This window comes from Podarcis melisellensis (genome assembly GCF_964234715.1).
Source record: "Podarcis melisellensis genome assembly, chromosome: 13".
Lineage (NCBI taxonomy): Eukaryota > Metazoa > Chordata > Lepidosauria > Squamata > Lacertidae > Podarcis > Podarcis melisellensis.
In genome coordinates this window covers 25,635,453-25,707,541 of record NC_138545.1, presented here as the reverse complement: position 1 = coordinate 25,707,541, position 72,089 = coordinate 25,635,453, and the positions used below count along the sequence as shown (strand labels likewise).

The following is a 72,089-nucleotide window of genomic DNA, read 5'->3' as shown; positions in this document are numbered from 1 at the left end:
CTGGTGAGCCTTAAAAGTATGAGAGCAAGGAGCTCAAAGACAGACGGCACTTAGGAGCACCTGTAGAGGAGGTGATTATATTGATGGATGGGGAAGTTGGAAACAGAAAAAGTGAGGGTGGAGATTCACTCGAGACAACACCATTATCCAAGAAGTTGGGTTCTATAGCCTCTCTTTGAAAAGTCTGAAATAAAAATAGGACCGTAAGAAACTTTTCCTTGTCTTTATACTTTTCCTGGGTAACCATTCGGGAGCCGATGACAGCATCGTGACACCGTACCATCACAATAGCATGTTTCTTTAAAAATATTTATTCCTATAATTGATTGAATATTGATTGAATATTGAATATTGGCAATGAGACCGGAGTTAAATAATTCAAATGGAACAAAATGGACATGACCACACTCCTTGACTGTGGCATAGCCACTTTCGTAAGGCACAATTAGATCATTGTTTCAGCTGCTGGATACAGGGGAGCCGTAAACTGTTATTTCCTGCAATGCAGCTAGTATAAATGACCAGCCTTCTGTTTATGAAAACAGCCTTCAGCATTCAAAGCCCACCCTCTCCTCATCCTCCTCACTGTCACACTTTGAGAAAGGGCACATGGTTCCTTCCTCACAACGAGTGCATTTTGGACAAGGTCAGCCTGCATCACCACTTTTATGTGTGACTAAAGGTTCAGTTTGAAATAAGATAATTTAAAATTAGCCATCCTCATAATGACTCCAAGATCCATATTCTCCTTTTTCCTTCATGGATTAGGCAAGGCCTATTTCCCTATGCAGTGAGCAGTGCAGTCCTGGTTCAAGCAAGAAAGCAAAAGAAGGGGAGCCATTTTGTTGCTATGATTGCATCCCCTGTCCAGAAGGGAAGATTTCAGACCAGAAGGGTAAGTAATAATGTGTTTAGAAATAGGAGGGAGTTTATGTGTTATTTAATCACTACAGGGCTATAGATTCAAATTGTATAATCAGCTGCTCTTGAGATTAAAGGCATGTTTGTGAGATTAAGCCACGTATTTTCCTTTTCAGATATGAGTGATTGTTCCACATGTTCAGAACAAACATATCCAAATAAAAACCATGATTTATGTATTCCCAAGGAAATAAGCTTCTTGTCTTTTGAAGAACCTGTGGGGCTAAGTTTAGCCCTTTCTGATCTTTCCTGTTCTTTGGTCACCGTTCTAGTCCTCTTCACATTTATGAAGAACCACAACACTCCTATTGTTAAAGCCAACAACCGGCAGCTCTCCTACACACTCCTCCTCTCCCTCCTGCTCTGCTTCCTTTCTGCACTGCTATTCATTGGACAGCCTCAGGAGGTGACGTGTCTCCTCCGTCAAACTGCTTTTGGCATCGTCTTCTCAGTGGCTGTTTCTTGTGTGCTGGCAAAAACCCTCACTGTGGTTCTGGCTTTCATGGCCACCAAGCCAGGATCCAGAATGAGGAAATGGGTGGGAAAGAGGCTGGCCAATTCCATTGTACTTTCTTGCTCCCTTATACAAGGAGGCATTTGCATTGTGTGGCTGGAAATTTCTCCTCCGTTACCAGAGACTGACGTACACTCAACGGCTGGACAAATTATACTCAGGTGTAATGAGGGGTCTGTGACAATGTTTTACTGTGTCCTTGGCTATATTGGCTTCCTGGCCATTGCCAGCTTCACTTTGGCCTTCCTTGCCAGGAAGTTACCCGACACATTCAATGAAGCCAAGTTTATCACTTTTAGCATGTTAGTGTTTTGCAGTGTGTGGTTATCCTTTGTTCCAACCTACTTGAGCACCAAGGGGAAATACATGGTAGCTGTGGAGATCTTTTCTATTGTAGCCTCCAGTGCTGGATTGTTGGTCTGCATCTTTTCTCCCAAATGCTACATTATTTTGTTGAAACCTGAATTGAACAAAAGGGAACAGCTAATACGTAGAACCAACTGAAGAATTAAATGATTTTGTCTTCCTATCTGGTTATTAAATTACAATTATGCTAATTATAAACTGACTCTTCATTTCACAAGAGTTTAGACTTTTTATTCTACAGGAGACTTTGTTAACATATTAGGGCTCAGATGGTTAAGAGCCAAATGATGCCATAACTCTATCTTTTAGAGCAATTAAGCATTTTTTTCCCCTCAAACTCTGAAGTCAGGGCTGCAAGGCTAAACCTTTACCTGGGAGTAAGCAATGTTCAATTCATTAGGTTATTTACATGTGAGCAGAAGGAATCTGGGCTATTTCATTTTAATACTGCAGCTTCTAGGGTAACCAAAACGGCCTCCCATTCCAAGGCTGCAACATGAAGGTGAATAGGAAGGCCTATATTGTTCCTCCCCCTCTCCTTATAGCCCCATAACATAGTCTCAATATGCTTAGTAAGTGTCTGAGACATAGCTCCCTATGCACGCAAGTAAACCAGTGCTATCAATTGGAAGGAATCAGCTGCTCTTCTCTTTAAGGCATCCAAACGCACCAAGAGAGAAGACAAAACAGACCCCTCTTCATCAGAGGAGGAAACAAGTATAGGGGAATGTTGCTTGCTAAACACAGATTTCCCTTTTTGCTTTGCTCCTTCTTTATTATTCTGAGGAGTCATAGCAGAAGGTCAACTGCAGATACTAGGGAACAGAATATAAACAAAGTGGCAGGGAGCCCTGTCAAGCCAACTACTCCCAAAATTGTCAAGTCCTCAAAGTATCAAAAAGAAAAGGCGGCACAAAAAGCTGAAAACATATTGCAAGCTTTAAATTACCAACAATACCTCCCAAAATATCAGATCAAAATCAGAGATGCTAGCCTCAATTCACTAAAATGGCTACAGACAAGCATGGGCTAAACAAGCTCACCCTTCAAGGCCACCTTAAGATACCTCCTTCTTAAATTACAGCTGTCTAAAGTCTTCTAATAAAGTAATGAACCTTCCCATTCACAGTAATAAAACACAATTTTCGAGGTGCGCAGAAGTTCTGAATGTGCAGGTTAATTCTACACCCAGGACCACTGTCTACCAGCTCCATCTGATACACTGGCTGAGACTCTACCTCTCTAAGCCACTGTCTCGCCAGAGAGGAATATGTTCTGGTTATCTCCCACTTGGGCTATTGCAGTGTGCTGTACGTGGACTACATGTGAAGGTAACACAGAAACTAAAACTAATCCATAAGGTGGAAGCTAGACTGGTGACTGGGAGCAGCCACCTGGACCATGTAACATCGATCCTAAAAGATGTACATTGGTCCCCATTAAGTTTCTGACCACAATTCAATGTGCCTCTACCCCCATCGCTCAGCCCAGACATGGAACTCCAGTTCTGAGGGCCTTCTGGTGGCTCCCTCACTGTTAGAAGTGAAGTTGCAAGGAACCAGGCAAAGAGCTCAGCAGCTGGGTTTCTGAAAGCAATTGACCTGCTGATTGGAGAAGCTTATCTTTTTAAAGGTAAATGACACCACCCCACACCCCACTGTGACTTATAATTCCTCCCACCAGCAGTTTCCTCCCATTTACAATCTAGGAGAGGACATTTGAGAACTCCCAGAATAAGCTAATAAAGTTCTGTGTGAAACTTCAGTGTGGTCCTCCTAAGACATGTCCATGTGTTTTCCAACTCCAGAAAATGGTGATCTTCATCTGATGACTTGCTCTTTTAGATGCCTGACTAATTGGGGAGGAAATATGTTCAGATGTGACAAACTAGCTCCCTTCTGCTATTCCACAGTGAAACCCTGTAATTGCAAAAATGGCAATAATTAATTCTGCTGCCTATCAAACTCCCTGTGGAATTTGCGTAGGAAAGAATTTGAAACATGGTATTTAGAGTAAATATACCAATTAGAGTTTAGAGCTACTCCTAGAGACTAATAATATTTACTACTGAGGCTTCAGGCTTCTTTACAAGCTGAATGAGCATTTATATTTGCCTTTCAAACTAAAGATACTCTAATAAGGGAGTTGACAGTGGACATAGTGTAATATCCCTTGAGTGGGGATTTTTCCTTGCACTCAGGATGCTGATATTTCTGGTGATGCTTTTTGTACTGCCACCTCACACAACATGCAAGGCTCACATTGTAAAGTGTCATGTTCATGATCCACACCCTCCACTTCACAAGTATCACCAGTCAGGAGACCTCATCCTTGGTGGCATAGCTTCTCACAGCTACATCGTCTCTAATGCCTTAGCCTTCGCTGAAGATCCCCCACAGGTATTGCCCGAAGAGCTGGTGTAAGGACTTCTTCCTTTGTCACTTTCTTTAGTCAGCCCCAGAACTCAAATCTGGCAGCTGTGCCTTAATGATGTTTTCTTCTGTATTTTCTGCTATTTAAAGAGAGAGAGAGAGAGAGAGAGAGAGAGAGAGAGAGAGAGAGAGAGAGAGAATAGAAACATTAAAACAGGTAATTTCCCAAATGCCCAGCTGTAGAAGGAGAAGCAGTTGAGAAAATTTTGAGGATACATAAATGAGATGAATTCATTGTCTGAATGAATGAGAACAGAGACCTCATCTGCCAGTGTTTCACAATCTTAGGAATATGGATGAGGATGTTGCATAGATCACCAAATGTATTAAATGAATGGACTTCACATTAGGGAAAAAAATCAAATAGTTTTGCCTTTCCTTTGGTCAATTTGTTGTTGAGTATTGTTTTGTTTTGTTTTGTTGCAAGGGCAATATGCAAAATGCTAAGTTTAATTATTGTGATCATAGAAAAATAATAACAATGAAATTAATTGTATACTGAATGCATTAAAGCTTCCTGTTCCCCATAACAATAAAATAAGGAATACTATAATAATGATTAATTGATTTAATCAACATATAAGCCTGAATATTCTAACTGCATATCTATTAATTTTAAAAACCATTGTACACCTTATTCTGTAAATGAAATTAAATCCTAAGTCATAAATTTTCTTCTATTTTTTACCTTTATATATTCCTGATAATGGTACTGATTTATCTCATATTCACATCCTCTCCATCTTCTCCACCTGCACTAGATAATTTATTGTTTTGGTTATTGACCACTAATACTTCTATTATTAGGTGAAATGCTGATTAATGGCTCAGAATGGTTTGCTACCCCAAACCATTATTTTCCTTTAAGAATCTCTTATGGGAAAAGACTATTGACTTTAAAAATGCATGCTCTATATAAGATTACTGTCATGAATACAACCTATTCATTATTATGTTTAAAAATGCCAGGCAATGGAGTTTAATTTTATTTTGGCCCATAGAAAAGCAAGGCTGGTGGCTTCAACATTAGAAAAGCAAAACTGAAAATGATTAATGTAATTTTCCAATTTCTTTGTTAGTTGGAGTACTCAAAAAGAGCTAACATTTTATCACTATACATTAAGTAAATGTTAGAATTGCATGTTTAAAGTTAAATATGCTATTTACATAATACATTTTATTTTTTTCAAGTCATTTGACTTGATGAACATTGATGACTTGATTTTATTTTTATTTTTTTCAAGTCATTTGACTTGATGAACATTCCTTTGGCCAAAAATGAGTATGAGAACTGAATCCATTCTCACTTTTGGGAAAGATGTCAAGCATTATGCTGAATAAACTTTTGGCCAAAACAGGGATTGTGTTTCTACTTTAGAAAAGCAAGATACAAAATTTCAGATCTTGGCCAATAAAAAAACAGGATTACTGGTTTCAACATTATTATTATTATTATTATTATTATTATTATTATTATTGGTATTAGTATTAGTATTACATTGGTTAAAATGCTGCAATTCTAATTTTACACAATGTAAGATATCGTTCTGATGCAGATTGCAATTCTTATTCTAGCATGGTGCCTAAGAATTACCAGCACATCCTGGCCTTGGCATTTGCAGTAAAGGAGATCAATGGCAACCCTCAGATCTTATCCAATACAACCTTGGGCTTCCACATCTTTGACAGCTATTTCATTGCAAGGGGGACTTATCATGCCACACTGCTCCTTACGTCCAGTCCAGACAGATTCGTCCCCAACTACAAATGTGACACTCAGAATGATTTGATAGGTGTCATTGGGGGACTTGATCCCCTAACCTCTCTTTATGCAGCAACAGTCTTGGATATCTACAAAATTCCACAGGTATAACAGTCTCTGTGCTGTGCACTATGGGTTTAAGGAGGTTTTCTCTTAATGTTTGTATGCCCAACCATGTTTCACTTTATGGTTTAGAGGCTAAAAAAATCCTGAATTTATTAATACAATTAAGAAATACAAAACAACATACTTTTTCATTCCTCTAGTTTTTTCATCATCTGAGCTTATAGAAGATTGAGGATCAGCTTGAATGTAGCCAGTCCCTCACCATAAGGAGGTTAGATGCATTAACTCAGAGCAGATAACAATGTGATTTAACAGAGTTGCAGCTTTGTTAAGCTTCATAGAAGACAATTATTGAGAAATATATGAAATCAGCCACAAATGTTTTGGGCAAGAATATACAAGTGACACGAGGGAAGCAAAAGGTCATTCATCTCCCTTATCAAGAGTCATATATCATATACAGTCCTCCAGCTCCAGCTCTCAGAATTCCATTTGAGAGTGTCCATTCATAACTGAAATAGAACACAATCTTTATAAATATTTTACAATCATTAATTGAAGCATAGGGACCCAACTCCATAAACCATGACAATTTGTTTACTTATTATTACTTAAAACCTCGTGAATGCAAATGAAACCTCAAAAGCAGTTAAGAGAAGAAGAAAAAAGAAAAAAAATCACAACCAAACCTTAAAACATATAAAGGTTAGAATACTGCAACAATTTAAATTTACCTCAGCTTTCTAAGCAACTGAGAGGGCATATTTAAACAAAAATGTTTTTAGCAGCAATTAAAAAGACCACAGTGAAGCGGACTGCTTGATCTAAACCAGGCAGGGAGTTTCAAGGTGAAGGCAATGCCAAACTAACCAATCTTCTTACAAACGCAGAACATATATTGTGGCGGTCACATAGGGACATGTGGGATAAGGTAGTTCTCATGGTTTTGCAGTTTTGTTTATTGTGCTGCTCTACATTTTTAAATGTTGCAGAAAAACTCACTGGATATATCCATTAAGCAAGTACTCATCCCCCAAACCTAAATAATATACCAATCCCAGTCCTTTTGTACGCAGATGATGCGGCACTTATTTCCTTCTCTTGTGTGGGTCTAAGAAAACTTTTACGAGCTCTTACAGAGTATTGTGAAGCTGAACACCTAATAATAAATTACACTAAATCAAAAATTATGGTGTTCTCCAAGAGAAAACGCCGACATAAATGGAAAATTAATAACCAACCTATTGAGCAAGTAACATCATTTAGATATCTTGGAATAATTTTTGATGAGAAGGGATCTTGGTGCCATCAGATTAAGAACTCTATTGTAAATGCGCAAAGATCTTCCAGAGCTATCATAAGATTCTTTTACAGAAAAGGAGGTCAATATGTTCCTGCTGCCTCCCAGGTCTTTGTTGCAAAAATACTTCCACAATTGATGTATGGCACCCAGATATTTAACTGTCAAAAACTCAAGTCCCTGGAATCTGTACAAACTAAATTTTACCGCTCCCTACTAGGGTTACCTACCTGTGTCTCCAACACAGCCATCAGGCTGGAGGTAGGTCAACTCTCTATTAATGCCAGGATATGGATCCTGAAGATTCACTTCTGGCTAAAACTCATATTTTTCCCAGTGGGAGTGGCTCCATTGACTCTACTAGATCCGTTCCAGTCTAAATGGAGATTGTCGCTTTATGAAAAATTGAAGGGCCTGGGGCTTTCCCCACAAGAACTTATAGCCTCAGGTTTTGAAAAGGCTAAAAGGATAGTGAGCCAGCGAATAGGAGATGTAGAGCTTCAGGACCATATGAGCAAGATAGATAAATATCCAGCTATCCAAGATTATGGAAAAGGGTTTAATCTAACACCATATTTGCTGGATCTACAAATCGCAAAATACAGGCGGGCGTTTACCCTTACCAGATTTGATGTACTGCCATCTGCCTTACTAAAGGGCAGATACGAGGGCACACCCTATGCTGAACGAGTTTGCCCATGTGGTCTGAAAGAGGTGGAAACGGCTTCACATGTGTTGTTACACTGCGACCTTTACGGGGATATTAGGTCACTGTTTATCTCCCCTATCGTTCAGAAATTTCCAGGTCGATCTGAATCTCAGCGGCTGAAAATCCTACTAGGAGATAAAAACCCAGAAATAACACTGAAAGTGGCCAAATTTTCTGCGGCTGCGATCAAGCGGAGGGCATTAGCTGTAAAAAAGTAAAAGACTTGACCCCTGGACAAGCCCCTTCATTTTTTAAGTCTATACATATACTGTAGTGCATATATGTGTATATATGTGTGTGTGTGTGGGTGTGTGTGCATATGTGTATTGCTTTTATGCATAATTTTATAATTTTTAAATTGACACCATTATTCCCTTTGTAAACTATTGTTGTTGTTTTTTTTTATGCTTTTCTGGTCTATGACCGTAATAAATTTATTCATTCATTCATTCATTCATATCCATTAAAGCATTCCTATTCATTCTGTTCCTTTTCTGCACCTTCCTCCCTTTAGCTTACATATGGTCCTGCTCCCATCATGCATGATAAAACTCCAGGCCTCTCCTTCTACCAAATGGTCCCCCAGGAAGCCCTTCAGTATGAGGGGATTCTGTCCTTACTTCTGCATTTCAAGTGGATATGGATTGGGCTCCTTACGATGGAACTTGAGAATGGAGAACAATTTGTGCAAACAGTGGTTCCAATGTTTTCCTCCAGTGGTATCTGTTTTGCCTTCATAGAAAGAATCCCCAAAGTATCTTTCATCACTGAACTAAAAGACTTGTTACAAGAGGGTGCGAAAATACGTGATAAAGTAATGGGTAGCAATGCTAATGTGATAGTCGTCTATGGAGAATCTTACTCAATGATATTTCTTAGATGGTTTCCATATTTATCAGAAGAAGAAGAGATGGGGGAGGATGCAAGAGGTAAAGTGTGGATAATGACAGCCCAGATGGAGCTGACTTCTGCAGTTTTTCAAAGGACTTGGGATGCACAAATAATCCATGGGGCTCTGTCTTTCACAATTCACTCTAATGCTCTACCAGAATTTCACAAATTTCTTGAACACATAAGTCCCTCCAACACAGATGGTGATTTTTTCATCAAGGACTTCTGGCAACAGGCCTTTGCTTGTGTCTTCCCTAGTACAGTCACAGATGTTATGGATCAGAATATTTGCACTGGAGAGGAGAACCTGGAAATGCTTCCTACACCTTTTTTTGAAATGAGCATGACGGGCCATAGCTACTGTATATACAATGCTGTTTATGCCATGGCCCATGCTGTCCAGGCCATGTTCTCATCCAGACTCAATTCAAGATTACTGGAAGACAATATGAAGCTGTCATCTCAGGTTTATCAGCTGTGGCAGGTAATGTGGCCAGATTTCCCTTGAGACCGTGTGCCATAAAGGTAAAGCTAAAGGGACCCCTGACCATTAGGTCCAGTCATGACTGACTCTGGGGTTGCGGCGCTCATTTCGCTGTGTTCCATAAATTGGTGTTAAAATAGTTCAGTAAATTATCTCTCTGACGGTTCTGGTCCTTGTGGGATAGAGTTAGCATTGTCTTCATCTGTAAAACTGACATGAACATCTCTTTTCTCTCTTTTCAAAATCTAGTTTCATCATTTCCTCAGGCGTGTGTCATTTAATAATTGTGCGGGAGACACATTTTCCTTCAACCAGAAGGGGGAGTTGGAAGCTGGGCTTGCTATTATTAATTGGATTGCTTCGCAAAACCAATCCTTTCATAAAGTTGAAGTTGGGAGAATGGATCCCCAGACATCTTCGGGGAAAATGTTCACCATCCATGAGGATGCTATAACTTGGCACAAGTGGTTTAATCAGGTACCATCAAATTGTCGGTATTTTGAGTCCTGATTGTAAACACAGTTTCACTGGACAATGATGTGCTTGGATGTTACACTTCATGAAATTCCTCTTCAGGAGGTCTGTGATTTTATGTATTGATAAGTTGTTGGGTGAACAAAGAATATGCCTTTTTTGCATTGAAGATGTGTAAAATATTCATTATTGATTGAAATAAATAGTTAGTCTGCACTTATTTGGCATCCAAGGAAGTGGCATATGGTTCCCAGCATGGCTGTGACATGATCCCAGGGCCATGGTTTCCTTCCTGCACAGCTGGTGGTTGGATGCACATCCCCTCCCCCTGGCTGTACTGGCAGGGTGTGGGTTGCTGGATACCGCATACGTATCAAATACTTTGGCCGAAACCTACCTATTTCCCTAATCATTTTTTTTTTGGCCTAGTTCCACCTAATACCCACGCCCTGTATCTTATCACTTATTTACCCCTAACCTGGCCTTAGTTATCATGCACATGGGAATGCAAACACGCACACTAATTTCAGTGAGTACGCTCAGAATACTGCATCATTGAATATTACCCAAAATATCAAATTCCCTTCATAGGACCAAGCTATATGTCACTTTTAAGCATTTTCTTTATGCAATGATTTCTGTCAGCTGCTTGAAGTCTGCGGAGTGAGAGTCAGGGAAGTGAGCAATCTAGCTAGCATCACCAGACAGGAGTCCTATTCCCTCTCAACAAGTGGAAAACTTTATTTCCTGCTTGCTTGTAACAAAACAGCCCTTAATACTTTGTAATTCACTGATCCAGTAACCTCACTATTCTGGGGACTTTGACTGATGAGGGGAGGCTACGGTGTCAGGTAATGGGCAAAGGAGGAATGGTGGAATACATCTCCCCATCCTGGCTCTTCTATGGAGGAAGAAGAGGTAGATGGCATATACTGTATTTACAACAGACATTTGAGGGAGGTCACAGCTCAGAGACAGATGAGGGGGAAAGTTGGGTAATCATGGGAGAGCTGGGCCAACACTTGGCTGACACCTTGTCATTAGAAATCATATCAGACCCTCCATCTCCCAGAATCTGGTGAGCCTTAAAAGTATTAGAGCAAGGAGCTCAAAGACAGAGGGCACTTAGGAGCAACTGTAGAAGAGGTGATTATATTGATGGATGGGGAAGTTGGAAACAGAAAAAGTGAGGGTGGAGATTCACTCGAGACAACACCATTATCCAAGAGGTTGGGTTCTATAGCCTCTCTCTGAAAAATCTGAAATAAAGAAAGGACTGTAGGAAACTTTTCCTTGTCTTTATACTTTTCCTGGGTAACCATTCGGGAGCCGATGACAGCATCGTGACACCGTACCATCACAATAGCATGTTTCTTTAAAAATATTTATTCCTATAATTGATTGAATATTGATTGAATATTGAATATTGGCAATGAGACCGGAGTTAAATAATTCAAATGGAACAAAATGGACATGACCACACTCCTTGACTGTGGCATTGCCAATATCGTAAGGCACAATTAGAACATTGTTTCAGCTGCTGGATACAGGGGAGCCGTAAATTGTTATTTCCTGCAATGCAGCTAATATAAATGACCAGCCTTCTGTTTATGAAAACAGCCTTCTGCATTCAATGCCCACCCTCTCCTCATCCTTCTCACTGTCACACTTTGAGAAAGGGCACATGGTTCCTTCCTCACAATGAGTGCATTCTGGACAAGGTCAGCCTGTATCACCACTTTTATGTGGTGCCTAAAGGTTCAGTTTGAAATAACATAATTTAAAATTAGCCCTCGCCATAATGACTCCAAGATCCATATTCTCCTTTTTCCTTCATGGATTAGGCAAGGCCTATTTCTCTATGCAGTGAGCAGTGCAGTCCTGGTTCAAGCAAGAAAGCAAAAGAAGGGGAGCCATTTTGTTGCTATGATTGCATCCCCTGTCCAGAAGGGAAGATTTCAGACCAGAAGGGTAAGCAATAATGTGTTTAGAAATAGGAGGGAGATTATGTGATATTTAATCACAACAGGGCTATAGATTCAAATTGCATAAACGGCTTGAGATTAATGGCATGGGGTTTTTTTTGAAAACTGTTAAAATGATATGCATTGAAATTCAACTAGGGGGATACGAGGAAGTCACTTAACAATGTTAAGAAAATTAGTTTCAATAAGGTTAAGATTTATGTTTGTCTGTTTATTTGTTAGTGTGTTTATAATTTTGTGAAAATCAATAAAAAAATTGAAAAAAGAGAGATTAATGGCATGTTTGTGAGATTAAACCACGTATTTTCCATTTCAGATAAGAGTGATTGTTCCACATGTTCAGAACAAACATATCCAAATAAAAAACATGATTTATGTATTCCCAAGGAAATAAGCTTCTTGTCTTTTGAAGAACCTGTGGGGCTAAGTTTAGCCCTTTCTGCTCTTTCCTGTTCTTTGGTCACCGTTCTAGTCCTCTTCACATTTATGAAGAACCACAACACTCCCATTGTCAAAGCCAACAACCGGCAGCTCTCCTACACGCTCCTCCTCTCCCTCCTGCTCTGCTTCCTTTCTGCACTGCTATTCATAGGACAGCCTCAGAAGTTGACGTGTCTCCTCCGTCAAACTGCTTTTGGCATCATCTTCTCAGTGGCTGTTTCTTGTGTGCTGGCAAAAACCCTCACTGTGGTTCTGGCTTTCATGGCCACCAAGCCAGGATCCAGAATGAGGAAATGGGTGGGAAAGAGGCTGGCCAATTCCATTGTACTTTCTTGCTCCCTTATACAAGGAGGCATTTGTGTTGTGTGGCTGGAAATTTCTCCTCCGTTGCCAGAGACTGACGTACACTCAGCGGCTGGACAAATTATACTCAGATGTAATGAGGGGTCTGTGACAATGTTTTACTGTGTCCTTGGCTATATTGGCTTCCTGGCCATTGCCAGCTTCACTTTGGCCTTCCTTGCCAGGAAGTTACCCGACACATTCAATGAAGCCAAATTTATCACTTTCAGCATGTTAGTGTTTTGCAGTGTGTGGTTATCCTTTGTTCCAACCTACTTGAGCACCAAGGGGAAATACATGGTAGCTGTGGAGATCTTTTCTATCTTAGCCTCCAGTGCTGGATTGTTGGTCTGCATCTTTTCTCCCAAATGCTACATTATTTTGTTGAAGCCTGAATTGAACAAAAGGGAACAGCTAATACGAAGAACTAATTGAATTTCTTTAATTAGTGAACCAGAGTCATGTTTATTATAAATCAACTCTTCATTTCATAAGAATTTAGGGTTGATTTTTCTTCTACAGTGGATGCTACTAAAAAGTCAGCTCTCTCTAATAAACATTCTTCCCCGTCCCAAAAACACTAAAGTCAGGGCTGCAATGCTAACCCTTTATCAGGAAGTAATTCTCACTCCACTCTTTGGGATACTGACATAGAATCACAGAATTGTGGAGTTGGAAGGGACCCTCCACAGTGCAGGAATTTGCAAACATGTGAGTAGACATGGTCAGAAGTACCGGTACTAAAAAAACAAATTTATTATGGGGATGAACCTGGTCTTTTACATTTCAGTATGTCCATAATTGTTTGTTTTTTTGCTAATGAATCTGTTTTCTATAGTATCAGATCCAGTGTAATAGAGTGCTCTGTGTCAGGTGCTGAATTTCAGTAATTCAACTTAAAAGGTGAAACTAATATATGAGATAGATTCATTTCATTTAATATATTCATTTAATTTAATATTCATTTAACGATTTCTTTTAATATTCTAATTTTCTGAGATTGTTAATTTCGGGGTTTTCATCAGCTGTATGCCACAAACATCACAATTATAACAAATAAAGGCTTGACATATCTCACTTTGCATGTCATGAGTCCATCTCATATATTAGTTTCACCTTTTAAGTTGAATTACTGAAATAAATGAACTTTTCCACAATATTCTAATTTTCCGAGTTTCACCTGTATACCATATTTACTCGAATCTAATGGTCACCTTTTTTGACCAAATTACATTGTGAAAATTAAGGTACACATTAAATTCAGTGGCACATTTACATTCAGCAGTAAATACTTTTTTTGGTTTAAAGATTCTGAAAATTGAGATGTGCATTAGATTCGATGGTGCATTTGACAAGGGTAAATATGGTAAGTCTTTTGAAGAATGGCAATATATTGACATAGCAGAACTGGACCACTTAGAATATATGCAATTCTCACCACCTGTATTGATTGCTGAATGGGTAGATGCCAAATGCATTGTCTCTGAATGCACATCCTGAAATTAAACTGTTCTAAGCAATGGATCAAGTGTTCTGAACAAGCAACGTCTACAGTAATGACAATTTAGGGCTGTTAGGGACATAGAATTTTTTTGTCAGGCAAAGAGCTCATTGACATCACAGATTAATTGTATTTCCTGATTGGGCTAGGCACCGGTCTTTGTTAAGGTGGATACCATCTTCTACAGGTCTCAGATGCCTATAAATTTATGCAGCTTTACCTTAAGCTTTAGTTTTCCTATAAGCATATTATAAGGAGCCCCAAAATATTTGGTTCCAAACTGCTATTTTATAAGGAACTCTTCACATATACTGAAACCCAATTCTGTTCAATTAGGTAACGTCTAGCTCAATAAGATTGAATTTATTTGTTTCATTTACAATCCTGTGTTGTGTATAATTGTTTTCCTTCTGTTTCCCTACCATTTCCTGGTCCTCTTATTAAAGGTTTTTATATATTAACATTTGGTTTCCTTGGTTCTGAAAGGCAATTCAGTTGAATTTCTCACTGCCTTCCTCCTAAGCGTCAAAGTTCTATAAGATATGTCATTTGGGTTTGAGGAGAGTAAATTCAGAGCTTCACTCATGGTTCATACTGTAGCCCACAAGTCTGTTGGGCTGGTGCTGTGAGAGCCCTGAAAATAGGGTTAAAATATCATTCATACAGCTGGACAGAATCGGGTGAGGTAAAGGAAAAAAATCCTGCCTCATAAAAAGTTATTGATACTTCTTGAGGGTGTGGAAACAAACAGAAACTGGTTTGTCCAGTAAAGAACCCATACTATCTATCACAAGCCACCTTCAGACCTCTGTGCTAAATGTGAAAAAATATGGGAGGAGATACCAAGCACATATAAATTGGGATCAAAGCTGACCTCTATGCACCCATACCTCTTTTTAGTTTTAATAATCCCATGTTTAGGCACAATGATAGCCTGAAATGAGTTATGGTTATGAAGCAGCAAAACTGATTTAGCACCCTTGCAGTCAAGCAAAAAAGCAACTTTTGTATGATGGAAGTGATAACAATATGAATGGAAATACAGGCTTTTATAACGTACTTTCAGGAATTTCCAGGGAATGCTTTGCTGGGTTTGTTGGGTATGGCTTCGCTTTCTCTCTAGAATAAATATGCAATGATTCTGAAAATAATACCAATAATAGCAAATAAAAATAAAGAATGAAACCTGGCAAATAAGTACAGGGATCTTTGGGTTGGCACCCATTACATATATTTTCAAGGAGGAAGAATTAAATGAACTTGCTTTCCAGATTAGAGAATTTCCACTGAATACAAGCATGGGCCATCAGTCACTATCATCTGTAGATACTAACAGCACAAGGTCACCACAGCGGCCTGCTTAATTACCAACAACTCTGAGAATGCAGGGCTAATGTTTAATTGGGGCTCCTTTGGGAAAACATGCAGGATAGTAATATAATCAGTCATAAATATTTTTAAAACTGTGCTGTAACAGTTATGACGTGGAAAGAGAACTTGTGTTTCCTTTCCTTCTCCAAGCCAAAGCAGAAGTATTGACTTCTGCAAGGTACAGTTTAACAATTCTCATTCCAGCAATGAGTGGTGGATTCAATCCTGCTTGGGTCTCTTTCACTACTGTGTTCCCTGTAAGGGACATATTGTTGAAGCAAACCCCTGTAAACCTCCCAATGCAGAGTCCACTGGCAGATCACTCTGGGTGACCCACCCAAGGGAGATAAGGAGCTATTTTCACAGGACTCTTGTGAAGCTCAGATTCCACTGAATAGGTCTGATTGTGTTCAGTCTTCTGCTGACTCTGGTGTGCAGCCCTAGAAATCTCCACAATCACGATACTGCAACTAATATTTCTATGAGAAGAAAGGGCTTGCTATTGAGATCAAGATCGTGTTTGTGAGATCAAGACAGATATTTTCCACTTGCTGATTGAAGTTCCTGCATGTTCAAACTAAACTTATCCAAATACAAAACACTTTTTCTATACTCCCAGGTATATAAGCTTCTTGTTTTGCGTAACATGTAAACAGCACTAGTTACATACTGTCTTTCCCAGGAACATTTGAGTATAGAGTTCCAAAGGACTCAGCAGTTGGGTTTCTAAAGGCAACTGAGTTGCTGATTAGAGAAGAGGCATGTCTTTGTTAAAAGTAAGAAAACCACCCTGCACACACAAGCACCGAATGATAATTCCTCCTACCAATGGTTTGCCCACATTTCTAATCTATGAGAGGGTGTGTGATATTTTCCAGAATGAGCTAATAAAGTTCTGTATGAAACTTCAGTGTGGTCCCACTAATACATGTGCACGTGTTTTCAATTTCTAGACCATGGTATTGTACATCTGATGATTTGCTCTTATTCTGATACCAGAATAATTAGGGGAAAATTTGTTCAAATGTGACAAACTAGCTCCCTTCTGCTATTCCACAGTGAAACCCTGTCATTGCAAAAATGGCAATAATTAATTCTGCTGCCTATCAAACTCCCTGTGGAATTTGCGTAGGAAAGAATTTGAAACATGGTATTTAGAGTAAATATACCAATTAGAGTTTAGAGCTACTCCTAGAGACTAATAATATTTACTACTGAGGCTTCAGGCTTCTTTACAAGCTGAATGAGAATTTATATTTGCCTTTGAAACTATAGATACTCTAATAAGGGAGTTGACAGTGGACATAGTGTAATATACCTTGAGTGGGGATTTTTCCTTGCACTCAGGATGCTGATATATCTGGTGATGCTTTTTGTACTGCCACCTCACACAACATGCAAGGCTCACATTGTAAAGTGTCATGTTCATGATCCACACCCTCCACTTCACAAGTATCACCAGTCAGGAGACCTCATCCTTGGTGGCATAGCTTCTCACAGCTACATCGTCTCTAATGCCTTAGCCTTCTCTGAAGATCCCCCACAGGTATTGCCCGAAGAGCTGGTGTAAGGACTTCTTCCTTTGTCACTTTGTTTAGTCAGCCCAGAACTCAAATCGGGCAGCTGTGCCTTAATGATTTTTTCTTCTGTATTTTCTGCTATTTTCAAAAAAGAAGAAAAAAAGAAGAGAGAATAGAAACATTAAAACAGGCATTTCCCAAATGTCCAGCTGTAGAAGGAGAAACAGTTGAGAAAATTTTGAGGATGCATAAATCAGATGAATCCATTGTCTGAATGAATGAAAACAGAGACCTCATCTGCCAGTATTCCACAATCTTAGGAAAATGGATGAGGATGTTGCATAGATCACCAAATGTATTAAATGAATGAACTTCAAATTAGGGGAAAAAATCAAATAGTTTTGCCTTTCCTTTGGTCAATTTGTTGTTGAGTATTGTTTTGTTTTGTTGCAAGGGCAATATGCAAAATGCTAAGTTTAATTATTGTGATCATAGAAAAATAATAACAATGAAATTAATTGTATACTGAATGGGTTAAAACTTCCCGTTCCCCATAACAATAAAATAAGGAGGACTATAATAATGATTAATTGATTTAATTGGCATATAAGCCTGAATATTCTAACTGCATATCTATTTAAAAACCATTGTACACCTTATTCTGTAAATGAAATTAAATCCTAATTCCTAAATCATCATCATCTTCTTTTTTCCTTCATATATTCCTGATAATGGTACTGATTGATCTCATATTCACATCCTCTCCATCCTCTCCCCCTGCACTAGATAATTTATTGTTTTGGTTATTGACCACTAATACTTCCATTATTAGGTGAAATGCTAATTAATGGCTCAGAATGGTTGGCTACCAAAAACAAAACCTTGTTATTTTCCTTTAAGCATCTCTTATGCGAAAAGAGTATTGCCTTTAAAAATGCATGCCCTACATAAGATTACTGTCATGAATACAACCTATTGTTATACATTAAGTGAATGTTAGAATCACAGGTTTACAGTTAAATAGGACATTTGCATTATACATTTTATTTTTTCAAGTCACATATTTTTGATGAGCAGTCCTTTGGCCAAAATTGAGTATGAGACCTGAATCCATTCTCACTTCTGGGAAAGATGTCAAGCATTATGTTGAATTTTCTTTTGGCCAAAACAGGGATGGTGTTTCTATTTTAGAAAAGCAAGATACAAAATTTCAGATTTTGGCCAATAAAAAAAAACAGGATTGGTGGTTTCAACATTATTATTATTATTATTATTATTATTATTATTATTATTACTACTATTATTATTATTATTATTACTATTATATTGGTTAAAATGCTGTAATTCTAATTTTACACAATGTAAGATATCTTTCTGATGCAGATTGCAATTCTTATTCTAGCATGGTGCCTAAGAATTACCAGCACATCCTGGCCTTGGCATTTGCAGTAAAGGAGATCAATGGCAACCCTCAGATCTTAACCAATACAACCTTGGGCTTCCACATCTTTGACAGCTATTTCATTGCAAGGGGGACTTATCATGCCACACTGCTCCTTACGTCCAGTCCAGACAGATTCGTCCCCAACTACAAATGTGACACTCAGAATGATTTGATAGGTGTCATTGGGGGACTTGATCCCCTAACCTCTCTTTATGCAGCAACAGTCTTGGATATCTACAAAATTCCGCAGGTATAACAGTCTCTGTGCTGCGCACTATGGGTTTAAGGAGGTTTTCTCTTAATGTTCGTATTGTCAACCATGTTTCACTTTATGGTTTAGATGCTAGAATATGTAAACTGGTATTGTGAATAAAGCATAACCTTAAAGAAAAAATCTTGAATTTATTAATACAATTAAGAAAAACGAAACAACATGCTTTTTCATTCCTCTAGTTTTTTCATCATCTGAGCTTATAGAAAATTGAGGATCAGCTTGAATGTAGCTGGGCACTCACCAAAAGGTGGTTAGATGCATTAACTCAGAGCAGAGAACAATGTGATTTAACAGAGTTGCAGCTTTGTTAAGCTTCATAGAAGACAATTATTAAGAAATATATGAAATCAGCCACAAATGTTTTGGGCAAGAATATACAAGTGACACCAGGGAAGCAAAAGGTCATTCATTTCCTTTATCAAGAGTCATATATCATATACAGTCCTCCAGCTCCAGCTCTCTCAATTCCATTTGAGAGCGTCCATTCATAACTGAAATAGAACACAATCTTTATAAATATTTTACAATCATTAATTGAAGCATAGGGACCCAACTCCATAAGCCATGACAATCTGTTTACTTATTATTACTTAAAACCTCTTTAATGAAAATGAAACCTCAAAAGCAGTTAAGAGAAGAAGAAAAAAAAAATCACAACCAAACCTTAAAACATATAAAGGTTAAAATGCTGCAACAATGTAAATTGACCTCAGCTTTCTAAGCAACTGTGTGGGCTAATTTAAACAAAAATGTTTTTAGCAGCAATTTAAAAGACCACAGTGAAGCTGACTGCTTGATCTAAACCAGGCAGGGAGTTTCAAAGTGAAGGCACTGCCAAACTAACCAATCTTCTTACAAACACAGAACATATATTATAGATGTCACATAGGGACAGGTGGGATAAGGTAGTTCTCATGGTTTTGCAGTTTTGTTTATTGTGCTGCTCTACATTTTTAAATGTTGCAGAAAAACTCACTGGATATATCCATTAAAGCATTCCTATTCATTCTGTTCCTTTTCTGCACCTTCCTCCCTTTAGCTCACATATGGTCCTGCTCCCATCATGCATGATAAAACTCCAGGCCTCTCCTTCTACCAAATGGTCCCCCAGGAAGCCCTTCAGTATGAGGGGATTCTCTCCTTACTTTTGCATTTCAGGTGGATATGGATTGGGCTCCTTACGATGGAACTTGAGAATGGAGAACAATTTGTGCAAACAGTGGTTCCAATGTTTTCCTCTAGTGGTATCTGTTTTGCCTTCATAGAAAGAATCCCCAAAGTATCTTTCATCACTGAACTAAAAGACTTGTTACAAGAGGGTGCGAAAATACGTGATAAAGTAATGGGTAGCAATGCCAATGTGATAGTCTTTTATGGAGAATCTTACTCAATGATATTTCTTAGATGGTTTCCATATTTATCAGAAGAAGAAGAGATGGGGGAGGATGCAAGAGGTAAAGTGTGGATAATGACAGCCCAGATGGAGCTGACTTCTGCAGTTTTTCAAAGGACTTGGGATGCACAAATAATCCATGGGGCTCTGTCTTTCACAATTCACTCTAATGCTCTACCAGAATTTCACAAATTTCTTGAACACATAAGTCCCTCCAACACAGATGGTGATTTTTTCATCAAGGACTTCTGGCAACAAGCCTTTGCTTGTGTCTTCCCTAGAACAGTCACAGATGTCATGGATCAGAATATTTGCACTGGAGAGGAGAACCTGGAAATGCTTCCTACACCTTTTTTTGAAATGAGCATGACGGGCCATAGCTACTGTATATACAATGCTGTTTATGCCATGGCCCATGCTGTCCAGGCCATGTTCTCATCCAGACTCAATTCAAGATTAATGGAAGACAATATGAAGCTGTCATCTCAGGTTTATCACCTGTGGCAGGTAATGTGGCCAGATTTCCCTTGAGACCGTGTGCCATAATGGTAAAGGTAAAGGGACCCCTGACCATTAGGTCCAGTCGTGGCTGACTCTGGGGTTGCGGCGCTCATTTCGCTGTGTGCCATAAATTGATGTTAAAATAGTGCAGTAAATTATCTCTCTGATGGTTCTGGTTCTTGTGGGATAGAGTTAGCATTGTCTTCATCTGTAAAACCGAAATGAACATCTCTTTTCTCTCTTTTCAAAATCTAGTTTCATCATTTCCTCAGGCGTGTGTCATTTAATAATTGTGCGGGAGACACATTTTCCTTCAACCAGAAGGGGGAGTTGGAAGCTGGGCTTGCTATTATTAATTGGATTGCTTCGCAAAACCAATCCTTTCATAAAGTTGAAGTTGGGAGAATGGATCCCCAGACATCTTCGGGGAAAATGTTCACCATCCATGAGGATGCTATAACTTGGCACAAGTGGTTTAATCAGGTACAATCAAATTGTCGGTATTTTGAGTCCTGATTGTAAACACAGTTTCACTGGACAATGATGTGCTTGGATGTTACACTTCATGAAATTCCTCTTCAGGAGGTCTGTGATTTTATGTATTGATAAGTTGTTGGGTGAACAAAGAATATGCCTTTTTTGCATTGAAGATGTGTAAAATATTCATTATTGATTGAAATAAATAGTTAGTCTGCACTTATTTGGCATCCAAGGAAGTGGCATATGGTTCCTAGCATGGCTGTGACATGATCCCAGGGCCATGGTTTCCTTCCTGCGCAGCTGGTGGTTGGATGCACATCCCCTCCCCCTGGCTGTACTGGCAGGGTGTGGGTTGCTGGATACCGCATACATATCAAATACTTTGGCCGAAACCTACCTATTTCCCTAATCAATTTTTTTTTTTGGCCTAATTCCACCTAATACCCACGCCCTGTATCTTATCACTTATTTACCCCTAACCTGGCCTTAGTTATCATGCACATGGGAATGCAAACACGCACACTAATTTCAGTGAGTACGCTCAGAATACTGCATCATTGAATATTACCCAAAATATCAAATTCCCTTCATAGGACCAAGCTATATGTCACTTTTAAGCATTTTCTTTATGCAATGATTTCTGTCAGCTGCTTGAAGTCTGCGGAGTGAGAGTCAGGGAAGTGAGCAATCTAGCTAGCATCACCAGACAGGAGTCCTATTCCCTCTCAACAAGTGGAAAACTTTATATCCTGCTTGTCTGTAACAAAACAGCCCTTAAGACTTTGTAATTCACTGATCCAGTAACCTCACTATTCTGGGGACTTTGACTGATGAGGGGAGGCTATAGTGTCAGGTAATGGGCAAAGGAGGAATGGTGGAATCCATCTCCCCATCCTGGCTCTTCTGTGGAGGAAGAAGAGGTAGATGGCATATACTGTATTTACAACAGACATTTGAGGGAGGTCACAGCTCAGAGACAGATGAGGGGGAAAGTTGGGTAATCATGGGAGAGCTGGGCCAACACTTGGCTGACACCTTGTCATTAGAAATCATATCAGACCCTCCATCTCCCAGAATCTGGTGAGCCTTAAAAGTATTAGAGCAAGGAGCTCAAAGACAGAGGGCACTTAGGAGCAACTGTAGAAGAGGTGATTATATTGATGGATGGGGAAGTTGGAAACAGAAAAAGTGAGGGTGGAGATTCACTCGAGACAACACCATTATCCAAGAGGTTGGGTTCTATAGCCTCTCTCTGAAAAATCTGAAATAAAGAAAGGACTGTAGGAAACTTTTCCTTGTCTTTATACTTTTCCTGGGTAACCATTCGGGAGCCGATGACAGCATCGTGACACCGTACCATCACAATAGCATGTTTCTTTAAAAATATTTATTCCTATAATTGATTGAATATTGATTGAATATTGAATATTGGCAATGAGACCGGAGTTAAATAATTCAAATGGAACAAAATGGACATGACCACACTCCTTGACTGTGGCATTGCCAATATCGTAAGGCACAATTAGAACATTGTTTCAGCTGCTGGATACAGGGGAGCCGTAAATTGTTATTTCCTGCAATGCAGCTAATATAAATGACCAGCCTTCTGTTTATGAAAACAGCCTTCTGCATTCAATGCCCACCCTCTCCTCATCCTCCACACTGTCTCACTTTGAGAAAGGGCACATGGTTCCTTCCTCACAATGAGTGCATTCTGGACAAGGTCAGCCTGCATCACCACTTTTATGTGGTGCCTAAAGGTTCAGTTTGAAATTAGATAATTTAAAATTAGCCATCCCCATAATGACTCCAAGATCAATATTCACTTTTTTCCTTCATGGATTAGACAAGGCCTATTTCTCTATGCAGTGAGCAGTGCAGTCCTGGTTCAAGCAAGAAAGCAAAAGAAGGGGAGCCATTTTGTTGCTATGATTGCATCCCCTGTCCAGAAGGGAAGATTTCAGACCAGAAGGGTAAGCAATAATGTGTTTAGAAATAGGAGGGAGATTATGTGATATTTAATCACAACAGGGCTATAGATTCAAATTGCATAAACGACTTGAGATTAATGGCATGTTTTTTTTGAAAACTGTTAAAATGATATGCATTGAAATTCAACTAGGTGGATTCGAGGAAGTCACTTAACAATGTTAAGAAGATTAGTTTCAATAAGGTTAAGATTTAAGTTTGTCTGTTTATTTGTTAGTGTGTTTATAAGTTTGTGAAGATCAATAAAAAATTGAAAAAAGAGAGATTAATGGCATGTTTGTGAGATTAAACCATGTATTTTCCATTTCAGATATGAGTGATTGTTCCACATGTTCAGAACAAACATATCCAAATAAAAAACATGATTTATGTATTTCCAAGGAAATAAGCTTCTTGTCTTTTGAAGAACCTATGGGGCTAGGTTTAGCCCTTTCTGCTCTTTCCTGTTCTTTGGTCACCGTTCTAGTCCTCTTCACATTTATGAAGAACCACAACACTCCCATTGTCAAAGCCAACAACCGGCAGCTCACTTACACGCTCCTCCTCTCCCTCCTGCTCTGCTTCCTTTCTGCACTGCTATTCATAGGACAGCCTCAGAAGGTGACGTGTCTCCTCCGACAAACTGCTTTTGGCATCATCTTCTCAGTGGCTGTTTCTTGTGTGCTGGCAAAAACCCTCACTGTGGTTCTGGCTTTCATGACCACCAAGCCAGGATCCAGAATGAGGAAATGGGTGGGAAAGAGGCTGGCCAATTCCATTGTACTTTCTTGCTCCCTTATACAAGGAGGCATTTGCATTGTGTGGCTGGCAATCTCTCCCCCATTCCCAGAGGCTGATGTACACTCAATGGCTGAAGAAATAATACTTGGATGTAACGAGGGGACTGTGATTATGTTTTATTGTGTCCTTGGCTATATTGGCTTCCTGGCCATTGCCAGCTTCACTTTGGCCTTCCTTGCCAGGAAGTTACCCGACACGTTCAATGAAGCCAAGTTTATCACTTTTAGCATGTTAGTGTTTTGCAGTGTGTGGCTATCCTTTGTTCCAACCTACTTGAGCACCAAGGGGAAATACATGGTAGCTGTGGAGATCTTTTCTATCTTAGCCTCCAGTATGGGATTGTTGGTCTGCATCTTTTCCCCCAAATGCTACATTATTTTGTTGAAGCCTGAATTGAACAAAAGGGAACAGCTAATACGAAGAACTAACTGAAGAATTAAATATTTGTTTCTATAGTTTGGTGAACCAGGTTATGCTAATTATAAACTGCCTCTTCATTTTATATTAATTTAGTGTTGATTTTTCTTCTACATTGGATGCTACTAAAACACCAGCTCTCTCTAATCAACATAATAAAATTGTTGAGCTTCCCCCCCCCTTACAAAAACGTCAATAAAACACGTTTGTATCATTGACTTGACAAGGTGTATCCTTTCAGAAAATCCTCCCCAGATATCAATTCCACCTTTGAAATCCCAATAATGTCCGGGTAAATCTGGTCATAAGGCAGCCCTAATTTATATATATATATATATATATGATTTTCATATCAATGTAAGACCAAACAAAGAAAAAATATTGATGGAAACAAACTTTTAATAACATCAAAATGCATCAAAACATTTTATGTCTGTGTGTAACCTTGAGAGATTAGTGGGGGAAGCAATTTGGCTAAACGGACTGTATGTTATGGCAAACTGCATATATTATGTCAGTGTTAGACATTCTAGTTCAATTGAAAATGAGGCACAGTAGAATGTAGAACAGAGAAGAAGGGGAGGAGGAGGACAAGGAGGAGTTTGGACTTGATATCCCACCTTTCACTTCCCTTAAGGAGTCCCAAAGTGGCTAACAATCTCCTTTCCCTTCCTCACCCACAACAAACACTGTGAAGTGAGTGAGGTTGAGAGACTTCAGAGAAGTGTGACTAGCCCAAGGTCACCCAACAGCTGCATGTGGATGAGCGGGGAAGCGAACCCAGTTTGCCAGATTACAAGTCTACCACTCTTAACCACTACACCATACTGGCTCTGAATAGAAGGAACAATTAAAGAAAAAAAATGATGATACCTTTAATTCCAATTCCGATTAAAGTGTTTTACATCTATTCTGCCTCCATATAGCCCTGGCATTTGGGGTATGAGTGTGGGAAGGAGATTTGGCAGCCACATGGCTTGGAATCCCTGATTTATAGACCCAAGTAATTGCCTATGCAGAAACGCAATAGAAATTAATACTAAATCTTTCTAAAATTAAACGATTGGGATGAATGAGTAAATTGTCCCTTCAAAGCAAACAATACCTCACTTATTAGAAGTAAGGATCACTGGTCTATTGCCACTTCTATTGGGGTTCCCTTATATGCTGCCTCTGGTTCGACAGTGGTGGCCATGCATGGACAATAAGGTTCTTTGTAGATGAGTTTCCACAGGGCTTCTTTGACATCTTTGTTTCTCAGACTATAGATCATGGGGTTGAACATGGGTGTGATGACAGTGTACAACAAAGAGAAGAGTTTATTGAGAATGGGTGACTGTTTTGCTGATGGGGCTGCATAAACAGTACCTAAAGTGACATAGAACAGTGTCACCACAATGAGGTGAGAGGAACATGTGGAAAAAGCTTTCTGCTTCCCTTTGGCAGATGGAATTCTCAAAACAGTCAAAATAATTTTGGCATATGAAGCCAAAGTGAGAAGAAAGGGGACCATTGTCACCATGGATGCTAAAATGAATGTGGTCATCTCTGCTATATGAGGGTCAGCACAGGAGAGCTTTATAATAGGGCTTAAATCACAGAAGAAATGGTCAATTTCATTGGAGGCACAGAACGGCAATCGGAAAGTTAGCACGATAGTCACTATGGGAGTCAGGAATCCACTTATCCAGGAACCAGCTGCCATCTGAAAGCAGACTTTGATGTTCATGATGGTTGTGTAGCGAAGTGGATTGCAGATGGCTAAGTACCGATCATAAGACATCACTGCTAAGAGATAGCATTCAACGACTGCCATGGAGCCAAAGAAATAAAACTGGGTAATGCAAGCAGAGAAGGAGATGGCTTCACGTACTTTAAGAAGAGTCTTCAGCATCTTTGGGACAACTGAGGTTGTATACCATATCTCCAGGAAAGAGAAATTTAACAGGAAGAAATACATGGGTGTGTGAAGGCCTCGGCTGAGTGATACAGTAATCAATATGAGGATGTTGCCAGAGACTGTAATCAGGTAGATAGCCAAGAATGTCACAAATAGAAGGATTTGTAGACCATGAAGATTCCCAAATCCCAAGAGAATAAATTCTGTGATGGTTGTTTGATTGTTTTCTAGTAAAATGAGCATCTGAATGCAACAAAAGAATTATAACAAAGAGAAGAGAAACAATAACAACAACAACAACAACAACAGTAAAATGGTTACAGTTATATGGAATAAAATAAAAGTACAGTTCAGACCACAGAAAGTATTTCTAGCTGCTTCTTTCAGAATATCCAATGTTCTATGTTACTAAATAGAGAAGAAACAATAATTAGTAGCCTGTGTTGTTGTCCAGAGTTGTGGAATCACTGTCCTAAAACTGCTACAACTTATCTGGCTGATGCTGGGTATATATACAATGTCAAGTTAGGGGCTGTGCAGGCACACTGAGAGAGAGTTGCAATCCAGCATGAGCTGCTATGGCCTCATATCCACCAGGGATCTGGAAAAATATTTAGAGTTTCGGCTTAGTATACATTTTGAAACAGGCCAGTAATTTTTAGTATAGACCCTGAAATCCTATACATGGTCAGTTAGAAGCTCCTGGATTAATTTATTTGATGTGGTTTACTCCTACACAAGCATGCAAATGATTGTAGTTCTGTAGCTTTATCATATGGATATAGGAGTAAGGTAGGGTTGCCATATTTCAAAAAGTCAAAATATGGACACATTTTGTTTTTTATTTCTCTCCGTTTTACTCCTATTCATTTCTCTGACAACAAAACTTGCAATTTTCCCCAAGTCTGTAATGCCATGATGAGCATCTGGACTCAACAAATAATAATAAAGCCATTAAATCAATTTGGATGAAAATAACATTGTAATGGAAATGGCTACTCTCCACATGAAATGGGGGGCACTGTTTGTGTGGTCATGCACAGCCTCTTCCCAAGCCTACACGATTCTCTGCAATGCAGCCCACCTTTGCCTCCCCAAGCTGGATACCTGGAGGTTCCTGCCTAACCTGAAAGAATTAACCAATCCCAGCTGGGGAGACGTTGCCAGGGGAATAGGCCAGGTAGGATTGGGACCGCCCTGCACACACAATAGAGGGTGGAACTTACCTGGGAGCCCTCAGTCAGCTCCAGAGCTTCTCCCGCCCGACCCTCCCTCAGTTTATGCCTTCTTATTGCAGGTTACCTCTTCTTTACAAGTATGCAGGTGCCACTGCAGTCATTAATGGTTGCTGTTGAAGGACCGGGGAGGAATTTCCCTGCATTGGCAGGTTTTGCCTTCCCCACAGCAAAATGTCACAACTTTGGCGGTTTCAGGCCTTGGGTGGAATGCTTTAGTCTATCTTCCCTAAATGGCGGAGGGGGGGAGCGGTGACTCACGCCCCCCCCCGTGGCGGCAATCCCAGGCTTCCCCGTTAAAGGGGTTGTGATGAGGGGAGTCACTGGCCATACGCTGAAAGGTTGTCAGTGCTCTCCCCTGTGTTGCAGTGAAATGGGGGGGCTCTCTGCTTAAACATACGTCTTCCAGAGCCAGCCCAAACCCCACACAGATTACATAACCCTGGTGTTCCCCAGATCCTCGGCTGGGGACTGGGAGGAATAAACGCCCAATGCCTAAGTCAAGGTCTCCCTACATCTGAAAGTTTATTGTGGCCAATTTTAATCCCATAACATGTTGTCATGAGTCATTACTCCACCCAGGTGTCGCCTGGGGTCGGGGGGGGGTCTCTGTGTGGCCATGCAATATATTTATCACAGCTCAATAAAGACACAATTCTCCCTCCCATGTTCTGAAGAAATATTCATTTAAGAGGACTTGCTTTTTCTTGTATATTTGAGAGGAGACATTTATAGCAGAAAATTTTATCCAGTGCTATGTACTATTGTGCAGTGTGAACAAGTAGAGGTATTTTTATACATTTTTATCCTTAATTTCAGTTCCTTTCAGTTCCTGTTCATTTCATTTGAAATGCTTTCAAAAAAGTATTTATGCATTTCCCTTCTGAACTGTCAAGAACTACACTGCATCTTTCAAAGATACACAATTTCCACTACGTAAGGAAGTTTCACCCACCAGGTCATATTCAATTGGAGTCAAATTGCTTAAGCAACACTGTGGAAAATCCGAATAATCTGGGGCAATCCAGTGCTTTAACAGGAATACTATATTGCCATGAATTGCCTGGTGGAAACAGGGCCCCCACACATATGACAATACCCACACATATATCACAATCCAACTTCTGAATAATTATGAATAGGATTTCACAGTATATAATCAGTATATTGCACAATGTAGTTTTTATACCCCACACATCTTACTGGGTTGCCCCAGCCACTCTGGGCAGCTTCCAACATATATAAAAACCATAATAAAACATTAAACATTTAAAAAAACCCTTCCCTTTAAAAGGATTGCTTTCAGACAGTTTGGGGGTTGCCTAACTCCATACCCCCAACATTTCTCCAATGAAAATAGGGACATCCTAAGGAAAAGTGGAACATTCTGGGATCAAATGAGAAATTGGGATGGCTTCTCTAAATCAGGGACGTCCCTACAAAATAGGGACACTTGGAGGCTCTGCAATCCAAATAACAGGGAAATCAGCTGAATTGATCATTCTGCCTTTCATTTCTACACAGTTGCTCACCATTCTACTGAAATGAATGACACATGAAATGCACATTGGTTATTTAGATATAAGTTGCAGTACCTTCAGTGGAGGTTACTCTTATGTAGTGTGTGCAGAGTCTTCATAATCAAAACATGAATTTCATTGGGGCCACAATCATATGCACACTTACTCAAACAGAAAGCACTGAGGAAATGCTCGTAGGAAACTTAACCTCTGAATGAATGTGCTTTGGAGTTTGCTGTTCATCACTTTCTTCAGCTCAAATGAACAAATCACAATGTGCCAGTTACTTCTCCATCCAATTAATGATTAACTAATGAAAATCACTCTTGCAACATGTGGTAATGGTAACCGTTATGTTATAGCAGTTTCAAAGATACTATGTGCAACACTTGCATATATATATTTTTTTTCATTTGCCAACGGCTGGATATGTGTCCCGATTCCCCTGATATGCCTTCCATTGCCCATTCACACAAGGTGGCAATCATGCAATCATGAGTATGCATGTATGAGTTAGACTGATCCCAAGCTCTTTCTTACTTTCAAAAGGTCCATGATCAAGAAGGTTCCAAAGCTTCTTGACCATGGGAGTTGCTGGAGTTTTATCATGTTAGAACATGCAGACACTTGGCCACAAAGGCACCGGTCAAAATAAACAAGCATAAAAAAACACAGGTGTTACTAGGATCTGAGTTGAAATGTCCTAAAGATTTACTAGTATTACCTGCCTTTAGGGTAAATTAGTGAAAACTATGAAAAGATCTGCAGATAGATGTAACACTGAATGGCTATAACTTGAAATAAAACATGCTGAATAAAATAAAAGTGCTGTGATATGAACCTCTGAAATCAAACTTATTAAAAATAAATTTAAAATAGCTTACCATTATAAAAAATGTCCCATGTAACCATTTATTGATTTTCCGAGTGGCTACAAATAATTCATTTAAACGTTTTTCAGGCCAGGGAGCTGTATATTTGATCCTCCTCCCACTTTTGATATTTTAGAAACTAACTCTGAATTAAGGTTTGATCACTTCATCACCAAATCAAAAGCAGACGAATCACAGATTATGAACGTTGGGTGTATATTTAACGTCCCATTATACATCAAAGTTGATTCTAGTGCAGTGACTTAGACATTATACTACAATTGACATTAAAATATAAAGTGAATGTCACACACTACAATATTTATTCCCAAAGGAAAGCTGTTTCTAACTGAGATAGTGTCAGCCAAGTGAACTTTTTGAAGAGGAAGAAAAGTTGAGTTAAAGAAATTACTTTGCTGATTCCTTTGAGGCAGCTTGAACAATGTAAACATATAGAGTATGACCTTTGCATAAGATTAGCACCAAGTTTGAAAGAAATTAAATGACAGTATAACAACCCTTTCGCCCTTTTTAATAATTGATGCATTTTGTATACTGTGTATATTTTTGACTTCTTTGCATTGAGTAATTCTTCTTTGTGAAAAGCCAAATGAAGGGGGGGGGGAATACATAAATACATGCTTTAGAATTTATTTAGGATTGTTTGTTAGTTATGTATATTATTTAGAACACACACACATATATACCACAAATGTAACAATTCAATGTTATACCCCCATATGTATTAAAGACCAACTAGCATAACCTCCTATGCTTAACCATAGAACACTTAAAAAGAAACAGAAAAAAACAGTCCTTTGTGCAATTTTTCCCATGTAAGAAATACTGTGTAAATGTGTTGTGAATCATGATGAAAAGGAAATAAATATGTGTTAAAAATGGCACAAAAGCAAGATGGTGATTGCTTCAAAACATAGCTGGTTTTAAATCCTTAAGTATTATTTTAATGCATTCCACTTACATGTAATTGTGCTGAAAAACTGGAAGTTCTATAGAGATGTGGTTTGTTAATATATATATATATATATATATATATTATATATATATATATAAACGTCGCCTAGACACCCCAACTTTTACACGGGAAGACACCCGAGGACACCAAAACCTGCATTCCTGTACCCGTGAAAATCTACGAAAGCAAATATATATATATATATATATATATATATATGCAGGTTTTGGTGTCCTCGGGTGTCTTCCCGTGTAAAAGTTGGGGTGTCTAGGCGACGTTTCGACGAGGTCTCACTCGTCATCTTCAGGCTGGTGCTTTCGGCTTCTTGTTACTGGAACAGAGCAGGATCTCAGTGTTTGAGTTCCTATAAATACTGTTGAGGGGGTGTGGTGTATAGCCTCCAATGTTCTGGGCAGAGAGGAAGTTCCCAGGCTAGTGTGCCTTTTCTTCTTTTGTTCCTTAATTACTTGAGGGATATCTTGAGTGATTTCTTGAGTGATATCCTGAGTACCACTTAGGTGGGTCATTAGGTGTGGATTAGTTGCTAAAGTCTTTGTGTCTTGACCTCTTGAACTTTGTGAAGAGTTTTTCTGAGAAGATGGCTGTACTGCACTTAGTTGTGCTCTGGCTTGGCTTCGTGTATAGGGGCGAGCTGTGGTTTTGTGGCCTGTGTCAGCCAGATCTGTGTAGGGATTGCAGGGGGGTGCAGCATCCGGAGGTGCCACCATGGTTTGGCTACTGGATGGTGTCTGTAATTTATCTGTGGAGAGGGTCTGGGTTTGGGTCTGGTGTGGTTGATTGGTGATGGCGTTCTGTGTGCCTCTGGATCTGGTGTCAGTTTTTGTGGGGAGGGCTAATTTCCAGATGTCTGGCAAGCGGGATGTGTCGTCACGCTTGTTCATGTTGTGAGGGTGTTTCTCTATCTCGATGGCTTCCATGATTATTCTCTTGTGGTGATGTTCCATGTTAAAGAGCAATTTGGAATCTGCAAAATTAATTTCGTGTCCTGTTTCTTTCATGTGTTGGAAAAGAGAGGCATTCTTGTGTTCTGCGATACGTGCATTTATTCGTCTGTTTGTTTGTCCAATGTACGTGGCTGGGCAGACTTTGCAGGGTATTTCATTACACGGGAAGACACCCGAGGACACCAAAACCTGCATTCCTGTACCCGTGAAAATCTACGAAAGCATATATATATATATATATATATATATGCTTTCGTAGATTTTCACGGGTACAGGAATGCAGGTTTTGGTGTCCTCGGGTGTCTTCCCGTGTAAAAGTTGGGGTGTCTAGGCGACGTTTCGACGAGGTCTCACTCGTCATCTTCAGGCTGGTGCTTTCGGCTTCTTGTTACTGGAACAGAGCAGGATCTCAGTGTTTGAGTTCCTATAAATACTGTTGAGGGGGTGTGGTGTATAGCCTCCAATGTTCTGGGCAGAGAGGAAGTTCCCAGGCTAGTGTGCCAGAGTCAGAAAAACTCTTCACAAAGTTCAAGAGGTCAAGACACAAAGACTTTAGCAACTAATCCACACCTAATGACCCACCTAAGTGGTACTCAGGATATCACTCAAGAAATCACTCAAGATATCCCTCAAGTAATTAAGGAACAAAAGAAGAAAAGGCACACTAGCCTGGGAACTTCCTCTCTGCCCAGAACATTGGAGGCTATACACCACACCCCCTCAACAGTATTTATAGGAACTCAAACACTGAGATCCTGCTCTGTTCCAGTAACAAGAAGCCGAAAGCACCAGCCTGAAGATGACGAGTGAGACCTCGTCGAAACGTCGCCTAGACACCCCAACTTTTACACGGGAAGACACCCGAGGACACCAAAACCTGCATATATATATATATATATATATATATATATATATTAAAAGGATAGGAAAAAACAACTAGAAATAACTAGAGGCAATTTTGATGATAGATGCAATGGCCAGAACCAATCACTGAGCCATGGCGTCTAAACAGTTTATAGATGCTCTAGGTAAAAGGTAAAAGGGTTTTTTATTAGGGTGAGGCAAGGAAGGCCATCATTAGTATCTGCCATCCCTGGGCATCGCCCTACCCTACTCCCCCCAAAAAACCAACCTCTTAGAGTGCAAACTATGCAGGGGCCGCTCTGGACATTCCTTTTGTGAGAAACAACTTTCCCAGTTTTAATGTTTGCACCCAATGAATGATGGCATAGCAGTGATGGTTAGCAATTTTGGAAATCTATCCAAATAGACAAAATGAAGTCAATGGGTATATCATTCCGGGGGAGAAGCTTCCTAATTCATTATTAAACCATTTTGTTTGTTTTCTGCTAGTGGAGAAGTTATTGTTGTCCCAAAGAAAGAAATGGTTCATTTTCTTTTGAGTGACAAAAATAGCTTTGTAACACACATAGTGGCCCTCTATGCATTAGCTGCAAACAAACAAACAAACACAGGAAACAGGAAAAATGATTTAGATAAAATTGCTATACAATGTTGTGGTGATTCTGAGATTTAATCTGAAATCAAGCTTGATTTGAATTGGTTGGTGTCTCTAGTAACTGCTTTCAATAAACCAATCCTTTGCATAGCTCTGTCTGAAGAGTATTTATTGGGTTGATAGGCATACACTTTGAACAACACACAGTTTGACTCTATGCACAAAGTTTCAGTTCTCTCATAGGAAGGTGTTTTATGGAATCATATGTGGGGTGGACACACCTAGGGATATCCAAATGCACATGTAAAGTGTGTGTGTGTGTGTGTGTGAGAGAGAGAGAGAGAGAGAGAGAGAGAGAGAGAGAGAGAGAGAGAGAGAGAGAGAGCATGTGCACAAACAGAAATCTTACTCCAGTCATCTGCAACTCTCTTAACAACTAGACTGTCTGCTGCTAAAATCTAGGCCAACTAATACAGATTTTATTTTTTTATTTCCCTTCCCCTTCACATCTGTGCTTTGTTAATCACCTGCACAATACTTTTCTCAACACCTCCCTCACCTCTTTATTTCTTAGTGTATAGATGAAAGGATTCAAAAGAGGCACCACAATAAGATTGAAGATGCTCACTACTTTGGTCCTTTCTAGTGAGGTCTGTTTAGATGGCTTTACAAACAGGAAGATAGTGGAGCCGTACCAAATAATCACCACAGCAAGATGGGAGGAACATGTGGAAAAGGCTTTTTGTCTTCCTTTTTTGGAGGGGATGCGTAGGATGGTGAGGATAATGTAAATATAGGAAAGAAGGGTTGTCACACAGGAGCCTACAATGACAAATATAGCTGTGAAAAAAGCTGTTATCTCAAGAAAGTGGGTGTCTGTGCAGGAAAGAACTATCCAGGAATCTAGGTTACAATAGAAATTATCGATAACATTGGGGCCACAGAAAGACAATGTTGTGAGCAGATAGGTTGGTATACACATAGCAAGGAATCCACCAAGCCAACAGCCTCCTGCCAACTTGCTAGAAAGATGAATGTCCATAATGGTGCTGTAATGAAGGGGAAAACATATGGCCAAATATCGATCATAAGCCATGATGGCTATTAGGAAATGCTCTGTGCACCCAAAGGAAAAAATACAATACATCTGCAAAATGCAACCTGTAAAAGAGATGCTTCTGCTTCTTCCAAGGAACATAGCCAGGATCTTTGGGACAGAGGCTGTTGTGTACCATATTTCCAAGAAAGAGAGATTGCAAAGAAAGAAATACATGGGAGTATGGAGACGGCGATTAGTTACTATTAGAAGGATAATACAGAAATTTCCCAAAATGGTCAAGATGTACATATTTAAAAAGATGATGAAGATTGTTAGCTGGAAATGTGAAGACCCAGGGAAGCCAAGCAGAATGAATTCCATCACTCTTGTTTTATTTTGCTCTTCTTTGTTATTTTCTCCCATCTGTTCTTTTCTTTAACCTGCTGAAACACAATTCTGAATGAATATACAGAACATTTCTCCTTACCCTCAGTATGAATATTACAAACAATCCCTGCACAAAGTTGGTAGAATTTGCATCAATTGAGGTTTGGTTTTGGATTTTGTTTTGTTTTAATTCTAGACCACCACCTAAAATGAATCCCCAGCATTGCTAATACAAAAACTGATATTAATTTTTGAATTATATCTGCATTTTGGAAGACAAGGTTACCAGAACAATATTCAGTACAGTCATAACTCGGCTTACAGACGCTTCGGGTTGCATGATTTCGGGCAACCAGAGTCGTTTGCGACTGGACTTAACTGTCAGGGGGCCTTTACCTTTACCTTTACTTGTGATCCAACCAACTGAACACAGACCACCAAGCTTGCCTGAATGGTGCCAATGTGTCCATGGGAGCGTAGCAAAAACCCATTTTTGCTAAATGTCTGGAGCTGCAGAAACTCAAAAGGTTGTTTTCTTGTGTTTTCTCATTTCAGTTTGGAATTCAAAGCACCAGTGTTGCTTAGTGAAAGACCAGGGTTCAAATTCCTACTCAGTCATGAAGCTAACTGAGTCATCTGAGCTCAGTTACTGAAATCAGATGGGAAAGTGGGGTATAAAGGCAATAAATAATATAAAACAATACATAAATATTTAAAATGACCATCCGGTTGGTTCCATTTTGTGTTCCGGGTTCAGTTTGTAGAGGTTGCATATTGTATAGTCTGGTCTCAAAATCAGATTAAACGTGGACTTTTAGATGTTTATGAGAGTTTTAAAAAAAATCCAAAATTTTAACAAATAGTGTTCTCTCTCTTTTTTTATGTATAGGAAATCCAACATGTAAGATTCAATATCAAGCCTACATGTTCTGAAAACAAACAGAGCTTGGAAGCTATTTGATTATCTTAGGCAATATGCTTCCTTCACCTTTCTGAGAATGAGAATCCTGAGAATCTTTAGTCAGTAAAAATGCTGATCTAAATTCACTAACACTGCAATCCTATTGACCTTGGGAAATGTAACTCTCCCTCTCCAAGGAAACAGAGAGAGGAGCATCTTTGAACTGTGAGATCGGATTCCATAAGGCCACCCCAAAAGCTGCCATAAACCTTATCTTACCATTGCCAAAAAGACATGCCAAAGAATATTTGGTCATGCTGGAAGTGGATCAGGGAAAAGCATGGATCCAAAAGAAACAAAGTCTTCCTATCCCCTGAAGCTGCCATATACATGAGAGGGACATTGTTAAGAAAATAGTCATAATAAAAAGGGGATATAAAATACGGCTTCTCTCTCTCTTCAGCTCTTGCATCTTTAGCTTTCTCTCACTGACCAACACACTGGTAGGATTGCTTTATATGCATTTTAATGTATGATTTTATAGGGTGTTAGGGGGTGGGAGTACCTCTGGTAGGAGACACATTGTGCTCTTTTTGGGTAGCTTATCCACCTTTGACCCCCACTCTGCACTCAGCTCTCATCTGTGGCTCCTAGAAGCTATCAGCATGGGACAGAGGCCATACCCCAGAAACAGCTTCAGCTGGCTGGCTAAACCAGATGAGGGTAGCCAAAGGGTCTCAATCCCTCAGAGACTTAGGAACTTGCCCTGCATCTTAAGACAGGCTCCAGCAGATTGAATGGATGAGACCAATAGTGGGTCCAGTGGTCAAGAAGGAGGTTTCTTCATGTGCTGTAGAGAGAATTGAGGGGCAGATGGGGCTCATTTACCTGGGAAGGTACCCCTCTAGGATAGGGAAAACTCTGGTCCTAAACCTCTGCTGTCTTGTGAGATATCTTCAGGAGAAGAAAAGGCTAAAGAGTGAGCCCTACCGAAATCTGGAGCTCATATGACATTAGGATGGGTCCTTGTGTGCCTCCTTCTGGCAACTCCTGCAGCCAAGCTGGTGCCAAACATATTGCTCTGTTTTCCTTTGGACCCCATTAGCAAGGCCAAGAGTGGGGTCTTGTTGTCTGGGCAGCCCAGGACCTCTGTACATACTGCCCGGGCTTTTACCCCAGGGAGGTCACCAATGCAGCACTAATATCACTCCCAGAGGTGCACTCCGTTATCTTTCAAGATGACAAATGCCAACATTTTAATGTAAACAGATCAGCTGCTTCTCAGCTGATCTTCATGCCCAGAGGCCAGTTGTGACCCTCCTGACCTCTCTCTCTGCCCTTCCCCAGAGGAGACTCCTCATTAGCCCTGCTCTGTTCCTTCCTTGAGTGCTTTTGCTTATCTGGAATGCGTCCTTCAGCTATCTTAATGGATGGAGGGTGAAGATACATGAGGAGTGGATTCTTTGCAGAAGCTTCAGGCTTTTGCATAGCTAGAATGTATTACAACAGTAAGAGTCACATCTGTTGTTTCTTTCCCCTTTGTCTCTAGTTTCACCCCCTTCTGGCATGTAGCTCTCTCATGTTGCAAACAAAGAACTGCAGCCCTTGGGCTGAGAAAGGTTCCCCTGCTCTGATTTTTTTTAATTATTATTACTGGCAGGGAAAGCTACAGGCCAGCTGTTCAAAGTAGTATTTTTTTCCCATTTGATGAATTGCTGATCACAAATGTATTTAATATTTAAAAACTGTCAGAAAAAATAAGTAAAGAAAGCCACTTCACAGATATTTATTGCATCATCCTTTCATATCCATACACAGACAATATCGCTTTGAATTTTCATAGCAACCCACTCACCCATGCTATAATTCACACATACTGTATACATTTTCAGTCTCTCAGTCATCAGCTACTTTATATTTATTACACCCCTCATTGTTTCTACTCACAGAGTCTAAAACCGAACCAGGAAAGCCCTTCTAAGCACCTCACATACAGACAGCTGACCAAGGTATATTTATATCATTGACACAATCAGAGCTTCCCTTTACATTTTATCTCCAAGGAATTCATACAAAATGTTCTCAAGCAATTATGGAATAGATAATTCCCCCCCAAGGATATTTCATATTTTTTTGTAATCAATTCTCTCCATGGTTTTGGATTGCAATGCTAACTCAAATTTCAATATGAAATTTCAATTTCTAATAGAGAATAATGAAAATTCCTGTAGCTAAATTAAACACCACTATGGGTATAAATAACAAGTACTCAAACTGGCTTTTCTAAAATTGCTGTTGTTGCTGCTGCGCTGTTGTTTTATCATTATTCCATTTATATCTCACCTTTCCTTCAAGAAGTTCAATATTTTGTACATACTTCCTATTTCCCTTCCTATTTTATCCTAATAGCAATCCAGTGGCATAGGTTAGCTGGAGAGAGCATGGCTGGCTCAGGGTCACACTGTGTGCCTCATGGCTGAGTAATGCAACACTTGAATCATGACACCACACTTGCATCCTAAGATGAATGTAAACTGCATGCAGCCCATTGGTTCAGCATTTTTGAACCTGTACTTTCATTTTCCAATGGGCATTTTTCTATTTTACATTTTAATCTATCACCCTTCCTTTATACTTGAGCACAGGATGGCTAACAACACACAATCCGTAGAATGATTTAAAACCGAACTTATTTCTTTTTTTTAAATTCCCAAATAATAATAAAAATATAAAAAGACCACCCATGAAACAAACTCCACACCCAAAAGAATGTCCCATTTTCACTGCCACTGGTGGCACATCTATCACCACATAGTTTTTTGTAGGTGGACTGGGGGAGCTACTGGTGTAATGCCACATCCAAGAGCCTTTTAAGTCAGTCTTTCAGGAGTTTTAGGATTGACCCCTTAGCTTGTTTCATTTGTTGATTAAAAAAACACCACAGAAATTAGAGTTTTGTTTCCCCAGGCAGGTGCATATTTGTGGCTCATGGGTGTTGTGGAAATAATACAAAATGAACACCAGTTTTGGGAGAAATGAAGCCATAACTTTGATGATTAAACAGTAGGTGGAGGTAGTATGGCAGCAGGGTGAGGATCAAGTCTTTATTCCACTCAGCTTCTACTGATGGAATGGCATTCCTTTCAAGGTTGGGAAGCACAGCCCCTCACCTTAGGAGTCACCCAGTACTGAACTCATGTATCAGTGTTGAGCTCAGTACTGAACCAAGCATCCGGGGTCCCACTAGGGAACCCAGAGAGATATTCCAGGAAGGCAGTGTCAGGGACGAGCCAGTGGTTTCAAGTTCCCTGGAGGGAGGGGGGAACCTGGGAGTGGCAGAAGTGGTTGATGTGCCCGAGGGGGAGGGAGATACTGAGGAGAGATCTGTTAGGGTAAGCTTAGAGCAAGAAGCAGGAAGGGCATAGGGAAAAATATGGGTTCAGAGCTGATTTGGGATCTAACAGACCCTAGGTCACACTCTCCTGTGCCCACTTTGGTGGTTTCCCACTGTCTAACACTCCTTCTAGGGATATAGTGTGTCCTCCCTAAAAGAGGGCACGTGTTGCGGTGAGACCTGGAGACCGACCTACTGGTTGTGGGTGGGACTATTGGATAGCCACAACACCCGAATTGGTAGGTCACTTGTTGCTGGGTGTAATCTGACCAATTGGGTGCAGCGTAAACAATTCAAGGGACCTATTTAATCCCTTGCACATGACCCAGAGATTCTCTTTCGCCTCTTGCAAACGGAACAGAGAGCAACCTGTCCTGTGTGTAGCTGAGAGACTTGCCTTTGACGATTGTCAGTTGGTGATGTTGATTCCTTTTATCCTCTTTCCTGGTTCCTTTCTAATTTAATTTATTTTCTCCTCATCTTAATTTAACCCCCCACCAACCCTTCACCTACAAAAGGGTCTTTTCCCGGCGTGGGGCTTTGCACCCAGTAAAAGGGAACTTGCCGCTGTTCCATCCCCATCCCCCAATTAGGCTTCTGCAGCCCCTTTGAAAATGGGGATGAATTCAGCTGAGGCTGACATTGGGCTTACCCGATACAATGTGGCTTTTATTCATGGAACTGTGCCTGCTTGGTGGTGCACTTGAAGGCACCCATCCTTCTTTAAAATCTGAAGTGGGGGGGGGGACTTGGAAGAGTTGAGAGCAGCTCTTCCTGGACTCAAAAATTTTGGTCACTGATGGCAGTGACGTGTGTGGCTCGGTAGCCAGTTGCCCAGCTGCCACCAAGAGGGCCAGGAAGTGTGTCCAGAGCACAGCGGCCATGAAGGTTCTGGCCTTGGGTGGGACGGTGATCTGTCACCCGGGCATTACCTTCAGTGATCCATCCCTTTACAGGCTTGATGGGGTTCATCTGTCTGTGATTGGGAATGATTTGTGGCTGACTGCAGTGTTAGTGGGGTTATGGGATTGGTTACAGGTGTGAGTGGTTGGCGGTGGGTGCGGGTGCTCGTGTGGTGGATAGGCACTGGTTCAGGTAATAGGGATGGGAGAACGGTCTCACCATCCTTATGTGAAGGGTATTCCATTAAAGGAATCCAGGGACTGAAGTTGGTTTGGTCCACCCCCAAGAGGGGGTTGTGCCTGTGCCTGAGTCCAGGGGAGCATCTGGGGGGGGGGGAATGGACAGAGTCTGTTCCTGGGCTTTCCACCTACCTCAGGTGTTCACCCTTGGCTGACCTATGAGAGCTCTGGGTCAGTGCTACCTGGAACGGTGTAGGGACCTAGTCAAACCAGAGCCTATGCAACCCCTCACTTTTCAGTAATCAATAAAGTTGTGGCCTAAATTCTGCCAAAAACCAAAACTAAAATTTGAGTCAAATGTGTGTTTATTTGGGGGGTGGTCCTGTGGGTCTGAACACACAACACTTCTTCCACCAGCCAATTGTTTGAGTGAGTAACTGGTGTGATCCTTACTGGCAGAGCCAGACACGTCTGGCCAGAGACCTCAAAAAAGCTTCCAGTGTTGTTTAGGGATGTAGATTGCTCTGCCTCTCCTCATCAACTATGCATAAGATTGCATGGCAAGCCTGTTTCCTATTAATTAAACATTAAAATTATCTCAAAAATGATAGGAAAACCTCTGTGGCAGAACAACTGAATCACTTATGCAATTTGCACACACACTGGAGGTGGAAATGGTTGCCGTAATCCAACATGTCTTCTGCACTTTTTATCTATCTGGCTTTTGGGAAGAACCAAGTGGAAACAAAGCAGGTGGTAGTGATGGTAGAATCTGTCAATTTTGTTATCTCTCAGTTTCTCATTGTTTCCAATCTTCTCCACATTTCATCATCAGCTTGTCATGATGATTATGGTGATTTTATAAAGTCACTCAGTGAGCCATTTCTGCTCTAACTGCAGCTGAGAGATTTAAAGGGCAGAAAGATAAAAGTTTATGACCCATTCAGGAGATATTGTGCTCTGTCTTCTCCTTAGATATTTCATATCTACAAAAATAGATCTTGATCACCCAAGAAGAACAATAGATAAAGCAGCAGGGACGAGTAGGTCGGTTCCTATGGCTTGGTGGGCCACATGAGGACATGAGCTTTGAGTTAGCCACCCCTATCTTAAACTGACCTTCCCCTTCCCCAAAAAAGCTCTAAAATTATTTGCTTATCTATAATTTCTTTTTTCCTTCAGTTACATCCTGAATAATGATTGACTGCAGTGATGTTCCAGATGCACACAACATAGAACCACACTTGCATATACTGTGTTTTTGTTGTTGCTTTTAAAAGAGAGATATTGAAACAGAGTCTTGTCACTATTTGTTAGCTGCTCATGGATTTTTTTTCCAGCTGCAGATGCTATATATAAATAAAGTTTGTGACTGAGTTTCCTCCTATACCCTAGGGAGAAAAACCCATTCTCCCTGATCCAATACACCTGGCACATTAAAATAAGGAAATAAATACACAGACATTACTCCTGCGACTTAATAATAAAGCAAGCAACACCCATTGCATTTACTCAAAGTGTATAAATTTATTGACTATAGTCAAGAGAGATTTCCCAACAAAAATGCATAAAGGTTGAAACACATGGGATCAGAAACTAAAAAATGTGTTACAATGGATTAGGCAAGCACCATAAATTTTCAAGTGAGAATGCTTATTATTTTAATGCAAGAAAAAAACACAGATAACAATAACAACTTTTTTTATCTCCAAGGAATGCAGTTTTTTCTTTAATTGTGATACGGGGTCTTGAGGTCTTCATCAGCTTAATCGGAACAATAGAAAGGTAAGAATTGTCTTTATTATAAATCACTTAGGGCACAATCCAGCACAAATTATTAGAACTAAACTCTACTGTTTCAATGACAGAAGTTTAGAGTGTTCAGAAGAAGGGAAATAAGTTGTAGTTGTAAATGTAATGGTTAATGTGTGTAGATGTGATAGTATGGATTTCCCCAAGAATTTTATTCTTTCAAATTTCTTCATGGACTTTGCAATTAACTACTCTTGTTAAATGGAAATCAAACACAAAAATACACTCACATGTATGGGCTCTAAACAATTGGGACAACTGTATATACTTTTGCTATAATATGTGATCCCTATTCCATGGGACCACACTAGATCACAGCAGAGAGAAATGTCCTCCCTCCCCCACTGTTCCACAAGACCCGGCATTGTCACCTTCCCTTTTGGGTGCACAGTGGTCTGGACTGGGAAAATAATGGACTTCTCTTACCCTATGTTGGACAGCAAAATAACACAAGCTTAAAGCCATTGATAAAATCCCATTAAAGCATCCTAACACCAGGAAAATATTTATGAAAAACATTACAAAGTGAAAGTTTTCTAGAGCATCTCCTTGCTTAATAGGTTTAAAGTTTGGATATAGCCCTCATGACTACAGTGTACCATCATAAGAATATGAAGCAAAGAAAAATCTCTGATAAATTTAATGAAAATAGAATTTTATTAATAAGTTGCTGGAATAGTAAATTTCAGGGGAAATGTAAATCATGTTCCTGTGATAATTTATTTTTGTGTTGTTTGGTTTTCTAATATATTTATTTTTTGCTAATGATATTAATATGCCAAAGATCCAGAAAAAAAGAGAGTAATTTTGCAAACAGAAATCAAAGCATCTCTCTGCCCTTCTGGCTGAAAATGCAGCATGTATTCTAGACACCCACTAATTCTAGGCTGAAGACCTGTAACAAAACTGTATAGAAAATATAGGTGTAAAAATGGACAGAATAATTATAAACTGATTTATGAATAGAAATCATTACAGTAAGACAAACTGATATTATATGAGAAGTAGTGATATTTCATTTGAGAAAGAAATCATTTTGAACTAAAGTGCTAAATTAATAAAATCCTCTTACAATGAACTTTTGGCTTATATTATTATTTGTTAATAGTTATTCTATGGAGAGCATTATTAATATTTCTTCAAATAAGTGAGAGTATAAAAGCCACCATTTCCAATCACTAAGTTTTCATGAATGTTGTTTTGGCAGAAAAACACCTGATTCTGATGAGAGAAGGAAATGACTCCACTGTGAAGGAATTCATCCTTCTGGGTTTCTCTGGATCTCATGAACTACAAATCTTCCTTTTCTTCCTCTTTTTCTTTATGTACATCCTGACAATCACTGGAAATGTGGCCATCATAGCTTTAGTGCGAGCCAGACGACAACTCCACACACCCATGTACTTTTTCCTCTGTAATCTTTCCTTCCTGGAGATATGGTACACAACAGCTTGTATTCCCAAGACTTTAGCAATCCTTGTGTCCAAGAGCCACCAAACCATCACCTTCACAGGGTGCATCACACAGATGTACATTGTTTTCTCCTTGGGATGTACAGAATACTTCCTGCTTGCTGTCATGGCTTATGACCGCTATTTGGCCATATGCCACCCATTGCACTACCACACCATCATGTCCAAAATGTTGTCTATCCAAATGGCATTGGGATCTTGGATATGTGGCTTTGCAGCGATTTCGGTACCAGCCTTCCTTATTACCCAGTTGTCTTTCTGTGACTCCAATGTTATCAACCACTTCTTTTGTGACATTGTGCCTTGGATAGTCCTTTCCTGTACTGACACGTACACATTAGAAATAGCATGGTTCATACTTGCTGGAATTGTCATCATGGGCTCATGTGTGATAACTTTAATATCCTACGTTTATATCATCACCACAATATTAAAGATTGCATCTGCTGAAGGCCGTCAACGAGCCTTTTCCACCTGTTCCTCCCATCTCACAGTGGTGATAATATGGTATGGTTCCACCATTTTCCTACATATCACACCTGCCAAGCATCAGTCACTGGAATTGACCAAAACGGTCACTCTCCTGAATACTATTGTAACCCCTTTGTTAAATCCTTTCATTTACACACTCAGAAATACTGAGGTGCAAGAAGCTTTCAGGGCCACATTCAGATTCACAACTATGTTACAAATTAGCAGAAAAGACAGAGGCTGATGTTCTGTATATGTGTCATTTGCATGGTGCATGGGACATTTCCTGGCAGTGCACAGAATCATCTGTGCATTTGGTGTAGGGCTTCTGAATTGCTACAGTGTCCTTCCCTATTCTCACTGTTCTCTGTCACCACCATTCTTTATCATCCTCATCCATTTACTAAAGATGGAAGTATTAAACAGAAACTTAAATCTCTCAAATTCACATCATCAAGGGAATTTCATTTCAAAGGGACTACAGTAGGCATAGGCAAACTCCGGCCCTCCAGATGTTTTGCGACTACAATTCCCATCATCCCTGACCACTGGTCCTGTTAGATAGAGATGATGGGAATTGTAGTTTCAAAACATCTGGAGGGTCAGAGTTTGCCTATGCCTGAACTAAAGCATCCCTTTGACCCAATTTCAAATATCCAAGGAAAATAATTTTATATCTAACATAGTCTCATAGTTTCAGAAATTGTTCTCAATACAGGGTTGTTCTTTCCCCCTAAATAATGCTACATTCTCTGATTTCAACAGGTGTAGGAGAGCCCCAAGAATGTGCATTATGGCCCCAGGTGCAGTGAGCCCAAAATTGTTGGGGTTGGAGCATAGGAAGAAGTAATAAAGACTACCACACTTCTGAGTGCAAGCACACCCGGTTCAAATAAAATGGAGGCTGATCTAAGGCAGGGCCAGATTTCACCCAGGTCCACCTCAAAAGTCCAACCCCTTAGCTCACCCATGATTGGTCAATTCACGGGCAAGTCCCGACAACCCCTGCAAATGATGGAGGATATTACACTGTCCATTGGTCGTGTGGGAACAGGAAGTTTCCCTCCCGACTCCCCCATGACTGCACCAGCCCACAACTCTCATTGCCACTGGAACGGTAAATTGACTTTTCAGAAGAAGGCAAACATCTCAGACTCATACCATGTCCCTCTGTGGATCAATGAGGAGAAATTGAAAGAAACTAAAAGAAAGCAGTAAACTTATCATTGCTTCCCCTTAATTGTGTTTAACATGAAGGTCAACAGAATATGAATAAACATTTAAATGGTTTAATATGCATTATTTACGGACGCTTCAAGCTTCATGTACATTTTTACTGAACTACTGTTGCTGCTACTATTTCCTTATCTCTCCATTGGTAATAGCACATACCCTCCAAATGCCCCAAAATTGCTGGGACTGCCACAGAAACAATTAAGCTATCACTGCCACAAGAAGTCCCAATTTAAGCTGCTCTTAAAGGGGCTTGCAGTTTTAGTGTAGCTGCAATTTTGTCCATGGCCCCTTTAATAGTAGCTTGGCTTCTAATCTTCGGCGCCGTCCATAAATATGTCATGCAGAGAAGAAGACGGGGGGGGGGGTGAAACAAACATTGATGGTGGAGGGCATTTTTGAGTTATGGTGTTTTCAGAACCTGCAGGACCCAGTAGGAGAGGAGAGGGGAGGGGAGGGGAGGAGAGAGAGCACTTTCAAAATGTGAGTCTACCCTACTAGGAGGCTGGAAGTATCTTGGCTCTCTCCCCTTCCCTCTTGTGCCTTCAGACCAGGGGTTCCCAACTTTTTTTTGAGCCAGTGGGCACATTGGAATTTTGAGGAGGTGCTACGGGAACCAGTCACAAAAGGACTATTGTGTGGTCATGGCACAACACAAAATGGCTGCCATGATTTCATGGCATAACATGAAGTTGATGCCACAATTAAAAGAGCAGAAAAAGAGACAGGTATAGGCATGCATCCATCACCTTCCTCCATCAATTGTGGGGGAGGGGTGCATCTATATAAGTCACCACTGCAGTCGTTCATGAAGAAAAGTTTTTTGCAGCTTCCCTTTCTTCAGAATGGGGTGGAGGGTGCATATCCATTCCTCATATCAAATGAAGCATGGGACTGCCTGAGAGGGTATGTTTAATAAAGGAGAAGTTGAACCAGTGCCAACAAGATCTGAACAGGAAGAGCTAATAATCTCTGATACACTATGTTTTTTTGAAAGGATATATATTTAGAACACTTGCAGGTGCCATACTGGGGGGCACCCTGGTGTCTGTGGGTGCCATGTTGACGCATTCTTCAGAACATACCCTCATACTGCTGTGGTGATTCTACAATGGTGGCTGAGTTGATAAACACCTTGCTACAAACTGAAACATACTACATTGGGAACAGGACCCAGTGGGGAGACCTAGATTCAAGCCATCACTCAGCCAGGCTCTGGGTGTCTTTGAACCAGTTACCAAATATGGGTCTTTACTGCACATATATAAGCACCTTATATAAACCATTGTGCAAGCAATTTCCAATAACAGAATGCATTTTTGCATGTTGTCTCAACTAATCTATGCATTTTTAAGCACATTTCTCCCTATGATATGCTTTTTGAGAATTTTGTTGTTGTTGGAGACCTAGGGTACTGTAGCCAAGCCAAGGTCAGTCGGCAAATGAAGCAAAGAAAGCTAAATCCCACTGATTTCAATAAAGTGCCGCCTTTCAAAATATTGTTAAATGTGTTTTATCAGTTCATAGAGAGGCAAATGTATGGTAACTGGGGGAGAAGGAAGGTGGAGGAGAGAGAAAGACACCTTGTTGCTATCATTAGTGGATCTCCTAGCATTCCATAAACTTATTAACGTAATAGGACAGAGGTGGGATTTGTGACTAAGCAAAGCCATAAGAAGGAAATCTCTTAGGCTATGAGAAGTTAAAGCTCCAGGGTTCTACTCCTTTAGGATTTCTTGTTTGACTCCTTTGAAAAATTACATCCCTCACATCTGAGCTTCTCATCATCTTGAAAGAGGACAGGTGTAGAAGTGCTTCACTAAGAACTTTAGAACCATCCAAGTATGGATTTCTTCCTTTTTTTACAGTTGCCATTAGAAAGCATGGAGAATGGGCCATTGAAAGGTCTACCTTCTCCAGAATTATTGCAATCCAATAACTAGTTAAAAAGAAGATGTGCAATGTAATCCTGTCTGTTCAAAAGTAGGCATTGCTGAATCCAATGGGTCTTACTCTCAGGTAAGTGTGTACAAGATTTAAGTCTCAGGGTTCTAGATACATTGAAGCAGGACATGTTCCAGCCAAATTTAGTAAGGTGCATTAACTCAATTTGAAGGCAGTTCACATTCACACTATACATTTAAAGCACTCTCCTTTCACTTTAAGGGTGATGGCTTCCCCCAAAGAATCATTGGAGCTGTAGTTTGTTAAAGGTGCTGTGAGTTGCTCCCAGAGCTACAGTTCCCAGCACCCTTAACAAATTACAATTCCTAAGATATTCTAGGAAAAGTCATACCTGGCAATGTTTTGCAAATGTTATACAGTAAATGTATTGTGTGGATGTGACCATAAATTTGGCTGAAACAGACCAATGATTTTTTTAAAAAATATATTCAGAGTTGTGTTATAAGGATATGAAGAGATATTACAGAAACTGACAACCTGATTATGCCTGTGTTATTGTTTCCAAATCCAGTTTCATTAGAACTTGATAGCTTTAGCTTCTTTTTCTTCCTCCTCCACTAGCTGTCTGTATTTGAATAGGTCAGTGACAGCAGTGAGGTCATCATTTTTAGTTCATGTACGTATCACATACTTTTAAGTGCAACCCTATATTACATAGAGGTCAAAAGGGAAATTCCTATTTGTCATGGCATTTGACTGTATTCCAAATTAGCAATGGAGTATTTTGGTAACATTTATTACCTTTTTAGAGAGTTATGCTTTAGCTCTCAATCTTGAAAACCATAGAGAATAGCTTGAACTGGTTTTATTATTAATTGAAGATATATAAATTGAAAGTCAGATATCACTCTCTGGATGCTAGACTCACAATCACATTTCAACTAGAATAAAACCTGAAGTGCATTTTGACAGTTCTGTACTATGTATGACATCCAACGCTGTCTTCCCAGCTCCACAACAGAAATTAGTGTTTGCAATGTGAATTCAGGTTTCTCTTCCCCTTCCTCCAGCTTCTCATGCACATTCCAAAATCTGGTCCTGAAGGTCCACCAACCTTCCAGAGCAGATTTTTGGCTGTATGGGGGCTGCAGTGAGGAGGAAAGAAATTTTAATCTCAGACCAGGAAATGGACCTTCAGCACACAATCAAAATTACAGGCCACTAGTAAGTGCAAGTAAGATGTTCAAAATGAGCAACAGATGCTCTCCTGAATTGAAGAACAATAGCAAAGGCTGAATAAATCTCTGCACACATTTTTAAAAGTCATTGAAATTGTTAATAATCACATGAGTAAGAATCTTGTGACTATTTTATTAGCTGCTAATCCACTTCTCATCTGATTTGCCCCGTTACTGATTTCAGAATTTCAGATTGTTTTTTCAGACTATGCCATAATTACTAGTATAAGTGGATTTATTGATATGACTGATGTCACTTTGCGTGAATCAATTTCACTGACTGCCCCCCACCCAAGAATTGTGCTTAGCATGCTCTGTTTTTATTAACAGCGGAAGCAGCAATTAACTTACAGAAGAATGTGGAACCAAACATCACATGTAGAATTCATAATTATGGGTTTCCCTGAACTTCCACAGCATCAGTTATATTTATTTGCATTTTTCAGCACCATCTACCTTCTAACTCTTCTGGAAAATGTCCTCCTCATTGTGACCATTTCATTGAACAACCACCTTCATACTCCCATGTACTTCTTCCTAGGAAATCTCTCTCTTTTGGAAATATTCTATGTCTCAGTAACAATGCCCAAATTATTATCAAATCTGTTGTTGGGTGAGAAGACAATCACTTTGGAGGGCTGCATCACTCAGCTGTATTTTTTCTTATCTTTGGCTTCTTCTGAATGCTTTCTCTTGGCAACTATGGCCTATGACAGGTATTTGGCCATTTGCTACCCATTACATTATGCAACACTCATGAATCACAGAGCATTCACTGTCTTGAGTCTGGTTTCCTGGCTAGGTGGCTTCCTGGCTTCCTTTCCATCAGTGTTGATGATCTCCAACTTGCAGTTTTGCAAGAAAAATACAATCAGACACTTTTTCTGTGACCTCTCACCTTTGTTGAGGTTGTCATGCACCGACACTTCATCCATTGAGATGTTGGATTTTGTGGCAGCTTTAGCAGTCCTCATGACTTCACTGGGAGTCACTGGAACATCTTACGTATGCATCTTTTGCACAGTTGCAAAAATCCCCTCCGTCAAAGGGAAGCGGAAAGCTTTTTCCACCTGTGTCTCACACCTGGCAGTTGTTTCTATGTTCTATGCCACCACCATATTCATGTATGCACGACCCAAGGCCATCGGAACCTTTGATCTCAACAAGCTGGTGTCCATCCTCTACACAGTGGTGGCTCCATTTCTCAATCCAATCATCTACAGCCTTAGAAACAGGGAAGTGAGGAAGACCTTAAGGAGAGCTTTACATAACTCAGCCATGTTATCAAAATGTTTTCAAACAGAGAAGCTAAAGCCATCACAAAACTGAAAATTACCAAATTCAGATACCTTCTCCATTCATCATCAAGCATCATGTGATAACTTGTACAATGATAAAATACATTGGAAACTACCAAAACATTAAGAGGTTCTGATATGTGCCCTCTATGATTCCAAGGTGGGTTTCAGAAAGTTACATTTCATCTAAGTTTTAATTTATATATTTTTTTTAACTGTTGCTATATCTGTATTGTTCCTGTTATGCATAATTGCAAATTCAAATGTATCCCTATGGTGTTTTATGACTTCCTTGATATTGTATGTGGGCTGGAACTGGTCTGCGACCAAAATAATAAAATTCATTCATACATTTCATCGGGTTTTCATCATACACTAAGTCAGTTTATACAGTCTGATATTGCCGATACTTTTTCCCATTTGTTGATTCCAAAATAAAGACATACCAAGCTGTCTAAAAGTTTCTGATTGCCAGGAGTTTTTTCTAAATAAAATGTAGAACTGCACAGCGAGATGTGATCTGAATTCACATAGGTAATGTACATTGTTGCAACCCTCCTGAAAATCACATGTCTTCTGGTGTGGATAAGTGTTCCCACGTCACATCTTGGAAAGGCAAGAACATTCATTTATCTAACAGGAGATTTTGGATATACTGATAAAATACAGACCAGACCTATGTCAGACATGGAATGGATCCTTAAGGATCTCATGAAAGAAGTCATTGAATTCATGCTGTCACAAACTGTATGTAAATGAATTGCTTCCAGGAACCTAGGCTGCAACCTAGGTCAACTCTTCTAACTTGAAATCTGTCCATGTGAAAGCACCTTTACACCTTGATTCTAAACACATTACAGTGGTACCTTGGGTTAAATACTTAATTTGTTGCAGAGGTCCATTCTTAACCTGAAACTGTTCTTAACCTGATGCACCACTTTAGCTAATGGGGCCTCCTGCTGCTGCCACACCGCTGGAGCACAATTTCTGTTCTCATCCTGAAGCAAAGTTCTTAAACCTAAGTACTATTTCCGGGTTAGCGGAGTCTGTAACCTGAAGCGTATGTAACCTGAAGCGTATGTAAGCCGAGGTACCACTGTACTTGGAAGCATGTCTCACATTTATTTGTAATATACTGACAGATTCTGGTGCTAGTTTTCAGCAGTACAGCCCAATAGGTAGAGATAGTAGAAAATTTATAAGCTATGCCACAGGTTACTGTTTCACAAGTTCTTTCATGGAAAATGCCATCAGCACTGGTGTGCTAAAAAGACATATTCAAGCATTACAAAAGCCTAACCACAACAGTCCCACTCCCTTCACCCTCATCTTGCCACATTTAGTGGTGAGGTCTCAAGTGAGCTTATAAATATGCTCATCTGAATATGTGTATAACCCATGAAATCAGTGGTCCAAATACATGCAAAATCCCAAAACTGTGAAGCACTTCAACTTGCCATTAAAAATGACAATGTGAAGGGTGGAGGGGCTGGGCCTGTCAGACATATCTCCTCCACACATTGAATTTTGTAATGCCTTAAGAGTGATCAAAATTGGGAAGTCTGAGATTCAAATCATCAATCTGTCATGGAGCTCTCAAGGAAGACTTGGGCCAGTCACTATCTTTCAACTCAGGCTACCTTACAACTAGATACCTTCCAGATGGTGTTGGATTGTAACTCCCAACAGACCTGCTAGCATGGACAATGCTCAGGGGCAATGGGAATAGTAGCCCAGTGACATTTAATAAAGCATCATAGTAAAGGACAGGTGGCCATACACTCACCAAAATAGCCTTGTGTGCCAAATGGGGAGGCCTCATGAGCCTAATTAAATCAATGGGTTGTAGGCTTCCCACTACTGGTGTACAGGATTGCACTGAAGAGAATTAAAATGAAGATTGGCTGTGTCTGTTCACATGGCCTGGTGGTGCACTATCAGTGCCTCCATCCATGATAAGCCCTTAATGTAATTTGGTAAGAGCAGAATCCAGTCTCATTACCATTGAACACATACCCTCCAACATTTTTCGAATGAAAATAGGGACGCCCCATTACATAATGACCGCTCCCCGCTTAAAACGGGGGGGCGCCCTTTGCGTGGACGCGTGCAGCCCCTAGATCTGGAGCGGCTCCAACAGCATAGGCTTGGCTTTGCCTTCCCTCAGGTGGGATACCTGGAGGTCTCCGCCTACCTCAGTCAGTTGTCCAATCCCACCTGGGGGAAGCGTTGCCAAGGAGACCAGGCCAGGTAGGGGAGGGATTACCTGCCCACACAATAGAGGGAGGATCTTACCTGGGAATCCTCACTTGGCTCCAGAGCTTCTCCCACCCTACCCACCCTCAGTTAATGTCTTATTTGCAGGTTAACTTTTCTTCACAGGTATGCGGGCGCTGCTACATTAAGGTCGCTGTTAAAGTACCGGAAAGGAATTTCCCTGCATTGGTAGGTTTCGCCTTTCCCGTAGCAAAACGTCACAAATTTGGCGGTATCAGGCCTTGGGCGGAATCCTTTAGTCCATCTTCCTCTTTGCGGCGGCGATACCAGGGTTCCCCGTTAAAGGGGTTTCTGAAGGGAGGCTTTGACCGTACGCCGAAAGGTCGTCATTGCTCTCCCCTGCGGCGGCGGCGGCGTAACGGGGGCAGCTATCTCTGCTTGAACATATGTTCTCCAGAGCCGGCCCATCCCCCCCCACACACTGGATAACCCTGATGCTCCCTAGGTCCCCGGCTGGGGACTGGGGAGGGAGAACGCCCGATGCCTGAGCCAAGGTCTACCCACATTTGAAATTTAATAAAGTTGTGGCCAATTTAATCCCATAGCACGTTGTCATGAGTCGTTATTCCACATGACGGGGGGACCATGCGGGATCTGGGGACTCCGCCTGTCCACGCAATGATAATTTTACTATTTACATCCCACACATCTTATTGGGTTGTGCCAGCACTCTGGAAAGTTTCCAACATATATAAATCACAATAGAACATCAAACATTTTAATCAAATCTTCCCTACACAGGATTGCCTCCAGATGGCTTGAGGGTTGGATAACTCCATACCCGCCAACATTTCTCCAACGAAAATAGGGACATACTAAGGAAAAGCAGGACATTCCAGGATCAAATCAGAAACTGGGACAGCTTCTCTAAATCTGGAAGATAGGGATACTTGGAGGATCTGTTAACATATTATATATACTTGCTTTGTGAATTCAGAACATATTGATTTCAATAGGATATTTCTTCCCAATATAAATATCTTCAGGAGAAGGATTTTCTTCAGAATCCCAGTGAGGGAAAATATATTAAATTTCCCCTTCATACCTGCTGCTATTAATACCGTATTTTTCGTCCCATAGGACGCACCTACTTTTTTTTGGGGGGGGGGAAATAAAGGGAAAAAAATATTTCCTTTATTTCCCCCCAAAAAAAACCAGGTCAGGGAAAAGTGGGATGGCGGTGCTACGCCTCCCCGCTGTCCCCCGAGCTTGTGGGGCTGGCCGATGTCTGCCCGGCGCAAGGGACGCTCTGCTTCAGGGTGCCCCATGTGCCGGGCAGCAGGCTGCTATCCGCAGTGTGGGGAGCCCTGCGGGGAACTCCTGCAGGGCTCCCCACGCTGCGGATGTCTGTCCGGCGCGTGGGGTGCTCTGCTTCAGGGCGCCTTGCCCGCTGGGCGGCAGGCTGCTATCCGCAGCGTGGGGAGCCCTGCAGGGAACTCCTGCAGGGCTCCCCACGCTGCGGATGTCTGTCCGGCGCGCGGGACGCTCTGCTTCAGGGCGCCCCGCCCACCGGGCGGCAGGCTGCAGAAACCTGCACTAAGCACGGGCGTCCTCTGGAGAGCGCCCCGTGCTCCACGCTGCAGGCTGCCACCCGCAAGCCTTGCACGCCCGGGGGGGAGTTCCCCCCGGTGTGCAAGGCTTGCTGACACCTGCGCGAAGCACGGGGCATCCTCCAAAGGGCGCCGCGTGCTCCGCGCTGCAGGCTGTCGCCAGCAAGCCTTATGCACCCAGGGGGAGTTCCCCCGGGCACGCAAGGCTTGCGGGTAGCTTCCTGGAGCCTGGAGAGCGAGAGGTGTCGGTGCGCACCAACGCCTCTCACTCTCCAGGCTTCAGCGAAAGCCTGCATTCGCCCCATAGGACGCACACACATTTCCCCTTCATTTTTGGAGGGGGAAAAGTGCGTCCTATAGGGCGAAAAATACGGTACTTTGAAAAGAGGGCAGGATTTTTTGGTACACGTTTTACATCACATTTATCTGATCCACATTATGTTTTGATCCACTCATTTGTTTTTGATCCACCCATATGTTTAATGGTTCTGGTATATACAGTGCAACCATTATCCCAGATAAATTAGGGAGTGGTTTGTGAAATACCCTTCTATTAATTGTCATATATGTCCATAGTGTAACTTGGATTCAAACACCAGCTTCAAGCATCACACCCAAACAAAAAACAGGAAATTGATTTGGGTCTTAAATAGAGACTGATCACTGCAGGAATGTTACATCATCTGTTTTCATAAGATACTGACCAGGAAAAAAAACAACTATTGAAGACACAACCTAAGTTTTGTGAACTTTGAGGAGATTCAGCAGCTGCAGGACTGTTCCTAGTGATTTGTGATCCAACAGTGAGTAAATGAAACTGATATGCTACTGGTTCTGCTTCAAAGAGCAGAAACTAGACCAACCTGTTTGACCACAAATACAAAAGCTAGACCAGTAGTTATGTGGGCTTTTGCCTGCTGAAGGAAGTACATTGACAGGATGACTGCCAAATGAGGTGACAAATGGAGATAAGTTTAATGCATTTAACCATGGAATAAAATGAGGATCTGTCAATCCCCTCCCATATCCTCCTTCAGCGAGCTTTGTTTTGATAAGCATGGAGACATTTTTATTCTGAAACCAACTTTTTCCTTATAAAAAAAGGTCATTTTTATTCCTGTACTGCTATTGATCCAATGTTGCTATACAGAATTTTAATGTTAGGGCTTTGTGTTTTTTCTTAATTGTCAGTTGTTTTAAGGACTGTTATTCTTAGGTTTCACAAGCTGTCGAGTTTAATGTATTACTTAAGAATATCTAATTAATAATGACTAATGTTTTTCTTTCTTTCTCAACAAAGAAAAAAGAAAAACCTTTTCCATTTACTGTTCTTGTATTTATCTTGCGATCTGTGAAGAAAAAACCTGCAACAATTTCTCTCCCACCTTTCCTCCATCTGGTTATACTACTCTGACATAGCAATGTCAGAATTTCTAAGCTTACATCTTGCTTAGAGTGTCTGAACAGAATTATGTTCACCTGTTTGCATATTCATATACTGTACACATTTTGCATTAAAGATTAGACATCAGTTTTGCAAGATTCAGCTCTGGTCAAAAATCTCTGTGTCTACATTAAGAAAATAATAATAATCTGCATCAAAAATTTATACCATACTCCTAGGATATAGGAGGAATTTGCTCTGACTTTCACATCAATGATCAGTTCAGTGGGAGGCAAGTCACATTGACTGGATGTTCTACTGTGAGTGCTAGCACAGTCTTAATATGTGTGTTTACTGAGAAGTACGTTTGTGTGTGTTTAGTGGAGCCTACACTGTAGCATAGCTGTCAACCGTCCCTTATTTGGCGGGAAACTCCCTTATTCCAGCACCTTGTCCCGCTGCTGTCCCTTATTGATGATGTCCCTTAAATTTTCCAGGTTTCATGCTCACCTGGCTCAGGAGGGAAGCAGCGGCTCGGGGTCCTCCGCCGTGAGAGAGAGCACGTGCACGAGCTGCCGCATCTCCATCTCTCCCTTTTCCCCCTCAGGGGTGTGTCGTGAGGAGATGGGTGACAGTGGGTGGGCAGACAGCCCCTCTCTTATGAGACTTCTGCTGCGCTGCCAGGGGAAGCCGGAGGCGGTGGCGGCAGCAGTGGCGGTGGCTGAGAAGGCGGCCTGAGGAAGGAGGAGGAGGAGGGGATGGGGAGGGATGCAGAAGGGTGGTGCTTCAGTGGCCGCCACAGCGCTGCAACCACCTCATGGCAGGCTCGCGGGCGGTGTGGGCAAGAGTCTCTCTCCCTCCCCCCCTCTCTTGGGCGGGTAAGGGCTGATGGAACTCATCGCGCCAGGACGGCGGCAGCCCCGATGTGCTGCTTAGCATACCCTCCAAGCAGTGCAGCATCTTAATGTAGTGATTCCCCCCTCTGCAACCCTTTTATAACTCTATTTTTATAAATCATTTGTCCATCCATAGTTCAAAATTTTACTACAAGTTTTCCGTCAATCCTACCAATGTATGCAACTCTTTACAATAGCTTTTCAAACTAAATTATAAACTTTCCCCATTCTTTATTAGAGAGGTCCTCTTCCTGGTTTCTAATTCTGCCTGTAAGCTTTGCCATCTTGACGTCATTCATCAGTTTTGTCTGCCACTCTTCTTTGGTGGGAGTTGTAGACCCTTAGGATCATGTAGCCCAACCCCCTGCAAAACACAGTCAGTTGCAGCCAAAGCAACATGGCTCCATCAGTGGCGGATTTCTGTATAAACTTAGCAAAAATCCCTTATTTTGGCTGCTGATCCCTTATTTTCAAATCTGTAAGTTGACAGCTATGCACTGTAGTGAGTTTATTTATGGTTGCAGCCTTAGGCTAGGCTGTTGTTCTGGCTATATTATTGTTTTCAATGCTGAATATACTTCTCCCCCACCCCCCACCCCCAAAATGACCCCTGGATTTTTGAATTTTATTGATATTGATGCTGCATTTTATGTTGTATTTAATCTGTTTTAAAGTCACAATTTAATCAATGTTTTATATTTGCTGTTAGCCGCCCTGAGCCTGGTTTTTAAACCAGGAAGGGTGGGGTATAAATAAAAATTAAAAATAAAATAAAATAGATGCAATGTACCAAGAGCATTATTCTTCTGATGTCTGGCTAACTTAAGTGCCAGCACTTCAAAGCACATATCTGCATTTTCTAACTGAGATGAACTGCGAAAAAATAATTTCTAGACTGAAAGAGCACATCAGTCTAGCCATATTTCCTACAAAAAAACCAACTGTAAACAGTGTCAACCTATAAAATCATTACACTTTGTTTCATTACGCAGTTTTCCTTTAATTGCAACTTCTTTCTAAAAATGAAACTTGTGCAATTAATCACCCAAGGCTATTTAGAAGTTAATGAGATGTGTCTCCCCAGATGATTTTTCTTGTAAATTCCTTGTTCTCTAATAATACTTCTGAGAATTTTGACTCTGGGCAGCAATGATTGGGTCCACAGTGACTAATTCAGCTTCAAGCCCTGTGGAGCAGAAATGCTGAGATTTTGATTAATCTCCTGAGATACTAAAGCAACTTACAATGTGACATTTCTGTAACTCTAATGGGGCCCACAGGGAGCTGTTAGCAAAGAAACTTTTTTTCCCTAAGACAAAATGCAGCTCTAAGCAGGGATCTCACTTCATGCTGCTTTTAAAAAAATATCCTAGCACTGACAAACATTAGACAAAAAAGGATATAGGTTTTGTGTGAAATATGCTTCTCTCTGTGTCTGGCTATGGACATACACATGCGGTGAATTTCTGCTTTTATACAAGGACACTATGTCATCATTTAAAATGTAATCAAGCATCTCAGCACTCAAAGAAATGGCACTCTGAGTCACAGTGATTACATCCCTGCTTCCTGTCACATGACCAAAATAAACCTCTTCTGCATGGCTGAAATTTACACAAATTAACACACTATGTCAGTGTTGCTGTGCACATTTCAGTGGTAAAATAAAATATAGTTTGTGTTCTGCTTCTCCACCTCCAACCCAGAGCAGCCAGCAATATTTGACCATAAAGTTATTTTTAAATTAAATTTATATACCCCCCCACACACTTTGCATGGTAGTTCACAGTATAAAAACACAAAATTAACAACAACAACCGCCCGACACACACAGTCATATTTTAAAGGCCATAGATGGTTTGATCAGTCAAAGGCCTGGGAAAAGAGGAATGGTTTTGCCTGGCACCCAAAGATATGTAATGAAGGTGTCAGATGAGCCTCCCTTGGGAGAGCATTCCACAAACAAGGAGCCACACCCTCTGGACCTCAGGGAGGGGACACAGGAAGAAGGGCCTCAGAATATTATTGCAGGATCTGGGTGAGTTCATATGGGGAGAGGCAGTCCTTCAGGTACTGTGGTCCTGAGAGATTGAAGGCTTTATAGGTCAAAAGCGGTGATTTAATTTGGACCCATAAACTAATTGGCAGCCAGTGCAGTCAGGCCATGATTGATGTAATATGTTCAAAATGTTGTGCCCCAGCAAGCTACCTGGCAGCTTAATTCTGCACCAGCTGAAGTTTCTGAACCATCTTCAGAAGCAGCCCCAAATATAATGAGTTGCAGCAATCTAACCTAGAGGGTACCAGAGCATAGACAACAGAAGTTAGGCTATCCCTGTCCAGATAGGGGTGCAGTTTGGCTGAAGCTGATGGAAGGCACTCTGTGCCAGTGATACCACCTGAGCTTCAAGCGACATTCAATGGATCCATAAGTACCTCCAAGCTGCATACCCAGGCCTTCAGAGGGAGTGTAACCCCACCAAGAGTAGACAACACTCCATCAATTTGTTGAGTGAACCTTCCACTAAGCTACTGCTGGATTCAGAGGAGTAGTGGAAAGAGCCAGCTGGGGAGCCTCCAAAGGAATCCGAAAGAGAAGAAGGAGTAGAGCCAGGAGATTGGTGGAGAGATGACACTGAGTGGTCATAGGGACAAGAGGGAGCAGACTGGGGAGAAGGAGGTATCAGAAACTGAAGAGGTAATAGTGTTGTGAGCAGGAAGAGGCTGTGGCAGAGAGCAGTTCAGAATCAGAGGCTGAAGAGGAGGGGGGGCACAAGAGGCAGGCTGCTGAAGAAGCCAGGGGGTCTCTACTAGCTGCTGTGACCGCCCTCCTGGCCTCCCAGAACCCACAAAGATATGAAGAGGGTGGGGGGCCGCTAGGGGGCGCATCAGAAGATGGCTGACAATAACATCTCTCCGACCCACACGAGGTAATTTGGAGGCTATGATGGGAGTAATTAGCCTCCCTACCCCCCCCAATATGGTGGGGGGGACTGCCTTGCCTGCTGTGCCCTATACCACCCCCAAATTTGTGGGGATGGGGGCACTAGGCACAAAGCCCTCCTGTGGGATTCCGGTGCTCCTGGACGCCGTCCCTGATCCGCGCCACTAGCTGCAAGAACTTCAAAAGAAACAATTTGGATGAAGGAATGCACATATATCAAGGATGAAGGGGGAGTAAAGACTGCTAACAGAAGAGATCTCTGATAAAATAAGACGAGTCGGAGGAACAAGAGAAATCATGAGAAGATACACCAAGACTCGGTATGGCAAATGACTGATGGGGGAGGGGGAAAAAAACTTTCCTTTCTTTCCTTATGTGATTAAACAAGAATCCCCTACCTCACGAGTCAGAAATGTCGTTTTAAGGACTTAAGCTGTGGAGCGCAAGGCTTGCGGGCGGCAGCCGGCAGTGTGAAGCACGGGGCGCCCTCCGGAGGATGCCCACGTGCTTCACGCAGGTGTCCGCAAGCCTTGCGCGCCCGGGGGAATGCCCCCGGGCGCACCCGGCTTGCGGGTGGCAGCCTGCAGCACGGAGCACAGGGCACCCTTTGGAGGACGCCCCGTGCTTCGCGCAGGTGTCGGCAAGCCTTGTGCATGGGGGGGAACTCCCCCCGGGCGCGCAAGGCTTGCGGGCAGCGGCCTGCAGCGTGGAGCACGGGGCACCCTCCGGAGGAAGCCCCGTGCTTAGCGCAGGTGTCCGCAGCCTGCCGCCCGGCGCGTGGCGAGCCCTGAAGCAGAACACCCCTCACACCGGGCAGACATCGGCCAGCCCCACAAGCTCGGGGACAGCGGGAAGGGGCAGCGCCACCATCCCACTGTTCCCCGACCTGGTTTTTTTGGGGGGAATAAAGGGGAAAAATTCCTTTATTTCCCCCCCCCAAAAAAGTAGGTGCGTCCTATGGGACGGAGCATCCTATGGGACGAAAAATACGGTACCACTGTTTGGCTATGCCTTCATATGTACAGCTGTGCACTCAATGTCTCCATTGTTATTGATAATCATACTCTTTCCATGAAGATGGCGAAGGGGGTGACTACTTAGGACATCACGGTCCCTGAGTTAATGAACATGGGGACAGTAACACCCCAAATAGGATTTGAAAGTTAGCATCAAATGTGTCAGTTCTTTCTGCAGCAGCTGGCCTTCCCCACTCCTTCATGTAAACATCTCTGCTCACTCTGTCCTCCTGACTGTGAAACTGTGTGTTAGATTTTTTTTTAATGTGATAAAGCTTTTTAGGTAATATACTTGAGTGAGAAGCTGCAGCTAGCAGAGGAGTTTTTAAAATGATAATTAAGTAGCAACCAGTTAATAAGACTTGATTTAAAAATATTTATGATTTTGGGCTAGTGGAGCCAGAGGCTAGGCAAATGTACACATTATTGGTAAATAAAAAAATACCTCCCTGCTTCAACAAGTAGCTGATGAATTCGATTTTACAGTCATACTGTATTAATTAATTGAAAGCTATGTGTAAATTCCCTTCTGAGGGCTGTAAACTGGATGGAAGCCTAGAATATTCCCATTCCACTCATGAAATAAAAGGTAAGTTTAGAAACAAAGTTATGTGCAATGGTAATAGGACCTACTGGGAGCTATTAGTGGAAACAATGTTGGGGAAAGCTTAGCTCCAAGTCGGGATCCCATTGAGGGTGATTAAAAAGGAAAAGCGGCTTGATGAAATTAACTTGAATGAGCAAGACCAGAAAGGAAAAGGAAAACAGTTACCACCAAAGTGTATTTAGGAGGCAAAGCTGGGCAGGCTAGATGTCAGGTCACTTAATTGTCTCTCCTGAGGACAGCATAGCAACTGTTGATGAATTCCTTTAGACTTCTAGAGAGTGAAGGAATGTTTGCATTAACATTGTATTGAGCAATGGAGCTTGAGCAAAGAGGGGAGCATCTCTCCAGCAGGAAAGACTTTTGTGCTTTTAGCATGATTCATTTCTGTCTAGGGTGCTGCAGAAGTGTCAACATACTAGAATATTATACAAAGTCACTGTGGATTCTGTAATGTTCCTGTATTCAAGCTAATTTGGTGGAAGGGAGCACAAAGCAAGCAAGCAGCATTTCAAACAGGTAGTCTCTTGAGCCCAGAAGGATGCTGAAAAACACAATTTTATGTAGGTACCTAGTTTAAATACATATTCTACCCTTCATCCTAAGGCAGGGGTAGCCAGCATGGTGCCTACAGGTACCTACAGGTACTTACATTCCTATAGTTGACTCCTTCATAGACCTCAATGTCTCCACTTCCATTTCCCCACTGAAAATAGGTTTGTAGTCAATAAACTATATTGTGGAGGAAGGGTGCCTGGTTGTCAGGGCTGAGGGAGTTGTTCCATCTTGCAAATGTTCCCATTGGCCCCAAAAGGTTGGTGGCTTACAGCATGTATACAGTAGATAGCTACAGTAGATAGATAGATACAGTAGTAGCTACAGTAGTAGCTACAGTAGATAGATACAGTAGATATATACAGTAGTTAGTAGTAGATAGCTACTATATACAGTAGATAGCTGCCAAAACAAATATTTTAAATAAAAATAAAACCTTAAAACTAATAAGTCAGACAATAACAATGTTTGCCATATCTCAGGATACAAAAACTTACTAGCAGAAATGAACAAAATGTTTCAGCTTCTGCCTTCTTCAATGCCACAGCTGGGGTCCAGACCTACACAGTTCAGTAAGGAGGGGGATACAAATCAGTAGGGAATTCCAAATCATTGGGCTCACAATACTAAATGCATGATTCCTGCTAGATATGAGCCATGAGCCATTGGGGACCACTAACAGCAACTCTTCCCAAGGCCTTGTATTGAGAGTGAGCAATCCCACATTCCAAGTTCCAGGCCTAATACACCAAGTTTCATAGCTAATGAATTGATAAACTAATTGTACCAGTATGTGTGTATGGTCTGGTAACTCCCTAGAAACACTAGCTTTCTCCAACGAATCCTGGAAACTGTAGTTCCCACCTCACAGTGCTATAATTCTCAGCATATTTAGCAAACTACAATTTCTTGGCTTTTTTTGGCAGAAATTCATCTTTCCATGGGTGGGTGTGGCAGTTTCCTCTGAGATCTAGAACACAGAGTATTTGGCATAAAAACTGAAAGGAGAGGTTAAGGTAACTAAGCTATCTCTTGCGTCATGCAATATAAGCAGGGGTGGAAATTAAGATAGGCATTGGTCAACCCTTGCAAGGATTGGGAAGCTGTGCCCCTCCAGGTGTTGCATAGCAAGTTCCTGCCTCCCCCCAGTGGAAATAAAGGCACATGGCATAAATATTTAGGTTAATGGGCAAAAAATGGCCACAACTTTATTGGTTGAAGAATGAGCGGTATTGGCTTAGGAATTGGTCCTAACCGACTATCCGGCTTCAGCCCAATTGCTTGAAGACCGGGAAGGGTTAACCACCAGTAGGGGGAGTCCTGCTGATGCACATCAACTAGGAGCTCCCCCGGGGTCACCGCTCAGGGAGTGCCTTAGGCCATCACCTCCATAGGCTTCGGACAGGGCTACGAGCTGAGGCGGGAAAAGAGGGAGAACCCTGGCCTCACCAGTGTGATATTGGGCAAGCCATGCCCCCCCTTGGCCAGCTGATTGGCTGGCCAGGGGATGACGCGGTCAGGGATCCCCTCAATCACGTGGAGGCTGAAAGTGATTTTGTTGGACTACAACCCCCATCACCCCTGACATTTGGCCATGCTGACTGAGGCTGAAGGGAGATTTAGTCCAGCAATATCTGGAGGCCAGAGCTTCCCTATCCCAGACATGGAGGCATCTTCAGTGTGAAGTAATAGTTTCCCAATCTACCCCTGACTTCCAGCTGACTGAAGGGAACATCCCTTCGGCCATGGGTGCTTCCCCCCACACAAACAAACCTCTTTCAAATCAGGATCAGGCTAGAAATAGGCAGGCTAGAAATAGGTATGTTTTTCTTTCATGTGTCAGACTGATTTTCAGACAGTTTTAAAGCACTGGCAGATTTAGGAATGAAACTCTGAGGCTGTGTCCTCATGCAGTTTTTGATTAAGTGTGTTCTCCTTCATGGAGAGCACATGTTGCGGTGGGGTCTAACAGGACACCCCCTCTTGGTTATTGGACGGGACCATTTGGATGGCCATGACTATGATTGGGCCAATTTGGGTTGTTGGGGAAATTTTGATGTTACCATTTAGAGGGTTGGCCCAAAGGTTATATATTCTTGGCACACAGCTTTTTTCAGTCTCTTTTGCTGCATGCATCGGATCGCCCACCCACCCTCCCTAATTTAGGGCTGTTGCATTTGACATTGCTATGCCTGTCATGGGGTCATCTGCTTTTAGGGCAGGGGCCTGGTAGGAATTTTGTCCATTTGGCAGATTGGCTGGTACCATTAGGTTTTTGCCTACTGCGTAGCAAATCATCACAACTTGTAAGGTTGCTGTTAGGCATTGGTTAAAATTTGGTTGGTGGAGGGGTAAGGGTTGGCTGTGCCTGCTCCTCCAATGCTGCTGCAAGGGAATTCCGTTAAAGGAATCCAGGGGTTTGCCATGCTTTTGTCTGCATCCCTGACAAGGGGCTAGGGCCGTGCAAGCCCCTGGGAGCATGCAGGGAGGGGTGACGGTTGTTGGGATACTGCCAGGGAGACAAAGGCCATCATGACCCCACGTCGATTCCGGACGATCCATCGATCTCCCGTAGATATGCAGTATCTTTCAATTAGCGACACGAGCTCCAGAAATAGCTTGCCACATTCCAGAGCTGGTGCACGCTCTATCAGCAGAATTCGCACAGCGAAAGATGCACACAGGAGAGCATTATTTACAACTTTATTCAGCGTTTGTCAGAACAAAGAAAACATGACCGCCTGCGTTGATGTCTCAGGCACAGAGAGAGAAAACGAAAGCAATAGACAAAACCGAAACATCCTGTGAGCAGGAAATATGTAGGCTGTGACTCACAACAGCCTGTCCCCTTTTTTAAGGTGGAACGGAAATATTCTAACAACGGTATGGTGCCAGCCCCATTCTCTCCCCAATATTGTTTTCCCTTACTGGCTTTCACTGGAATCCGGAAGTCAGTTCTGTCCCGGGGCGGGGACAGATAGTTGTAACCAATGCCTAAGCAACCACTCACATTATGTATTTTAATAAAGTTGTGGCCAAAATTATGCCAAAAACCTGAAACAAAAATTCAATGTGAATTGTGATTTATTTGGGGGTGGCTTGGGGACCTTGACACGCAACTGCTGATTCTGGCTGCTGCTGCTCTACAATCACTGGATAGTATATTCAAATACTATCAAGATTAAAACCAGGACACTTGGTGGCAGCATAGACTAAGAAATGGACCCTAGCTGACATACCTAGCAACTGAATTACATTATTATGATGTTATTAAGGCCTACTTGGATTATAACAACATTTTATTGGGGGTGAATAGTTGCATTTATTTTTCTCCCAAACTAAGCCCATTCCAACACAGAATTAGATCCAGGAAAGGCTTTGTGACTAACGCTGAAATCCTGTTCATGTTAATTCAGAGCTCTATTCCACTGTTTTTAATAGGGCTTAAGTATGCTCAGAATTGCAAGCTAAGGCCAATTCTGTGCACACCTTCTTGAGAGTAAATAAGCAAGAAAGAGAGCACATATCAATCTAAGCATGTTTACTTAGAGAATTGTAATAAAATTTATTTCCATTTAGAATTGAATCATCTCTCATTCATCATGTGACTTCATTATTTTATTAGACAATTGAATAAATCTAAATACATATGCATATGACAAAATCCCCCACCCCCTGCCAGTCTCCCCTGCATGAAGTTAGGACCCCCCAAAAGCAGTTGTGTAATTAAAAGAAGATGATAAGAATCAGCAAAGCAATTCTGTGGCTAATTGAACAATTCCTTTAAATAGGGTCTATTAATGAAGTTCACACTTTTGACAACCAGTCTGATGCTTTTGCAGAAAAATATTCCTAGACACAAGACTTTTATTTTTTATTTTTAAAGCCCTTTCAGTCTCCCATCTTGAGGCTAAGTACAGCAAACTGTACATTCCCACCCCCCTCTCCAAGGCTGGATTATTTACTTCTGTGTGCTTGTGTATCTGTGTCTCTCTTGTACCTATTAGGGACTATTCTCATGCCTTTCTTTTGATATCTATACTACTGATTACTTCTGCCATTTTAATTTTAGAGAAAGTGTTTAATTTAAAAAGGATCTGTACTGTAGAATAACAGTGGTAACAATACATTGAAGACAAGTAAATATTTTGGGGAGGGTGGTCCCAGAGCCTTAGCGCCACCATCCCAAAGAGGATAAAATGGGCGGACTTTGGTACTCTTTTGTCCTCCCTCCCCCAATGTCTGAGCTGGCTCCCTGCCTGTTACGTTATATGTGGGGAAACTCATGTGGGGTTCCTCTCTGTGTAAAGTCTTCAAGTTGTTCCTGTGCATGCCTGACAAATCTGCCCCATTGTCAAAATTTATCTTTCCCCCTACCTCCAGTCTCCTTTGTTGTGTGTCCTGGCTGAGGGGAAAAACATAAGATGGGTGGCCATTGGTCAGGGATGGTCTAGTTGAGATTCCTGCATTGCCACAGGGGTTTGGCTAGATGACCCTCAGGGGTCCCTTCCAACTCCACAATTCTCTGGTGCAGGCTTGTGCAGAGTTTTAGGTACAAGTTGGATGCAAGCGGTGCATAGGATTGCAGCCCATCTTATGCACCGTTGGCTCAGGAATAAGTCCCACTGATCATGATGAGACTAGATCGCTGCTGTGCAGTCCTGTTTTTTAAATAAACATTTTCCTTTTCAGATATTACAGAGCATGGTGAAAATTACAATAAATAAAACCTCCCTTTCAGTAGTTTCAAGCACTACTACAGGTTCCACATAATATCTGTACTGCATTGTTTACTGTGACAGCACCTGCACTTTGGAACTCCCCACCTATTGCAACAAAGCACGTGCCTTTGCTAGACTCTTTTCGGGAACCTGCTAAAAGCATTCTTCTTTAGGCAAGCATACCTAGATGCTTAGGAAGATGAAGTAATTGTAATCTTAATATTTTAGCTTTTGTATGTTTTAAAGTAGGATTGTGTTTTTTTTAAAAAAATTTTTTTACTGCTGTGGTGTTTCTTTTGTTTTGGTAAACCACTTTGCAGGTATTTAAAAAAAAAGTTTATTAAATAAATAAACAATAAACATAAATAAAATAACACAAGCCAAAACACAATCCATCCTGTAGATTTAAGTATCTGTCCATAGTCACCTACTTGTTATCAGAGGCCCAGAATCCACATTCCTTTGTAAGAAAATACGAAATAACGTAAAACCATTTTTGTAGACTAATGATAATGATAATAATAATAATAAATTCAATGGGGGGGGGGGTAACAAGAATTTTTCCGCACCGGGTACCACCTGACCTTCCTAGGCCTCTGATGCCACCATGCTCATTTGTACATCTGCACAACAATTACACTGATGCACCATATTGTAGCTTTTGTTGTCTTCAGGCAAAGGGCTAAGACTGGATACCGATAATAAACCAACCATGTTGAAGCAAAATAGGCCTGGGTTTGCCAATGTTTGATTGCACAATTCTATGCAGGCAGCCTACATAGAATTATAATGCCTCTCCACTTTCCCATCTCTTATTTGATTTCACAGTTCATACAATACAATAAAGCCAAGGTTTGACACACAGTGCAGATTTTAGTGGTATCTAGTTTTGAATAACATTCTTTTCTCTCTTCAGCTCTACATTTTTTTGTATTTGTTGTCTTCCCTAAAAACAAATAACCCTTCAAATAATCAACTGGGTCAAATAAATCATCAAAGCTCATGTAGCAAATGACTGCAAAAGTCTGACAAATTATATTTCTGTCATTCAGTTCTAACAGGCAACTTGCAGATTGTGTGCCTCCTCCACGAGAGGATCAAAGGGTGGCAACATGAGAATGAGCATTTTCTGTGGTAGCTCCCTGCTCTCCTCTTCTCCCAGGCCTTTGGCTAATTAAACAATCAATGGCCTTTAAAGCTGGGCCGTGGGTATTGTTTTTCTTTGTTACGATGGTATGCATTTTTATACAAAAAATACTGCCCCATGATCCTCAGATGAAGGACAGTATAGTAATTTAATTAATTAATTAATTAATTAATTAATACACATGATGCTATGCTATGGTTATTATTAATCAAGGTTTATAAACCAACAGCAGGCTTCAGAGTGTGGTTTCTTCATGCTTAATCAATGATGCTTAAGCCACCAGGCCAGGTTGAAACCATGGCTTAGCATTAAGTGTGAACCAGGCCTGTGTTTTGAGCCTGTAGATTTATCTTGTTAAAAGGAAGGTAATGTTAATCTATGCAATGATTCAGTCACATCCTACATTGTGCAATCACTTGAACCACCGAGACATTTATTAGACGAAAACTACTCTCTCTGGAAGAGCCTTTTGCCTACTAGCTTTCCAAGAGCTTCTTTAACATCAGTGTTTCTCAGAGAGTATATGAGTGGATTGAGGACTGGAGTTACTACTGAGTAAAGGATAGCAATAACCTTGTCTTCTTCTAAGGAGTAGGCTGAGGCAGGCCGAAGGAAAGTGTAGATAATTGTGGAATAGTAAAAGCTTACAACTAAGAGATGGGAAGAACATGTAGAGAAGGCTTTCTTCTTCCCTTCTGTTGAGCGGATTTTGACTATGGTTCTTAGGATGAATCCATACGATGTTAATGTTAAGGCACAACTACCTATTGCAATTAGCACAGAAGCTGCAAAAACCATCATTTCATTCAGACTTGTGTCTGAGCAAGAGATCTTGAACATAGGTGGTAGCTCACAGAAGAAATGGTTGATGATGTTGGAGTTACAGAAGGAAAGCTGTGCTACCAGTCCTGTGTGTACTGCAGAATTTACCAAGCCTATTAGCCACAGTCCAGCCATTGCCCCAATGCAAAACTCAGTCCTCATGATGCTTGAGTACTGGAAAGGATGGCAGATAGCAGCATAGCGGTCAAAAGCCATGAATGCAAGGAGCAGGAGCTCAGTCCCTAGAGCCAAGGTGAAGAGAAAGACCTGTGCAATGCAACCGGGAAGTGCAATTGTCTTTCTTGGTGCAAAAATAGTTTGCAGCATTTTGGGAACTGTAACAGAAATAGAACACACATTTATTATAGACAAATTGATGAGAAGAAAATACATTGGCGTGTGGAGTTTGCTACACGTGCAGATGGCAAGGATGATGAGGACATTGCCTACCAATGCGACTGTGTAGATGAAGATGAATGCCCAAAATATAAATATCTGGTGTTCAGGGGAGCTGGAAAGACCCTCCAGGATGAACTCTGTAATGGTAGAATGGTTCTTCATTTCCAACATTGTGACTCTGCAGACCTATACAAATAAATCACTCTATGTAGAGACCATACCAGTTGATAGGAGAGATCCCTAATTCAGAAATGAAAACATTCTACATGTTGGATTTATTAATAATAGCATATGGAGAAAATTATGGTTCGCATTTAAGTCAAGGGCAATAAAAAAAGAGTAACAGGCTACTTGCTAAGTTTTAAAATAATGCTAGGCAGCAAATACTGTTCACAGGCAAGATGTCTACACAGTGGAACTGACAGTGCTATCCTATGCACATCTGCTCAGAAACAAACCCACTAAATTCAATAGGACTTAATCTAAGTTAAGTATGTACAATAGTGCAGTTTTACTATATGCAGAATTGTATATTTAAACCGGGATCTGAAGAGCAACTGAAGCTCACACAAGACAACTTAAATAGGCCCAGTGTCATTTGCAACTCTTTTTTTAAAAAACAAACAAACAACCAAAAACATTTAAACACCTGGTCCTAATGTGATTTCTGGCTACTTGTGAGCAGTTATTGTATATATGTTGTTGTGGGGGGGGGATGCAACTAGGATTTGAAAGAAATTCAATTCAGTTCATATTTAAAGGTTGGCCTATCTAATTTGCAACAAACCTGAAACAACAAACCAAATACAGCCATTCTTCAAAATCTACATGAAATTCTGCATCAAAGTGATGTGTACAAAAATATAGTGTATATACAAATGCATATATTTGTGAAAATATACAAAAAATATCCCTACTTGAAGGGAAATTGTTTACAAAATACATATATTTGGGGAATTGTGTAGAATAATGTATGTTTTGAGAAATTCTCACATACATGATAAATTTTCATTAGGAGTTGTTTTGTTGTTCTAAGCAAACTGATGTAGAAATGTGGAGAACTCAATTTAAGACTAGAGGGACAAGAAACTGCAACTAATAGGTGCCCCCATCCTTAGTTACAACTTTACCCTTTTCTGTTCTGATTTTTGGTTAATGATTACATTGCCTGTTTTGCCAACATACCCAAGAAGACTTGAGATAAGAAAGATGGAGAACAGGTTATATTTATTACATTATAACTATAGAATTTGCTATCAAAATAATCCAACCAAATTAACCAAAACCTATCTAAAACAAAGAAGGAAAGACCAAACCCTCACCTCAGTTTTTTCTGAAGAAATGTTTCACAGTCTTCTCCTGAAATGCATCAGTGTTCATTTTCACTATATTTGCTGGCTGGAAAGATTTACTGATATCCTTCGGATGTATTTCTAGGCAAGCCAATATTGTATTACCTTGATGTTCATCTGACAAAAGCATAAACATGTATAATTGGGCTCCACATACTTCCTTAAATAGGGTGTGGATGCCATTGGGAAAAACAAAAGACATTTGAGATTTCACAAGAACCATAACTACAGCTGTGTCCCTATCTGGACAGGGATAGCCTAACTTCATCTATGCTCTTGTAAACTCTAGGTTAGGAACTCTGAAGATGGTTCTGAAACTTCAGCTGGTACAGAATTTGGTGGCCAGGTTGGTCACTGGGGCAATACAGTTTGAGTATGTTACACCAATCCTGACCTGACTGCACTGGCTGCCAATTAGTTTCCTGGCCCAATTCAAAGTGCTGGTTTTGACCTATATAGCCATAAACAGATCAGGACAGCAATACCTCAAGGACCACCTCTCCTGATATGAACTGACCTGGACCCTGCAGTCATCATCTGAGGCCGTCCTTCATGTGTGTGTCCCATGAGAGGTCCAGAGGGTGGAAAGATGAAAATGGGCCTTTTCTGCTGTGGGTCTTACCCTGTAGAATTCTCTCCCTGCACCCTCATTATACATCTTTAGGCAACAGGTGAAAATGTTCCTCTTCAACCAGGTGTCTTGCTGATCAACATTCAGTGTCCTTTATTTGTGAGAATGGGGATTATTGTTTTGTTTTTGTTTTTTATTCTATATCTTTAGGCTGTGAACCATCCTGAGATCTCAGATGAAGATCAGTATAAAAAGGAAGGAAGGAAGGAAGGAAGGAAGGAAGGAAGGAAGGAAGGAAGGAAGGAAGATGCTGTGTAAATTGCTTGTGTCTTAAAAGAAAGAATAACATTATATCATAGCCATAGGGAGGTGTTCCATTCAAATGTAAAAGCTACATATTGAGGAAGCACAGCAGATATGAGTGCACTAAAAGTCGGTTTTTAGTAATTTGGCTAAAAAGAGAAATTACTTTAGGTAAAATAAAAAGAATTCCATTAAATTAAAACTGGAAAGGGGGGGATCCCATCAACAAAAGAATGGCAAATTAAACTTTGTGAATATATAAATTTGGCAGCATTTACAGGATTTTGAAGGGGACAATAAGACCAAAAATTAGCAAAAGAATGGGACTGTGTCAAAGAATACATGAAAAAACATTGTTCTGGAGTAAGTACAGTGGTACCTTCGGTTAAGAACGTAATTCATTCTGGAGGTCCGTTCTTAACCTGAAACAGTTCTTAACCCGAGGTACCACTTTAGCTAATGGGGCCTCCTGCTGCTGCTGTGCCACTGGAGCATGATTTCTGGTCTCATCCTGAAGCAAAGTACTTAACCCTAGGTACTATTTTTGGGTTAGTGAAGTCTGTAACCTGAAGCGTCTGTAACCTGAAGCGTCTGTAACCTGAAGCGTCTGTAACCCAAGGTACCACTGTATATCAGTATGTAATGAATGAAGCTTTGTGGGGTTAAAGAAATTGAAAAAAATGGTGCAAAAGGTATAAAGATAGATGTAATTTACATTAGACACAACAATTCAGAAATATTAAAAATTTTGAGGTCTCAAAACAGGAAGGAAGTCAATGTGTATGTGTATATGTATGTAAAGTTTGTTAAGATGTTATGGGTTTCTTTTTAGGTTTCTTTTTTGTTCTTTTTTCCGTTTTTCCCCCTTTTTTCGATTTTGTGTTTGTAATTTTTATGTAATTTCACTTTGAAAAAAACAAAAACCTCCAGAATGAATTACGTTCTTAACCCAAGGTACCACTGTACTTACTCCAGAACAATGTTTTTTCATGTATTCTTTGACACAGTCCCATTCTTTTGCTAATTTTTGGTCTTATTTCATTCAGGCTAATGTCAGAGCAACAGAGCTTTAAAATTGGACGAAGTTCACAGAAAAAAATGTTTGATGGTGTTAGAATTGCAGTAGGACAGATGCTGCAGAAGTAAATGGTGAATGGCAGAAGAAACTATTCCTTCCTCTCCTGATTGGGCAATCAACCAGGAGCCACCTCCTGCCTGGCCTGTTGCTGCATCCAAGCCCATCACTATTACCTCATCAAGGAGCAGGGAAGACAAGTGGCAATGCCACGTGCCAGAACAGTCCCACTTTTGCTGAACTTGGTGAGAGGGGGGCATGTTCTCCAAGGCTTGGATGCTCATCTTGTCTGCCCCAGCAGGGCACAGACTCAGCAGCCCTATAGAAGAGACTCCTCATGAGGCTGGAGGAACATTGCCCGGCTGTGAGTGTGAAGGCAGCTCCCTGCAAGACCCTTTGCACCTGGCCTGGGGGGCGAGGCCCATACTCACCAGCCCTAGTAAGAGGCTCCTCATGAGGCTGGAGGAACATTGCCCACCTATTGTTTCATTGATTTAATATGCTGTAAACCTATGGTTTTCCCAGTAGTGATGTATGTAAGTGAGAGCTGGACCATAAAGAAGGATGAGCGCCGAAGAATTGATGCTTTTGAATTATGGTACTGGAGGAGACTCTTGAGAGTCCCATGGACTGCAAGAAGATCAAATGTATCCATTCTTAAGGAAATCAGCCCTGAGTGCTCACTGGAAGGACAGATCACGAAGCTGAGGCTCCAATACTTTGGCCACCTCTTGAGAAGAGAAGACTCCCTGGAAAAGACCCTGATGTTGGGAAAGATGGAGGGCACAAGAAGAAGGGGACGACAGAGGACGAGATGGTTGGACAGTGTTCTCGAAGCTACCAGCATGAGTTTGACCAAACTGCGGGAGGCAGTGGAAGACAGAAGTGCAAGGCGTGCTCTGGTCCATGGGGTCACGAAGAGTCGGACACGACTCAACAACAACAACAACAACAGTC

The 72,089-nt window shown here is 41.0% G+C and overlaps 5 protein-coding genes across 6 annotated transcripts; 2 read left to right on the top strand and 3 right to left on the bottom strand.

Annotated features, from left to right (window-relative positions):
* Positions 1–25,483: 25,483 nt before the first annotated feature.
* On the bottom strand, positions 25,484–26,473 carry LOC309356075 (olfactory receptor 226-like; the record flags this gene model as incomplete). Its single annotated transcript, XM_081887255.1, has 1 exon — positions 25,484–26,473. Exon 1 carries the CDS (start codon positions 26,315–26,317, stop codon positions 25,484–25,486), a length of 834 nt encoding a protein of 277 aa, XP_081743381.1. The 5' UTR covers positions 26,318–26,473.
* A 7,212-nt stretch (positions 26,474–33,685) lies between these two features.
* Positions 33,686–61,689, bottom strand: LOC309355531 (olfactory receptor 6F1-like). Of its 2 annotated transcripts, none has more exons than XM_081886472.1 (3): positions 61,607–61,689; positions 61,240–61,302; positions 33,686–34,766 (listed from the first exon to the last, which is right to left on the bottom strand). In XM_081886472.1, the coding sequence occupies exon 3, from the start codon at positions 34,744–34,746 to the stop codon at positions 33,808–33,810; it is 939 nt and encodes a 312-aa protein (XP_081742598.1). In that variant the 5' UTR covers positions 34,747–34,766; positions 61,240–61,302; positions 61,607–61,689; the 3' UTR covers positions 33,686–33,807. The 2 variants fall into 2 exon arrangements, with proteins under 2 accessions (XP_081742598.1, XP_081742599.1); XM_081886473.1 differs by having other exon boundaries at positions 33,686–34,763.
* LOC309356074 (olfactory receptor 6F1-like) lies at positions 43,088–44,086 on the top strand (the record flags this gene model as incomplete). The annotated part of the gene is made up of 1 exon (XM_081887254.1): positions 43,088–44,086. The coding sequence occupies one exon, from the start codon at positions 43,088–43,090 to the stop codon at positions 44,084–44,086; it is 999 nt and encodes a 332-aa protein (XP_081743380.1).
* LOC309355500 (olfactory receptor 6A2-like) lies at positions 46,945–49,674 on the top strand. The gene is made up of 2 exons (XM_081886437.1): positions 46,945–47,094; positions 48,549–49,674. Exon 2 carries the CDS (start codon positions 48,576–48,578, stop codon positions 49,545–49,547), a length of 972 nt encoding a protein of 323 aa, XP_081742563.1. The 5' UTR covers positions 46,945–47,094; positions 48,549–48,575; the 3' UTR covers positions 49,548–49,674.
* A 5,368-nt stretch (positions 61,690–67,057) lies between the features above and the next one.
* Positions 67,058–67,993, bottom strand: LOC309354846 (olfactory receptor 13G1-like; the record flags this gene model as incomplete). The annotated part of the gene is made up of 1 exon (XM_081885111.1): positions 67,058–67,993. One exon carries the CDS (start codon positions 67,991–67,993, stop codon positions 67,058–67,060), a length of 936 nt encoding a protein of 311 aa, XP_081741237.1.
* Positions 67,994–72,089: the final 4,096 nt, after the last annotated feature.

What these genes read in the sequence shown, in the direction of transcription:
- LOC309355531 (XM_081886472.1), bottom strand. Translation starts at nt 34,746, where the DNA reads ATGGGAGAAAATAACAAAGAAGAGCAAAATAAAACAAGAGTGATGGAA.
- LOC309355500 (XM_081886437.1), top strand. Translation starts at nt 48,576, where the DNA reads ATGTGGAACCAAACATCACATGTAGAATTCATAATTATGGGTTTCCCT.